This window comes from Hibiscus syriacus, unplaced genomic scaffold, assembly GCF_006381635.1.
Source record: "Hibiscus syriacus cultivar Baekdansim isolate YM2019G1 unplaced genomic scaffold, ASM638163v2 tig00008386_pilon, whole genome shotgun sequence".
In the NCBI taxonomy this organism is placed as follows: Eukaryota; Viridiplantae; Streptophyta; class Magnoliopsida; order Malvales; family Malvaceae; genus Hibiscus; species Hibiscus syriacus.
In genome coordinates this window covers 105,393-177,481 of record NW_024062163.1, presented here as the reverse complement: position 1 = coordinate 177,481, position 72,089 = coordinate 105,393, and the positions used below count along the sequence as shown (strand labels likewise).

At 34.0% G+C, this 72,089-nt stretch overlaps 3 protein-coding genes, 1 long non-coding RNA gene and 3 pseudogenes across 5 annotated transcripts; 6 read left to right on the top strand and 1 right to left on the bottom strand.

Moving 5' to 3' along the window:
• Positions 1-23,796: 23,796 nt before the first annotated feature.
• On the top strand, positions 23,797-24,009 carry LOC120202256. The gene is made up of 2 exons (XR_005523720.1): positions 23,797-23,828; positions 23,908-24,009. It is a non-coding gene; the product is annotated as an uncharacterized LOC120202256 (long non-coding RNA).
• Positions 24,010-25,606: 1,597 nt separating this feature from the next.
• On the top strand, positions 25,607-26,173 carry LOC120202255 (annotated as a pseudogene).
• A 3,384-nt stretch (positions 26,174-29,557) lies between these two features.
• LOC120202234 (dirigent protein 4-like) lies at positions 29,558-30,133 on the top strand. Its single transcript, XM_039202682.1, has one exon. The coding sequence runs from the start codon at positions 29,558-29,560 to the stop codon at positions 30,131-30,133; it is 576 nt and encodes a 191-aa protein (XP_039058613.1).
• A 4,560-nt stretch (positions 30,134-34,693) lies between these two features.
• On the top strand, positions 34,694-35,041 carry LOC120202257 (annotated as a pseudogene).
• A 134-nt stretch (positions 35,042-35,175) lies between these two features.
• LOC120202233 lies at positions 35,176-37,182 on the top strand (annotated as a pseudogene).
• Positions 37,183-39,914: 2,732 nt separating this feature from the next.
• On the top strand, positions 39,915-40,870 carry LOC120202252 (glycine-rich protein 2-like). Of its 2 annotated transcripts, XM_039202693.1 has the most exons (2): positions 39,917-40,293; positions 40,369-40,870. In XM_039202693.1, the coding sequence occupies exons 1-2, from the start codon at positions 39,993-39,995 to the stop codon at positions 40,539-40,541; spliced, it is 474 nt and encodes a 157-aa protein (XP_039058624.1). In that variant the 5' UTR covers positions 39,917-39,992; the 3' UTR covers positions 40,542-40,870. The 2 variants fall into 2 exon arrangements, with proteins under 2 accessions (XP_039058623.1, XP_039058624.1); XM_039202692.1 differs by having other exon boundaries at positions 39,915-40,870.
• Positions 40,871-63,863: 22,993 nt separating this feature from the next.
• LOC120202269 (auxin transporter-like protein 2) lies at positions 63,864-67,207 on the bottom strand. The gene is made up of 8 exons (XM_039202705.1): positions 66,955-67,207; positions 66,661-66,846; positions 66,452-66,564; positions 66,095-66,278; positions 65,858-65,955; positions 65,209-65,416; positions 64,854-65,111; positions 63,864-64,366 (listed from the first exon to the last, which is right to left on the bottom strand). The coding sequence occupies exons 1-8, from the start codon at positions 67,111-67,113 to the stop codon at positions 64,085-64,087; spliced, it is 1,488 nt and encodes a 495-aa protein (XP_039058636.1). The 5' UTR covers positions 67,114-67,207; the 3' UTR covers positions 63,864-64,084.
• Positions 67,208-72,089: the final 4,882 nt, after the last annotated feature.

Here is a 72,089-nt window from a genome sequence, read left to right as displayed (position 1 = left end):
TGTTACAACATGTTTCACCATCTCATTAAAGTGTCACCCTCTAGTGGGAAGAGAATTAATGGGGAAAAGCTCACGTGCGACAGCCTTAATATACAGCTAAAAAAATGCGTTACCGGTTTTGTTATTATTATAAATAATAAAAACCGCTAAAAATGATCGAAAACATTATTATTTCTACCGGTTTTGTTATTATTAATAATTACCGATTAAAGTAAACGCGGTAGAAAAACCTATTAAAAAATAATGTTTTCGGTAAAGCGCTACCTAAAACATAATTTTTTACCGCATTTACCTATATCGGTAATAAGAAGAAATAATAATGTTTTTGGTCATTTTTTACCACTTTTGTTATTATCGCCTTTTTTAACAGTATATTAAGACTGTCGCACCGTAGAACTTTCCGAATTAATGACACTCAAGAATGAGGACCATAGGAAAATCATGTGTCCATTACACAATAAAGGAAAATGTCAACCACTGAGTCGAGTTAATTGTTTGATTTGAAGTAGACTACATGTAGTATATATTTTGTATATTAGTATAATCTTAAATTCTTAATATTATATATATCTTAACTTAAATTAATATATTAAATTAAATTCACATCTTAATATTTAAATTATTTTATTTTTATCTCAACTAAAAATATTTTTTAATCTTATATTAAGTTTAAAAATATATTTTATTATTGTCTTAACTTAAAAATATATTTTATTCTTATCCTAACTTTTAAAAAATTATTTTATTTTTATCTTAACTTGTTACATATATTATATTTTTAAATTAAATTATTAAATATAATTTATTCTTATTTTTAACTTAATATATATATTTTATTCTTATCTTAACTTAAAAATATATTTTTATTTTTATTTAAAAATGTATATTTTATTTTGATTTTAATTTAATAAATATATTATATTTTATCTTAATTTTAAAATATTATAAGAATAAAAGTATAAATATTTAAGTTAATGTAAGAATAAAATATATTTCTCTATATTAAGATGTGAATTTAAGTTAATATATATATATATATATAATATTATTAAGATTATACTAAGATATAATATATATAATACAAGTAGTTTACTTTAAACCAAACAATTAACTTGGCCTAGTGGTTGGGATTCTTCGTTCCAACCTAAAAGACTTGGGTTTAACTCTCATGGTCCTCATTCTTAACTTCCTTAATTTTTTGGCGTAACGACATATGATATCATCATATTAGAAGGTTAAATTTATTTTAATTTAATAAAATTAGGATCAAATTGATAGAATATATAAGAGTGGTCGAATGTGTAATTATATCAATTTTATTAATTGACATATCAACACTTCTATCAAATTCTTAAGTTCTCTTAATTTTTTTTGTAATGACACATGACATCATCCGATTAGAAGGTTAAATTTATTTTAATTTAATAAAATTAGGATCAAATTGATAAAATATATAAGTAAGAGTGGCCAAACGTGCAATTATATCAATTTTATTAATTACCACATTAATACTTTTGTCAAATGTTAACGACATGTTGCTTGATTGAATGTATTAAATAATTGAGTTATTTGATTGAAAAAATTTCAAAAATGATGTTCAGAATGGAAAGAGACAATAATTAAGTAATCACTCAGTAGCGGATACATATTTAGGTTAGGGTGGGCATGTGCCCACTCTGAGATTTCCTGGTATTCGAATTTTCTTTTTTAAAAAATCAAAATTTTATTCATTAATATAAGTACGCCCGCTTTAAAATTTAATCGTATAAAAAAATTATTTTTAATATATGTATGTCCATTCTAAAAAATATATATAATCACTTAATAGTTTACCCAATAAAAGAACGCAAAAGTTGACCACGTTTCTCTTCTCTTAACAATTAACTTGAAAAGTCAGAAGCATTCCTATAAAATTCAATCGACAAACTTGACCACGTTTCTCTGACGTGATCATGAACGTATTACCAAGGAAAAGTCGAGTGGAATAAATTATTTACGCATCTTCAGGTTTAATCTCATTATAAAGTTTCTCTTCTCTTAACAGAGACGAAGTAATTCTGCAAGCATTCAACTACGATTTCACCCGAGCAATTGGCGATGAAAGCAACCTCGATATGGACATGGTGGATTCTCATCGTCTGCATCTGCAAGGCATCATCAGTGCAGAGCCAGTACTACTAGGAGAGCAGACCATATGATCCCAAGGCGAAGAAGCTCACCAATCTTCACTTTTTTTTACATGAATTTTGCTTTACTATTGATAACACACCTATAGATACAAATGCTTAAACCCAAAATATATAAGAACAACACCCTCTTAAATCATTGAAATCATTTGGTGAGTTGATGTCTGAGATTGAATTTATATTTTTTCACTACAGCAAAAGCGTTCTGTAGCGGCGTTTGGAGAGTAAACGCCACAATATTTTGAAATATAGCGGCGTTTATAATTCAAACGCCGCCAAATGATACTATAGTGGCGTTTTTCCAAAAAATGCCGCAATAGAGTGGTAATTTAGCGGCGTTTATGGCACAAACGCCAGCATAGAGTTAAGTGGCGTTTTATCAACAAACACCTCAAAAGAGTAGTCATTTAGCGGCGTTTTTATACAAACGCTGCTAAAGAGTAGTAATGGTGCGACGGTTTTTTGATAAAACGCCGCAATATGGTTGTTTTTAGTGGCGTTTTATGTACAAACGCTGCAATATAGTGGACATATAGTGGCGTTTTAATAACAAACGCCGCAATAGAGAAGAAATTTTGCAGCGTTTCAGGCCAAACGCCACAATATAGTGGTAATGTAGCGGTGTTTATACCTCAAACGCCACAATAAATAATACTTTAGCATCGTTTTTAGACAAACGCCACAATAGTGTTAATTAATAGTTGCGTTTTTTTATAAACGCCGCAAAAAATATGTGATATAGTGGCGTTTTTTTAAAACGCCACAAAATGTTAAATATATGGTCCTCTTTTTTCTTCTCCTGAACCCTAAAATCATTTCAACTCTTTTTCCCTCAAACCTTCTTCTCTAGTACAACAACAGGTTGCGCACGATTCCAAGCGACGTCGTCTTTTGATTATCCCGACGACCAAATCGGCCCTATGACCGACGAACTATAACACAATTGCACGGTTTGATTCCTCTTATCATTAATGATATTTTTCATTTTTTGTTTTTGTGGGTATTCTAAAAATGGGGAAAACCTAGAAAGCTAACGTATTGGAGAAAAAAGGAGCAGGTGTTGCCTTGAGTAAGAGAAATTATCGTAGGAATGTCTGCGTGGCGTATTTGCTCTGACGATGGATCAAATTATTGTTGGGAGGCTATCATTCCGGTCTCGTCGTCGAAACTCGATGATGACCCGAAAGGAACTTTTATTGCTCCATACCCTTCCATGGCTGATCTCCTACTTGAAGGTAATAATCTATAAATCTTTAAGCCGATATATACTGTTTTTATACGGTCACTAAAATTTCATAGATCGTACGCATGTAGGATCTTCGAAGCTTATTGAGAACGATGATAGAGGAGTGGATAAATACCCGATGTTTAGAACCGAATTTGGTAACTCTGTGGCGTTGAAAGAATCTTCAATTGCAAAAGCAGTATCTATCCTCAATGAAGACGATGTTGCCTCTACTGTTACTTCAAGTAAACATTTATATCATGTATTTAAATTTATTTTAATGTTTGATTCATTTCCCAAGCCATCTCCAATCAAGTTTCATAGTGTAGGTGGAAGTTCGTTATCTGTTTCAAGTGAAGCACTGAAGCGCGCAAAGAGTCTTCTTGGTGAACCAGAGGTAGGGGATTTATTTGGTGAAATGGATGAAGAGTTTCTTCATATAGAGTTTACAGGGAGGGAAAACTTAACGATGCGTCGGCAAACAAGGAAAACAACTTTCCTACGTCCTTTCCCCACGAAGGAGCAGAATTAAATATATTCTAGTGAACAATATGATGAAGATTGTTTATCCACAACTTTAATGTTTCTAAATTTTAATGTATTTTGTTGTTAAGTATATTTATGCATAACTTATGGCTTAATTGAAATGTATGGATGTTGGTAATTAGATTAAACTACAATATAATAAATTTATGTTATGTAGAGCATAAATTAAATATTTAAAAAATGTTAATCTTATATAAATCAATGTATTTAGCAACGTTTGCATCAAGAAACGCCGCTATAGGTTTATCTATAGTGGCGTTTTTTACAACAAACTCCGCAAAAGAGTTGGACATTATTGGCGTTTTTAATTAAACGCCACTAACTTTAGACATATAGCGGCATTTTTTAATAAGTGCCGCAACATATTAGTACTTTAGCGGCGTTTTTGTAAAAAAGTCGCAAAAGGGTTCACATATAATGGCGTTTTGGTAACAAACGCCGCAAATGATTCGTAAATTAGTGGCGTTTTGACAAAAAATGCCGCAAATGTTTTTAACATTAGTTGCATTTTTAATTAAAAACGCCGCAATTGGTTACCCTTCAGTGGCGTTTGTATTGTTAAACGCCGCAAAGTCCTTTTTAATTCACCATTCGCCCTAGCCATTTTTCCATCACGATTTTCCTTTCCCTCCCGCCGATAACAGCATTCGTCTCCTTCACTGCGCCCAGCATCCTTCGCCTCCAACGTCGTCGCTTCCAACAATCTTCGGTCGATAACTAAAATCCCAAATCCAACCCACATTTTTCTTAACCCTTCTTCCCTTGTTAGGCTTTCTTTCTTGAGACTCGGATAAAAAATTTCGCGACGAAAACGAGAAGCTTTTCGCGATACCCAGGTTATGCTTTCTTTGTCTTCAATCTTGTTTTGGTTGAGTTGTTTATAAGCTTTTCGCGATACCCAACTTCTTTTGAGTAGTATTTATGACTTCCTTAAAACTATATGGGATTTGGTTGAAGATGAGTGTTGGCCTTGGTCAGGATAGAGGCAGTGATGCTGATCTCATTTTGCTTCTATTAAAAAAATTCATTTTTTATGTTTGTTTGTATTGAGGATCATTGCTTATGTTGATGAATGAGCTGGCTGGGCTTTCTGGAGTTGGATACGTTTATCATATATAAGTAAGTTATGGTTCATTGTTGTATCGTGTTCTATTGATTGGAATTTTCAATAATATACATCTTAACCTAAACCTAAAGAGTTTATGATTAATGGAATTTTCAATTTATGTGAGAGACAACCATGTAAATTTGTCTTTATGTTATTATCACATAAAATCGCAAGGTTTAGATATTAGGAAAGAAAGTAGCTCATTGGTTTTTTGCATATGATTGCAAGGCAAGTAAATCCAGAAGATCTTATGCCTATGACCATGTAATGGAAAATGGAACTTCCCAGATCCAGTGATTTTGGATTGTCACATGAAACATTGAAATTGAACTGCTTGAATTGCCAATGTAAGTTCTTTTTGTTTGTGATTTAACAGGAAAATATGTTGTGATGCAGGAGAAGTTGCCAAACTATGTTGCCCCTGCTTTGGAAAATTAATGCTTGAATGGCTAAAGCGCACATGTAGTAAAGCCGGTTTGTTTCCATTAAGAGCTTTTACATATGCCTTTAATTAGTTAATATTGAGTACAGATTCAAGGAACGCCCAATTTTTGGCTTTTCCATTTGCCTTCTCAATGGAATTATGTTGTTGTAGGTTCATTCTATATAAATTGCTCTTCATATAAGCAAATCCATGTATCTTGTAAAATTGTAATATAATGTACGACTTGTATAACATATTAACATATGGTTAGTTTTTTATCAACATAAAATTAGCTAACAAGAAAATGAGTATTAACTAAACTGACAGGGTTATATGCTGACATCCTGTAGCCATTCTCCCCTGCATATCTGATAAAGAACAGAAAATTAGTATGGTTAGCTTATTTCTTCTATAGTCTCCTTAATGCATCTTCAATAACCAGCTGCAATTCCTTTTATAAACTCGGATGGAGTTTTCTGTGTCATTTTGTGTGTTTGTTTTCATATTCTTATATTAGGTTGCTCGTGAAACCAAAAAATCACTTCGTGCAATTGAGGCTAATCCGACAAAAAACTTTGATGTGGGTGGTATTCTCTCAATTGTGAGGAGGTGTAGTCTTTGTTACCTAGGGGAAATGATATGTTTAAAATGTTACTGTCAGTTTGCACTTTGGGAATATTTAGCTCTACTGAATTATGAAGAGCTATAGAAAAGTGTTTTAAATGAGTTTCTAATTCTTTTTAAATTATTTCACTTTGAAATTATTTTTTAGTAATTACCATCTGTTTTGACTGATCAGGCAACTAGATAGTCAGTGGGAGGACACTAGAGTTGAAGCATTGAACTGGATATTAACCCTTTTAAACAGATACTGTGCTGAGGTGAGGAAGCAGTTATTTTCTCTTTTTTTTTAATTATATGCATACTGTTCACGTGTTTTTCTCATATTTTTTTTCTTTTTACTATTAGTTTTGACTGTTCATGTGCATACTGGATATTTTAGCATTTTTGGTGGAAGAACATCTGATGCTTCCTAAAATCTTATCATGTAAAAAAATGTAAAACTTAAATGATTTTTCCATGTTTGCTGCTTGGAACTTAAATGATTTAAATTTTACAGTCCGGTTTTGGGACTGTCTCGGATTCTTTTGGACACTATAATTTATAAATAAGGATTGTGCAAAAGATCCAATATTAGTTATTCTCTTGGCTATCTTGCGGTGATCCTTTTGGATAGAACGACTCTTCAGAACTATTGTACCATGAAATTGCAAAAACCTTTGGAATGAGAATGATTCAACTAATATCATATAGTGGAAATTAGAATTCAAAGTTTTTATGATGATGATTGCAAATTGTTGAAAATGGACTGGATTATGTTTACCTTTTCTGTTGCTTGATAATTGAAGCAGTAGTTTAAGGAAGTTTTTATGTTGTTTGTTTGTCGGGTTTGTATATTGTGGCCGATAAAGCGAGCTGCTGCAACTGTTACAGTAAGAACACTTTGCCTGTGGTTAGTTAATTTTTTTAAAAAATCTTATTTCCTTGTTGAGTAACAACTGAACCATTGCATTTCCATTTGATTGTTGATGCTCATATGATGTATTCGATTATTATATATAGTTTACCTAGAATAATTAACTACACCAATGAATATAGTTTACCTAGAATAATTAGCTACACCAATGTCGATATTTTCTGCAATAAATAAACCATTTTTTGGCTTTTTTTGCATAACATGAATGTCGATATTTTCTTGCATATTTTGTTATACACTTTCATCGGTTTGAATTCTCTCTCTAGGTGTTAATTGAGTTTAGCAGCTCGAATTTAATTCGATTGTGAGGAACACTTTTCTCAGGAAACAAAGGTAATCTTCTCTCTTTAAGAATGAAACATGAGTTTATTTAGATATAAATGCATATTGATTTCGATGAAACATCTGTGAAAGTGATTAGTTCTATACTATGTAGTTCTATATATGCACCCTTATAATTTTTATAAAATAACAGAGATACAATTGCTCCCATAACATTTTATAATTTTAAAAGTCTTATAATTTAGGAGTGATTAGTTCTATACTATGCAAATATTAGTATGCACTAAATCTGATAGTTTAATGCTTATGTTTAGGTTTTAACTTTTTCTATAATATTAGCATTTAACATTTGAAATTGAAACTCCAGAAATACGAAATGGATAAGACTTGGATGGATTTCTCAAGGGTGAGCGTCGAATATCGAAATGGAGTCGAAAACTTTCTAAATTTAGCTTTTATGAATGCAAGCCAAGATAATATGATTCTTTTCCCTTGTAAGAATTGTGTTAACATTAACTGGCACATTCGTGAAGTTGTGTACGAGCATCTAGTTGTTTTTGGATTTATTCGGGGTATAGAAAATGGATATTTCATGGAGAGTTTGTATCAGATAGATCTGTTTCCACAAGTTATTCGACTTATCCTGCTCCTTCTCACCTTCCAACTTTTAGAGAATATGACATGGAAGGGATGTTACGAGATGCATTTAATATGCACAATATTCAGCCGTATGTTACAGAAAATTATTGGCAGAATGATGTTAATGATTCCATTGACATGGGAAGAATTGGATGCGATGAAGAGCCTAATGGAGAAGCGGAAAAGTTTTACAAGTTGCTGAATGAAATGAATGAACAACTTTATGACGGATCAAAGTTTTCAAAGCTTTCTTTCTACATTCGTCTTTTCCACTTAAAATGCATGGGAGGGTGGACTGGGAACTCCTTTACGCAATTGTTGGAGTTACTAGGAGAAGTGTTTCCTTTTGCAAAAATCTCTCAATCATGCAAATATATGAAGAAAATAATAAATGATTTGGGTATTGGATATGACAAAATTCATAGTTGTCCGAATGATTGTATGTTGTATTGGGGTGTGTCGTAACCGTCTTTCGGTTGGGCCCCGGAATTGGGCTTCGACTTGAAAAATGTGATTGGAGTCGCCACCGATTATTTATTAAAAAAATAAATAGGTTAATCGGATACCTTATATCTTACCTGGTCTGCGTCTTACCAAAGATATGTCGGATTCGGGAGTCGATTACGGTCAAGGAAGGATTAGCACCCTTGAACCGCCCTTTCGGTACTACGTAATTTGCCGGTTGTCTTAAATTAAGAAAATTGTAATTTAAAATTAAAAGGTAAAAATACGATCACAATTACTTACCTTAGATAGTTTTAAAGGTGTGGCCTTAAGAAGGTCAAAAAACCATGTTAGATAAAAAGGTAATAGATAAAAAGGTAAGAAATAAATTAATTAATTAAATTAAAATAAAGAGAAAACAAATTAAATAAAAGATAAGATAAAGAAAACAAAGATAAAATAGTAAGTAAAATAAATATAAAAAATAAAGAAAAATAAGAAAAAGAAGAAAAAAATATAGAAATAAAACAAATAAATAAAATAATAATAAAAAAGTAAAAATAATATATATATAAAATAAAAAAATAAAAAAAGTAAATATATATATAAATTAATAAAACTGATAATAAAAATAATATATTTATATATATAATCTAAAAAAAATAAAAATATATACTAAAGTAAAAAAGAAAATACATAAAATATAAAAAAAATATTACATGAAAAAAAAAGAAAAAAAAATAACAAAACAATTAAATAAAATGAGTAACAAGGGAAATGTGCTTATAAATAAAGTTAAATAAATAAAATAATAATAATTAAAACGTAAATGTAAGAGACCAAATCAAAAGTAAAAAAGATACTACATTTTATTTATTTTTCGAATCGTTTACAATAGCTTTGCCTTTGTATCTTCTCGTGCTTTCCTCTATGTTTTGTGTGTAAATCGTGTCTTACAATGGTGAGTTACAATGGCTATTTATAGTGCTTGTGGATCCTATCTTTAGGAGTTTAAATCATAAAATTCTATCCTATTTTTTGAATCCTAGCAAAATTCTATCATATCTTTAGGAGTTTGAATCCTAAAATTCTATCCTATTTTTAGGAGTTTGAATCCTAGTAGGACGAAAAATGTGTGTTGACAGCTGCCCCTCTTTGCCCATAGTCGTGTAACGGGGATAGGGCAAAGATTAAAAGACACACTTTTCGTCCAGTGGAGTTGAAAATTAACTCTGATGTTTCAATAACTCCCTGTCGAATTGAGTTACGGATGACTCCTCCATCGTGAAGTCGAGTTCATCTTGAAATGATATGAAATTAAAGCCGTAGTTCAGAATTTGAATCAGCACGTGGCTTCCCGTTACCCTTCGGTCTTCTTTTCGGTTTAAAGACCTTGGATCGGAATAGAACTGAGAAATCTTCATTGACAGATAGCTTTTTCTTGACTTAAGCTATGCTGTTTGAAAATGTTTGCTTGTCACTAAGGCACGGCTAACCCAGATCCTCTCCTCGACTTGAAAACCTCGACTGCAACCGGAAAGTAGTGCGATTGATGTGTCATCGAGCTGAATGGAGTCGAACTCGACAATTTTGATGGCAAATAATCCTTCTTTGAGTTGGATATCCTTCGTCGTGAAGTTGAAATCCAAGTAAGTAGCATTGTTCCAAGTCCAATATCCTCCGTCGTGAAGTTGAAATTAGCTCTGGAACCGAAAAATTGTTTGTTGACAACCAGCCGTCCCTTCGTTGTGAAGTTGAACTTGTGTTGTCTCGAGTCTAATATCCTTCGTTGTGAAGTTGAGATTGGCTCCGAAATTGTTTGTTGACAGTCAGCCGCCCCTTCGCTGTGAAGTTGAGCTTGTGCTGTCTTGGGTCCAATATCCTCCGCTGTGAAGTTGAAATTGGCCCTGAAACTGGGAAATTGTTGTTGACAACCAGCCGTCCCTTCGTTGTGAAGTTGAACTTGTGTTGTCATAGGTAGCATGATATCCTCCGTCGTGGAAAATCAGCTTTGAAATTGGAAAGTTGTTCGTTGACAACCAGTCGTCCCTTCGTTGTGAAGTTGAACTTGTGTTGTCTTGAGTGGCACGATATCCTCCATCGTGGAGTTGAAATCGTGGATGTTTGGCTTCGAGCTAGATATCCTTCGTCGTGAAGTTGAAATCCACTCTCGAGCAAATTGTGTCGCTTTGAGTTCAATATCATTCGCCGCGAAGTTGAAATTGACTCTAGCTAAAACCTGAAAAAGTTATGCATATATGTGATGCTATGGATGCAATGCTCTTAGGTGTGCCTAAAATGCATATGCAACATATGTTATCTTGGGGCTCTGGAGAGAAATCTCGATCTCTAGTTGCCTGTCTGGAATCTTGATTCTTGAATCTTCAAATTTTGATCCCTGATCTTGAATTCTTCAAATGTTCAAATTTGATGTGCACATTCTATTTTTGATTTGAGAAATGCTTCTCGACCATCTCAAGTATGTGCCTGAGCTGAGTGTAACGGTTCAGATGATGCTTCAAAAGAAGTTGTCTTGAAAGAGATATAATTCGTTTCAAGGGAAACGATCTCAAAGATATCTGTTGTTTCATGAGAAACGGTCTCAAGGGAAACAAAATTATGTCTTAAGGGAAATAAATTTGAAGATTTTGTGTTTCAAGAGTAACTGTCTCAAGGGAGACAAAATTTGTTTTAGGGGAAATAAATTCAAAGATTTTGTTTCAAGGGAAACTGTCTCAAGATAGACGAAATTTGTTTCAAGAGAAACTGTCTCAAGAGAGACAAAACTTAGTTCCAAAAGAAACTGTCTCAAGGGGGACGAAATTTGTTTCAGAGAAAACATATTCAAATATTTTGTTTCAAGGGAAACTGTCTCAAGAGAGACAAAATTTATTTCAAGGGAAACTGTCTCAAGAGAGACAAAATTTATTTCAAGGGAAACTGTCTCAAGAGAGACAAAATTTTGTTTCAAGGGAAACTATCTCAAGAGAGACGAAAATTTATTTCAAGGGAAATGTTTTCAATGTTTATGTTTCAAGAGAAACTGTCTCAAGGGAGACAATTTGTTTCAAGGGAAACTGTCTCAAGAAAGACAAAACTCTTCTAGTGAAAATAGTCTCAAGCGAGACAAATCTTGTTTTAAGAAAAACAATCATGAGTGAAATAAATCTTCTTTCGAGTAAAACAGTCCCAAGTGAGACAAAGTCTGTTTTAAAAAAGCAATCTCAAGTGAGATAATCATCTGCATTAAATGAGACTGTCTCAAGCGAGACAGAATTTATATTGGAAATGTCGAATCTGAAAATGAATGTTGATCTTTCTATCTGTCGAGTTGGTTGAAGTGTAGCTTATTGCTGTTGAGCTAAGCAACCGACATCAATTTGTAAAGGTGCTTTTGAATCGAGTATCCTTCGTCTTGAAGTCGAAACTTGACTCTAAAAGCTGCAAAAATTGTGTATGTGGGAAAAAATGACAAATATGATGTTCTAAAATGTATGCATAAGATGCATGTAACATGAATTGGTTATGTTTTATCTCCTGAAAAAGGTCTGATAATTTGCATTAGGATGTTGAATCCCCAAAGATGCCCCAATATCCAAAAATGCCCCAATATTTCATGTTGAATCTTCAAAGATGCCCCAAATGTTCCTCATTTCTTGCTTCAGCATTGATTCTGAGCATGAGTTTTGTGTCTAAGAGTCACATGTCATTTACCAAGATCCACTCTAGAGAGATTGTCTTGTTTGAAAAAAATGTTTTTCTTTCTCTTTTAATATCAATTAAAAGAGTTTCAAAAAATGTTTAATCCCAAGTTTTAAAAATATTGCCCCTTTCACAGTTTTACAATTGAGACAAATCATAAAACTAGAGTTCATTGGATATCAAAGAATTAATTACAATGTTAATACTTCAATAAATTATAGCTATTTGACAAGTGTCAAGATCAAAGCTATCTTTGAGAGATGGTCAAGTAAGGAAAGGATAAAAAGTCTCAGGTCATTGTGTTTGGTCAAAGGTTTGGCATTTGATGCTCAAAGGATTGATGGGGTAGCTTGCATGCTTCTCTACTAGAAGTGTTCTCTGACTCCCAACCTTCGTTGTCACACTCGGATTGTGCGATGCCTTATCAAAGAATTTGTGTGATCGCTTCAGTTGCACAATTTTTATATTCGAGCCGCCTTTTCAGGTTTTCAACTCGAATCCTCATTTGGTTTCAAGACGTTATTCAGGATTTACGTCTTGAACCCCCCCTTTGTTATTTTTCTCTACCATACATTAATTACATTATTTTTTTGCAAACAAAGATTAATCCTGATGGGCGGGATGAAATCTGAAGATAGTCTCTTCTATTTAGAAATCCATGTATGATTAGAAGGGACTTTTAAGGCACGTAATGTAGGCCAGGGTTCGTGGTTATGAAAGAAAAGGATAAATAGGCCCAAACAAGTGTTTCAGGGTATTGAACCAAGGATCAATTCATTCTGATGCCATCGATCTTGTCTTGCTCAAAATGTCTCTTTCTCTTGATGCTCTATGATCTTCGAGTGAAGGGATTCAGTGATTCGGTAATGATTGTGCTTGATCAATCTCATTGAAGCTTGATGCACCATTTTTCTTTAGGGATTTTTTGCATGTACTTTTTGTTCCCTTTTTTATTTTTGTTCTTTCTTTTTTGTTCTTGTTTTTTCCTTTTTTGCTTCTTTTCTTTTTTCTTTTTGCCCTTTTTGTTCTGATTGAATCATCGCACTTGGCATTTGGTTCACCTTTCGGTATCTCATCTGAATCAATGTCTTCACTCATGTGAGCAGATTTTCTCCACCTTGCCCCCCAGTGTGGAGGGTGATCCTTGGTTAGGGTTGAATCAGAAGAAAAAAAATACTATAGGCTCAAAAGGGGACGCAAGGGATATATATTTTCTCCTGTTGTGAAGGGATAAAGAAAGAAAGCCGTTCATCATTTCATACATGTAAGTCTTCACAGAAGAGGTATCCCCAGGGGGATAGATTTTCAGGATTAATTCTATTCACATGAAAACAGTGCAATTAATGCATGATAGAATTATTTCGAATGAATTATTTTTTCTGCTCCTTGCTCCCAACATGTCTCAATGTTCAGGCTCCTGGTGAGATGCCCCAAACTGTATCTTGGAAGAATGCTCATGTTCAAATGAACAACTCAATGCCTTGGGTTTTATTGGTAAAAAAGGTTAATTTTGAGTCTAAAAAGACAGTTGTGTGATCTTATTGACTCAAAGAAAGGTGTGGGTGTATCAAAAAGATAAAGGTAATGTTCAAGAATTTCAAATGGAGGTAATGTCAAAATTTGGTTTTTTGATAATGACAATGAGTTATTTTGGGTAAAGAATCAAGGTGTTTTATTCTAGGGTTTGAGACAGGGTAAGAAAGGTCTAATCTTGTCATATGTCAAAAATCTATAATTCTTGAAGAATTAAAAGAATCCTCAATTCATTTAATATTCAAAGAACTAAAGATTAAAATTTGTTCAATTGCTCCACCTTAGAAAGTAACATGAATTCAATCGTTTAAAAGATGTGTTCAAACAAAATAATCCTCTAAGTGCAAATGGTATATGCCATGCCCCCTTCTTCGGCAAGCGCCTTACAGTTTTCAGAAGAATGTTTGGGAATCCTTATGTGGCAACAACTTCAACATCGTAGCCCTTAGGAGATGGGTACTCTTTTCTCAGATCATCCTGGCAGGCTTAGTCCTACAATCAGCTGATCCAGCTCCCCCTGTACTGATTTCAGTTTTTCTTTAATTGTTAAAATCTGGCTTCCATGTGGTGTAATGTGGTTAAGACCACTTCATCGAATCCTCCGTGATTTAATTTCATGTTTATGAAAATGCTTAAAAATGTAGATGAAGATGCAAAAATGCAAGAATGCAAGAATGCATGAAATGTTCGAGGCATTGATCCAAGAAATGTGACTGTTATTATGAATAATCCTTATTGGGGACAAAAATGTTTTATCTTTTAAGAGAAAAAAATATCCTGACAGCTTCTGACATGTTGACTAGTCTTCTGCTTTCGTCTTTCACCGGTTGAATAACCTGTCGAACCGCTCCGGCCTCTCTGGATGAACCGTGAAAATGTTGAGTTGTTTTTTGTACTGGTCCAAGAAGTCTCGAATGATCGCATCTCGAGCATTTACTTTTGTTGAGCCTGTTCCCAACGAATTCGTCATTGGAGCCCTTAATTGATAGGAACTATGTGAAGTTCATTAATCTGTTTCTTGAATTCGCCGGCAATGGTCTCCAATTTCAGCTATCATTTTACCATAGTTGTGTTCAAAGGGACTTCCGAGATACATAACCTTCATCTTGCCCCTGCAACCTTTGCCAGTCAGTTCTTCAAAGATAAGCTTTCATTGTGCTTGATGTAGACCCGGTTCATTTTGGGTCTTTTATAATGTAGCAGAGTGATATACTCTTCAATTGTGGGCACCACGTCTTCTGGATTGAATGTGACATATAGTCGCCTTGTAGACTATCCTCTGTATTTTCATCTCTTGTATTACAACACCTTTGTCCATGGATTCAGATTATTCGAGTTTTAACAAACATTTTTTAGTGGATCAATAACCTCTTTTTAATGATGCAAGTGATGAAAATAAAATAAAATAAAGATGAAAAGAGTTAGTGAGGTGAAAAATAATCAAAAACGATCATAAAAATGAAAGTCCTACCCCATATGATATCTACCCCACATGCTTATTATTCCTACCCGGACATGATCTCTATCCCGCATGCTAATTTCAAACAAATCCTAACCGCATATTTGTCTAGTTCGCATGCTTTGAACAGAGAGTAAAGCATGAAATAAAACAGCCTAGGGTTTGAAGTGAGGTTTTGGGGTGGGCTCTAATTCTCCATAGTCTCCCGGTTTAGGTTCTAAAAAAACGGTACCCGAGTTCTCCTTGCTGGTGCCCCTTTGGGCTTGCCAGACCTTTAGTCCTAAACCCATCACAGGTTTATGTGGACTAAGTTAAACTCGAGAGGACATATTCCCTTATGTCTATGCGGAGAATAAATTCACACGAAGACATAAGGTATATGAATCCCGAAGGCTACTTGCTAGGCATATGCGGTGAATAAATTCACACGAATGCGTCGCTTTCACCCCCACTTAAAACGGGTTCATAGCTCGGGTTTAGAGCCTTAGATGAAAAAAGACTTTAAGGGCTGAAATCATTGAGAAAACGGTTAGTACAACTAATTACTCGAAAATATAATCAAAAGTAAGTAATAAGGATCGAAATGTTACCTTAAAATTTAAACTTACCATTTCCATTAAAAAGACAACTGGAAATTACCTTAGCTTGACTCACTTACCTGTGTCCCCAGTGGAGTCGCCAAGCTGTCGTAACCGTCTTTCGGTTGGGCCCCGGAATTGGGCTTCGACTTGAAAAATGTGATTGGAGTCGCCACCGATTATTTATTAAAAAAATAAATAGGTTAATCGGATACCTTATATCTTACCTGATCTGCGTCTTACCAAAGATATGTCGGATTCGGGAGTCGATTACGGTCAAGGAAGGATTAGCACCCTTGAACCGCCCTTTCGGTACTACGTAATTTGCCGGTTGTCTTAAATTAAGAAAATTGTAATTTAAAATTAAAAGGTAAAAATACGATCAAAATTACTTACCTTAGATAGTTTTAAAGGTGTGGCCTTAAGAAGGTCAAAAAACCATGTTAGATAAAAAGGTAATAGATAAAAAGGTAAGAAATAAATAAATTAATTAAATTAAAATAAAGAGAAAACAAATTAAATAAAAGATAAGATAAAGAAAACAAAGATAAAATAGTAAGTAAAATAAATATAAAAAATAAAGAAAAAGAAGAAAAAAATATAGAAATAAAACAAATAAATAAAATAATAATAAAAAAGTAAAAATAATATATATATAAAATAAAAAAAAAAAAGTAAATATATATATATATATATAAATTAATAAAACTGATAATAAAAAATAATATATTTATATATATAATCTAAAAAAAATAAAAATATATACTAAATTAAAAAAGAAAATACATAAAATGTAAAAAAAAATATTACATGAAAAAAAAGAAAAAAAATAACAAAACAATTAAATAAAATGAGTAACAAGGGAAATGTGCTTATAAATAAAGTTAAATAAATAAAATAATAATACTTAAAACGTAAATGTAAGAGACCAAATCAAAAGTAAAAAATATACTACCTTTTATTTATTTTTCGAATCGTTTACAATAGTTTTGCCTTTGTATCTTCTCGTGCTTTCCTCTATGTTTTGTGTGTAAATCGTGTCTTACAATGGTGAGTTACAATGGCTATTTATAGTGCTTGTGGATCCTATCTTTAGGAGTTTAAATCATAAAATTATATCCTATTTTTTGAATCCTAGCAAAATTCTATCATATCTTTAGGAGTTTGAATCCTAAAATTCTATCCTATTTTTAGGAGTTTGAATCCTAGTAGGACGAAAAATGTGTGTTGACAGGGTGATCGAAAAAATCAGGAGTCTTGTCATGTATGCGAAAAATCTCGATGGATGAGTAGGGAGTCAGAAAATGTTATTGAGGATGAAGCTCAAGCACCATCAAGAAAGAAACCGGTCAAGATTCTCTGATATTTTCCTCTCATACTTAGGCTACAAAGATTGTTTATGTCCTCCAAGACTGTTGAGTCTATGAGGTGACATCATGATGACAGAACCGATGATGGATTATTACGGCATCATATAGATTCTTTAGCTTGGAAGTCATTTGACAATAAGTATCCAAGTTTTGTGAGAGATCCTCGAAATATCAGGCTCAGTTTTGCAACTAATGGGTTTAATCCATTCAAAATCATGAGTACTTCGTATAGTACTTGGTCTGTTGTACTTGTTTCATACAATTTGCCTCCCTGGATTTGCATGAAACAATCATCTTTCATGTTATCCATGATAATCCCCGGCAAGAAAGGCCCCGAAAATGATATTGATATTTACATGCAACCGCTAATTGCAGAGTTGAAACAGTTATGGGAAGGGGTCGAAACGTACGATGTGTTGACGAAGGAGAACTTTAATTTACGTGTGACTTTATTATGGACAATTAATGATTTTCCTGCATATGAAAATTTATCTGGTTGGAGTACCAAAGGTCGTTATGATTGTCCTTGTTGTGCTGCACAAACATGTTCGAAGTGGTTGGTTAATGGAAAGAAGTTCTCTTATATGAGACATCGTATGTGGTTACCTGATAATCATAGATTTGGATGTCAAAAAAATATGTTTGATGGTGATGAAGAGTTTCGAAATGCTTCTGACCAAATAACCGGCTCTGAAATATTCAGAATGTTGAAAAATATCAATTTTACTTATGGAAAGATGAATCAACCAAGTAGTACACGATCAAAGAAAAAGTAAAAGTATGTCAATGAAGATGTTGAAGTTGACGAACAAACTGATGATGAGTCTGATGAAGAGGATGATCCAAATGAGGTAGACTTGTGGAAAAAGAGGAGTATATTCTTCGAGTTGCCTTATTGGAAAAAGCATATTTTGAGACATAATCTTGATGTAATGCATATTGAGAAGAATGTTTGTGAGAATATTATCGGGACTATTCTGAATTATGGCAGAAAATCTAAAGATAATCTTAAGAGTCGACTTGACTTAGTGGAGATGGGAATTCGGCATGATCTTCATCCGTAATTACATCCGAATGGAAGATATTTCTTGTCACCTTCTATTTTTTTCTCTTTCGAATGAAGAAAAAGAAGTGTTTTGCATAGTGTTGAAGGATATAAAGGTCCCATATGGGTATGCATCAAACATTTCTCGATGTGTCAGTGTTAAAGATCGAAGACTTTATGGTTTAAAGTCACATGATTATCACATATTAATGCAAGATTTACTCCTAGTAGTTGTTCGCGGTTGCATGTCAAGTAAGGTGACGCCTTGTATCATTGAACTTTCTAATATAATGAAAGCCATATGTGGGAAAGTTATAATGGTTGAAGAACTTGATAAACTACAAGATCGAGACGCCTTGACTTCATGCAACTTGGAGAAGATATTTCTGCCTTCATTCTTCACAATTATGGTGCATCTGCTAATTCATCTTCCTCATAAAGCAAAAGTTGGTGGACCAGTTTTCTATTGATGGATGTACCCTATAGAGAGGTGTTAATTGAATTACACGTTTCAAATTACTACTGATTATACCTTTTAATAAAATGTATTTACGTAGTATGTTGTTTTGTGTATAGGTTCTTGGGCAAGTTGAAGTCTTATTGTCGTAATAAGCGATATCTGGAGGACCAATTGCTGAAGGGTATTTGGAAGAGGAATGTATGACATTTTGCTCTAGATATTTGGAAGATGTTGAAACAAGATGGAATAGACCAAATCAAAATGATGTGTTAAGTACTGATAACTTTCCTCAACATTATTTGTTTGGAAGTTATGGTCAACCATTAGGGAAAGTTGAAATTGCACACTTAGATGACACGTCTTGGGTACAAGCACACCGATATGTTATTTTCCATCATGATTCAATAGATCCCTTTCGCACGTAAGTCTTTCGGACCCAAGCTATATGAAATCTCCTAATCTTTTATATATATCAATTTTTAACGACATAATATAATTTATAGTGAGTTTAAAGAAGTCTTGAGATCTCATGCACTCTCCCGAAGATTAAATCAGCGAGAGCTACATAAGTTATTCACAGAAACTTTTCATGAATGGTTAGGCCAGACGGTAAGAAACTAAATCTTACGCAACACTTATAAAAAATATATGTCTTGCTTTTTATATCAACATCAATGCAAATTAATTCACCATTCATGTGTAATAGGTTTGGAGTGGGAGAGAAGTTAGTGAAGATGTTAAATGGATTTCTCAAGGTCCGAATATAATAGTTAAAAGATAAAATACCTTCCTCATTAATGGGTTCAGGTTCCACACGAAATCTTGTGAAAGAATAAGGAGGACACAAAATTGTGGAGTCGTAGTTACTTCGTCAACTACAAGTTATGCTACTATCAGGGATAATAATCTGCAGGAGGGAGAGGTCGATTATTATGGAAATCTTACGGGCATTATTGAGTTAGATTATTATGGAAAACGAAAGGTTGTGCTGTTTCGGTGTGATTGAGTTAATGTAAATAGATGCATAAAAAGAGATAAATTCGGGTTTACAATGGTGAATTTCTCTCGATTAATTCATACGGGTCAACATTTGATGGATAAACCATATGTATTTTCTTCTCAAGTGAAACAAGTATTTTATTGTCATTATCCAATGGATACGGTTGGTATGTTGTGCTCCGAAATACTCCCAGATACTTGATAGACATCGAGGATGGAAGTAGAGATGAAATTGAAACAAGATCAGAATGTTTACCTCTACTACCACAAAACTTAGATGAAACTATCATAAAAACAACACAATTTCAATGGGTTCGGGAGGACGTTGATGAAGATATTTATGACACCTGACATTATATAAGAATGCTTACGATTTTATATCTTCATATATTTATTTATAATGTTATAACCTTTAACATGTTGTCTTTCAATATATTCATTAATTAATTCGTTTTTTTATTACACATGTTTGTTTATTACAGATATCATGCCGAGCAGAAAATAACTGATTTGCGGGTTGTTTGAGCTTCTGAAGACCATGAAGAAAGAAATAACGAGGAATCGAATGCACCTGAGTCTTCCGAAGTTCCTGAAACTGTTGAAGAAGAAGTATATATTCAAGGTAATAATCGAAACTTTATTTAATACTTTGTTCATTTTCAAAACTGACATTTAATAATTTCTTATATAGTTGAAAATGCTGGAACACGCAAGACTCGAGGACGTACAACTTTGAAGGAATTATATCAACTTCCTCCTGGGCATCGTGTCATAGTTTCAAGAAACGATGTCGGCCAACCTATTGGCCCAGAATCACGTCTTCTAGCAGGCTACTTAGGCATAGTTGGACGTAATGCGAATCTGTTACCGATCAATTATGAGTCGTGGCGCGAAATGCCTAATAGTAACAAAAATCAGGCTTTGGATTTTGTGAAGGTAATAATGTATTTATGATAGTTTCATCTATAGAAATTCAATACTAATGTATACTTATGGTGCACACTTATTTGCTGTATAGGAGAAATTTTCTTTAGAGGTCTCTGACGATTATGTGAAGCAAGCTGTCGAAACGGTCTTTTTCATGAGGGCGAGATTTCGAAAACCATGTCATTTTTAATTATTCTCTTTACGATTGATTTTTCAATTAAAAAAAATGTGATTTTATAAAACCTCTCGTTTCGAAAATTTGGAAATTCCTTTACAATAAAAAACATGTGGTTAGAGGAGTCACCTCTAATATTTGATTAGGGTGTGATTGGGCACCCAAAAACATTGTCATTTTATAAAAAAATAATTTTAATGAAAACGACAAATTTGCGGTCTACATTACCAAAATCCGGGTTCGGGAGTCGATTACGTGTGGGGAAGGATTAGCATCCCCACATCGCCCTAAATCGGTACCTAGTCGATTAATTAATGTCTTTGCAACGAATTTCACAAGTTCGAATTTAATTTGATTTATGATCCCTTAAAACAACAAAAATGCAAATTTTATAACATTCAATAGCAACAAAATAGATTTAATTCAAGTTACCAAACCATGAGAAAGATAAAGAATATTCAATTATTTACAAATATTGAGACTAGACCTTTAGGTGAGTTCTAATGATCTTTTTTTCAATGAATTTAAATAACCGAATATTTCTTTTTCTTTCATTCACAAATTTTAAGGTGATGAATAAATTCTTTTGGCGCCACTGATGGGATACACTTTAAAATCAACGAAAATAGCTTTCTAGTGAGTTAAGAAAAAGCATTCCGACAATTTTAAATTAAAAGGGTATTACCCTTAATCAAATTATGTAACCAGGTCCGGTGAAGCACATGTGGCTATCATGCAAAACTTAATTAAAAAGTAAACATTTACATATTAATCAATATTAAAAAATAAATTAATATTTACAAATAAAAAGAAATAAATAAATATATTTTAACTAAGATTAATAAACTCTATATAAGTGTATATAAAAAAATCATACATAAATATGACTAAAATATTACATAATGAAACCGAAATGAAACTATGATTAATATAATGGACTAAAAATATAAGAAACCCAAACATACCCACAACCAAAATGCAACATGTAAAAATTTAAAGGTCTAATGTCTAAATGATAAAAACAAAATAACCAACATTTATGACTAAAATTAAATAAGCATGAAATACAAAGATCAAATTAAAACACAACAAATTAGATTTAAAGACTAAAACGCCAATTAACCAAAATTACATGCTAAATGCGGAAACAAACAAAAAAAGAAAAATAACATAAACTGATGACCTAAAAAATAAACACTTACAAATATGAAGATCAAATTAAAAACTTGGAAATTTTGATTTAATGACTAAAACTAAATGCGCGCAACAATTGAGAACTAAATTAAAAACAAAAAAGATTTTACCCGAGGACTAAAATATAACATGCAAAAACTAGAAGACCGAATGTGCAAACGAAAGAAAATAAATCCCCTGGCATTCAGGACTAAAGCCAAATGTGCATAAAAGATAAAGACCATATTACGAAGCAAACAAGAGTCGACTTCAGGACCAAAATGTAAATCAACGACATATGTACAGTGACCTAAATAGAAAAACTAGAAACTAATGACCAACATAAGCAAAAGCAATAATTAAAACCCCAAGCATAAACATCATTTTTTACAAAAGCATTCAATAGGGACAGAAACGAAATTAATCAAAATAAGGAGCCAAAGAGAGTTTCATTCAAAATTATGATGATTACAGGCACAATACTACCAACATATTAACATACATGTGCACCCACAGAACACCATGATTCACGGAAAATATGGATAGAAAAAAAACAATTATTTGCTTCAACCAATTAAATAAAAGGTGCCTATCGTTTTTAAATACTTTCAATGATATTTAATAAGAGCTCACTAATCTCGTGTTTTGCTTACAATCGACAACCTGTACCCATGCTCGAACCTCAAAAACCACTTTTTTGAGGAGCACATAAACCGATGAATGCTATTGAATATACCAGAAACAACATTTGGTTTTCATTGAAAACCATAATTGAATAGAATTATCAAATACCTCATACGTCAGACCAAACATTCAATATGAATCTGAACTTATGATGCAGCAGCAGCTATTGATGTCCTCTCCATTTTCCCCTTTTCGATCTCTGCTCTCCTCTGTTCAGAATGCAACCGTCTTGTCTTCCTTCCTCTTCTGTGAATTCCCTGCTAATGGTTGATGGCTATCCCCCTGTTCCGTTGAAAACCGAGCCCCCTTCCTGTTGTGAATTCTCGTTCTGTTCTTGATGGCTCCCCTATTTGATATTTTGCTCGTGTCCCCTACTGTTTTCTGTTTTTGATAACCGCTCGTGGTTCTCCCTCTCGTGTTCGTCAGTTTTCTACGTTGATTTCTGGTCGACTTTTTTCCCCTCCTTTACTGCTGTTTTTTGGTCGTTTTATTTCTTTTTTCCACCGAAAGCCTCTTGTCCTCTTCTTGCATATTTTCTTTGTTGGTTGTTGAGATTAAGATGGGATTACGTGAAATCATCCCCTAATTTTCGGGGTTATGTGTTTGGTTTTGACTTAAGGTTGCTTGCTTGCAGATTTCATGTGGGAGGCTGCACGTGGGAGCTGGAAATGATGCAAAATGGGTTAGGTCTTGAAACTGGGTCAAACTTGGGCCTACTCTGCTTTGTGGGCTCGGGTCTTGTAATTGTTGTTGTAATTATTTGTACTCTAGTTGGGCTTGTAAGATGTAAATAGACTTTAGACACTTAATTTGCATCGAATTTCAATTTGTGTCTCGATTTCCATATACGATTACAATTTCAATTGAGCACCTAAAGCTTCCAAAAGCAAACTTCCACGCTTCATCATTTGAAATAATTCTTCATCGAGCACCAACACCTTCAAATTATTTCCCGATCATCTTTAAATGAAATTAAAATGTCCGGTCAAAATTAGGGTATTACACAAGCGTTAGGGAAGAGATGGAGGGACCACAAGAGCTCCTTAAAGAAGAAATACTTCAAGAATGATCTCAACCTTGAAGAGAAGCTGCAAACAGTTCTACATGGAATGCTCAGGTAACAATGGGAAGATGCAGTCAGATTTTGGAGTTCACAAAAATGACAGGTATGATGTATTTTTCAGAAATAATTGTAACGAATTATAAATTATCATTAAAAGCGGTTGTTTGATATTGTAGGACCGAGAGCATGTTGGTGCTGCTAGCAGGCAACATCAAAAGTTTACGCACACGGATGGATCGAAGAGTTTTGCTTGTATAGCTAATGAGGAGGTATTATAGATTATTGACATTGTTTTTTGTATTCCATGTACATACTAACTCATAGTAACTATATTATGGTACATTGTAGGAAAATACATCCGGTTCTAAAGTTGGTCGAATCCAACTATTCGACATGACACGTACGAAGAAGGATGGCCTCCTATGACTACTGAAGCTGCAGAAATTATGGTACGTTTATTGGGTAGATGTTTTAAATTTACCTGACTTTATTTATATTTCTACCATGACATTTTTTATTTTAATTAATTATTCACCTTATTTTTAGGAAAAATTGAGGGAGAAAAGGACGGAGTATCATGCTACTGGTTAGAGTCAAGGTCTTGTTAATGATGATGACATTGAAAACCGAGCTATTAATGACGTTTTGGATCCTGAAAGATATGGCCGGGTGCATTGTCAAGGATAATTTGTTACACCCGCCAAATATTTTGGATCTAGTTCATCACAGTACATGTCATCACAGTCTCAATCTTCCCAATTAGAAGTTAGTCGTTTAAAACAAAAGTTGGCTAAGATGGATCAACAAATGGCTAACTTGAAAGCGGAAAATGAAGCAAGAGAAGCAGCTGCAGCACAGAGAGAAGCAACATATCAACAGAGATGTGAAAAATTTGAAAAACGACTCAATGATATTATGCATATGATACATAAAACTCAACCTCAAAATCCACCATCATAGTCTCATTTATGTTATCAGCATTCTGTTAATGTTATTGAACGTTGTTTAACTGAACTTATATTACGTTAATGAAAACTTTTATTTATTATATTGGATTTGATGTTGCTTGTTATGGATATAGAGTTTGATGTTATTGTTGTCATGTTTGTTGGATAATGGAACAGGTTAAAAAATAGATTTGGGGTAATCGACAATAATTTTTTAATTTGTTAAATTCTGAGTTATTTAGCGGCGTTTGTAACAAAAAACGTTGCAATATATCATACATTTAACAACGTTTGTATAAAAAAAATGCCATAAAATATTAACAACTATTGCGGCGTTTTTTGTAACAAACGTCGCTATATATCAACATTTAGCCGCGTTTGTATACTAAAAATGCCGCTATATACCAGATCTTTAGCGGCGTTTCATCCTAAAAACGCCACTATATACCAGACCTTTAGCAACATTTGTATCCAAAAAACGCCGCTAAATCTCAAAACATATCGCGGCGTTTGTAAGACAAACGACGCTAAATATCAGCACCTATTGCAGCGTTTGTTCAACAAACACCGCTATATATCGTTGCCTATTGCGGCGTTTTTCATTAACAAACGCCGCGAACTTTAGCGGCACTTTTTGCGGCGTTATGTTTTTTGCAACGCTTAAAAACGCCGCTATAGGTAAAAAAAAGCCGCAAAAAATCAATTTTACTGTAGTGTTTGGAGTTTAAATTTATTTGGATACAAACAATAGAGTATTATATTGGAATATACTTGGTACAAACAATAATTACAAAACCTACAACAATTAGGTTTTTTATCCAAATAATATCCTCAAAATAATTAAATATTAAATTAATATTTTTAATCATTTATCAAAATGATATTTTTTATATCATGTAAAATAAAAATATACTAATTAATTGTATCCAATAAAATGTCAATCAATTAAAATTGTCTGAAATTTCCAAATTAGTTTTTTTGGCGGAAATGGTAAGTTGGTAACGGTATCCTGGAGTTTTAATATTTAAAATCCAGCACCAATTCTATTTAATCCACATAGATTTCACAATCGAAAGCGCAAAAACCAATTATTATTCAACATTGGGCAGAAAAATGGAAGAAAGGATGATATTTGCATTGACAATGAAAATTTCAATCGCCATAGCACCAGTCTATGGCGAATACTATTCCAAGACAGTCACACCAACTTCAAAGGTGGAGAAGGTAACTCATCTCCACTTCTTCCTCCACGATATCCTCAGCGGACAAAACCCCAGTGCGGTCATAGTAGCCCGTGCTAACCTCACCAAGAAAGACGACTCCGTGCTCCCATTCCGCAGCCTGATCCGCTCAGAGTCGGCCCCGATCCTACATCGAATATAATCGGCAACGTTCAAGGACTCTACTTATCATCCAGTCAAGTCGCTTCCAAGTTTACCATAGTTTTGTACGCCAATTTCGCTTTTACGAGCGGCAAGTTCAATGGGAGCTCCTTCGGTATATTCTCGAGGAATCCGGTGACCTAAGGCGACCGCTAAGTGGCGGAAGTCGGAGGGAGAGGTAAGTTTAGGATGGCTAGAGGGTATGCCAAAATCAAGACCAGTCATTTTAATGCTACTACTGGGGATGCTATTCTCGACTACAAAGTTACTTTGTATAATTACTAAAACAATAGGATTTAGCCATACAGGCATCCAGATCCAAGTATGATACATTTTCATAAGACTGAAAATGTAAAATTACATTCTATATATTTGTTACGATGATTCCTTGAAGAATGAGTAGATAATAGTATTTTTTTATTAAGTTAAGATGATTATAAAATAATATTCATTCTAAGTACTCGTAACAATTTGATAATAAATACAGACAAAAAGTGGTCATATATGAACATGTTTTTTTTAAACGGAAAATCTGGGCAAGAAGGTAATAATATTTGTGAATCAATGAAGATAATGTATTTGATTGGATTAATATATAATACCTATTCGGATTTCTTAAGTGAATGATATTCTCTTTTATTACTTAGACTACTTGATGATTTTAATTAAAAAGTAATTTTAGAAAATACATTTGTTTAGAAAAAATAAAATTAAATAGGATGTTTTAAAAAATTTATATCAATGTAAAAAAATTAAAAAGAGAATAGAACTATTTTTTCCAATTTTTATTTTTAATTTTAAAAACATGGAGTGTTCTTTATTGTTTAGTTTTTGTTAGAGTTGTGTGATTGTCAAGCTGCTCAAGACATTTGGAGAAGCCTTGCCCTGTCGTCCCTCCAGCAGGTTTTTTTACCAGTCCCCTCAACGGCTTCAATCCAATCTCTCCACACTTCAGCAGGCCCCTGACCACTCCCTGAAATCTCCTCTTCCCCACAATTTTATGGCACACTTGGAAGCGTCGAAATTCATTCTTATTTGAAGATTTTTGCTTCAGTGGTGGAAGTTTTAAATTTAAGCCTTGCTTGGTCCTCCTCTCTCAGTACCGCCCGCTGTGCTACTGATATTCCCCCGCCTCGCCAAACGAGTATGATCATGTGGACTCCACCTCCAGCAGCCTGGTAAAGCCTCAATGTAGATGCTTCATTAGACGCCTCTTCAAACTTCAGCTCTGTTTGGGGTGCTAAGGTCTAGTGATGGCAATTGGATTCTTAGGTTCCATAAATCGATTGGAATTGCTTCTACACTCCAGGCTGAACTTTGGGCAATTTAAATCGGCTTGCAAGTAGCTTGGGGTCTTGAATGTATCTCTGTTCAGATTCAATCGGACAACCTGCAGGACATCAATTTCCTCCATAACCTGGCCAATGACGATTCTCAGCTCTCTCTCGTTCGTGCTATTTCCCAATATCGGAGTCAGGATTGGAACACCGATTTACTTTGGGTTCCCTGTGAAGCCAATATGGTTCGCTGACGGTATGGTCAAACTCTCTCGGTCACTGAATTACTCGCTGCAGCTTCTCAGAAATTCCTGATCGCATCCTTCCCTTGCTGAAAAGGGCTGCATCGGGTTCCCCTTACACTAGATCTCATGTAACTAGTTAAGGCTTTGCCTCCCACCTATCATTTAAAAGAAGAGTTGTGTGACTCAAATTTTTTAAACGGGCCAGAGATAATGAAGAATAAACTCACTTAAATTAAAGATTAAAATAGGAATTTGCTTTGGCACTTGGAGATTAAACTGTATAAAACTTTACTTTTCCCTTTGCGGTATAAAAATTAAAAAATTCGATTTGTGTAGATTTGTAATATCTCAAATTTTGGATAGTAATCAAAATGTAAAAATTAAAAGTTTAGTGGCCAAAGAGTAAACATGGGAAAAGTTTAGGGATCAAAATGATAATATTTCCAAAAAGAAATTTTATCGAGTAAATAAATAGTTTACCCCTAAGAATAACATTTTTGTGTCAATCGGATTTTTCGTTTATATTAAAAGTTATAAAACGAAAATTTAAGAAAAAATTGAAAAATCTGATCAAATGGAATATTATATTTTGAAGAATGATAAAGTAAGGTTAGTAATGTCATTTCCATGTCTTAAATTTGTAAGATTTGACATGAACCATTAGATTTAAATTGATTTTCCATGTTAAACCGGGACCATTGGATGAAAATGATGAAATTGAAATTTTGAGAAAAATATAAGGGCAAAATTAAAAGTTAATAAGGTCAAATGGAATTTCAAGACTTCATTATTTAGTATTATTCATTCATGTTTTCCATATTTAAAGCCTTAAGTTCATGAATTGAATAGATAAAGAGATGTTAGGTTTTGATGTTGATGAATTAAAAACTGCATAAATTATATATAATTAAAAAATTGCTACATAAAAATTAAAACCCAACATTTTTCTAATATTATATTTATAATTTTTAATTAAAAATATCAACATTAACTGAAACTTAATTTTTTTTAAAATATATAAAAATATTAAATATATAATAAAACCAAAAAATAAGAAAAATAATTTAAAAGGTTGAATTTTTTTTATTGAGATCAACAACCACATGCGGTATGACTCATGTCGATTGATATTGACTATTAATTTTTTATGTTTAAATATTTAAAAAAATTATGAATTGAACAACAAGTTAATATAAATAACTTAATATCGTTTAAATAAATTTTGAATTTTCACCGAAAAAGTTTATTTATTAAAATTATATGGGCAACAATAATCGAACCGGACTAATCACTACGGAATTCTAAAACTAAATAGATAAATAATTGTGATTTTTTTTTTGAAAAGTACGAAAATGTATAACAAAACTAAAAAGATAAGGAAAACAATTTTGAACATAAAAGAGTCGATTTTAATATATTTGACTATTGTTGATTAGAGTATAAAGACATTTGATTGATTCTGACTGATACTGACCCTCAATTTCTTTAATGTTTGTTCTTTTATTTTTCAAGCGCTCTCTGATCGTACGTTGCAGTTTTTTTTTTTAATTTTTAATTTTTTTCAATTTTCTAAAACTTAGCTATATATATTATAGATTTTCTTATGTTTTTATAATTCCAATTTTATATATTCTATTAATTTTATAGAATTTTAATATATTTTTATTTTGATAAATATTTGAATTTTATAGCAATTAAGCAATGTATAATGATATATAATATACCAAGTTGAAAAGTAAAAAGAAAAAAAAAAAGAAAAAAAATATATATAAAAACAAAACAAAGTAAAAGTGTTAAGGTTGTAGATAATGAAGTTTCCAATGTGCCGGCAACATTAGAAAAATATATGAAAGCAACAAGTGAATGTGTTGAAATGTCAAATTATACTTGTTAGAGAATTCCACTGTGTTAGTTATCTACATTAGAAATATAAGACATGGTATTACCAGAGTATTGAAATATAAGACATGGTATTACTGGAATATTGTATGTAAGAGAATGACTTGAAATATTTTGTTTGCAAATTATATGAAATGAACCACAAAATAATTTTATGTGAAATGAAGTTAACGTCCAGCACAAATTCTATATAAAGCCATGCAGTCTGCAAGAATCAACCACAAAACCAAGCACTGTTGAGAAGAAAAATGGAGAAACTGATTATAATAGTTGCATCGGCAATGACATTTCTCCTTGCCATAGGACCAGCCTATGGCCAATACTACTCCGAAACTGTTACGCCGCCTCCTCGGAGGGAGAAGATGACCCGACTCCACTTCTTTTTCCACGATATCCTCAGTGGCAAAAACCCGGGTGCGGTCCCGATTGCCCTTCCTAACATCACCAACGCCGGTCTATTCCTCACCTTGATCGCAATGGACGATCCCCTGACCATAGGGCCCGAATTAACATCGACGAACATCGGAAACGCCCAAGGGATCTACGTGTGGACTGCTAGAGACCCTACCATGTTTTCTGCAGTCTTCTACGCTGATTTCGCGTTTACGAGTGGTAGGTTCAATGGCAGCTCCTTTGGTTTGTTCTCGCGATATCCGGAAACGGAAATCGCTCGTGCGAGTGAACAAGTTATTGAACTGGCAGTAGTGGGAGGGAGAGGTGCGTTTAGGATGGCCACGGGGTATGCTCTTACTCGGGTAACTTATGCAAGCGCCGAGAATGGAGATGCTAGTCTCGAGTTCAATGTTACTTTGTACCATTACTAAACCAGATAGCAGAATACTGAAAAAAAACATCAATAATCTTTGTAATTCTCTGAATTTGATTTGAGGAATAAAAACATGATCCGATCTTCATTACAGCAATGTATCTTGCTATGACGAATTATTGTGATATATTAATACGAATCAATCTTAAATGTTCATAATGGAAATATTGTGTAGAATGATGTGAAAGAAGAATCCGATTACAAGTCAGGGAATCCGATTACGCTAAGCAGTAAATTTTAAAGTAAACTACATTAATGGTCATTAAATTTTAGGGTTCTTGTATTTTGGTCAATAAAATCGAAAAAAAATCATTAGAATCACTAAATTTATTGAATGTTATCATTTCGGTCGCTTCCGTTAGTTGTCGTCAACAACAACAGTTTAGTGACGACATTCTTTAAGTTGAGTGACTCTAAAAAAAAATTCGATCATTTTCGTTTACAATAAATTACACTAATAGACATTGAACTTTTATGGTAGTCACCAAACTTACGAAATGTTTTAGTTTCGATCATTTTCATTAACGATAAGTCGAAAACTTCCTTTCTAGTGGACAAAACACGAGCACCTTAAAAATTATCAATAGTTTAATTTACTCTAAACTTTAAACTTTAACATTTCGGTCATTATCATTAACAACAGCTTAACAGCAAAAGTTACTTGTGCTCAGTGATCAAAATGCAAACATCTTAAAAGTTCAGTGACCATTAATATAGTTTACCATAAAATCTATACATATTGAACACATTGCTTTCGTGCATTGCGTGTACTAGGCGTTGAGAAATAAGTCCTAAAAAGAGGAGCTTTAAATAATATGATGGGGTTAATTATACAAATAGATAGCAAAGACAAGACAAAGTAAAAAAGAAAATCGAATTTTCTGACTTATTTTAGCCAAGCGAAGAATAGCGTTGTACTATATAGTATACTTTGCAAATAGAAACAACAAATTTCCAACCAAGACCAAGACTTTTTTCCATCATATTAATTAATTAATATCCAGCTTCCAAGTAGATTATTTTATTTTTATCTATAATTATTTACGCAAATAAACCTAGTTAAATTTAGTTCAATTATTATTATTATTAGTGTGACATATAAAAGTGTTCGATTAAATATATTTTGGTAATTAAAAAATTACTTAATATTAACACTAATTTTATTGTTCTTTTTTAAAAAATCAGCCGGCCGCAGCCTCTTGCGTGATCAAGCTTCATCTTCCTTTTAATATTAATAAGAAGAAAATAACTCAAATGTAAAAGAATATTTGAACAACAAATCATTTTTTTTTCATCTGCACTCGTTCCCTGTAAGAAATCAAACGTGAGTTTTTAGGTTGGAAACAACATTTTAGAAAAGAGTGTTGTAGAAAAATAAGCAATAGCATTGTGCCAGCAGCATATGAAGTTTTTAATTGGTAAGAATTAAGAATGGATAAAGACTTTGAAAAATCAAATTTGAAAGGAAAATCCACCACGGCAAGGAATTATAACGCGGTGGATTTTGCAGCAATTCATGGAAAATATAAGAGAGAGAGTTAGTAAACACGAGAGACTTAAGAGAGCTTAACAAAACCTTATTAGTGTTTGTAAACTGGCAAAAGCCAGTGTCGTATTTGTATAGTGTTTGTACTCGTGTTTTGTTTCGTATTAGTAATATCGTACGATTTATAAAATTCAGAGGTGGGACTAGGACGGCGTAACGTGCACGACTGAACAAGGCCCTGGAATAACAAGGTCCCAAAAAATTAGATTTATTATTATTGTTACAACAAAAAAGCAAACAAAGAATTATTTTTAATTTATTCTTAAAAAATGTAATACGAGCATCACGTTTTTATCAAACATGGCGTAATAAAAACACAATTCTTATTTACGTATGGCATGACTTCTCATCACGTTTTGGCTTTATTTTCATTTTGTTTTATTGATCTTGAGTTAACAGTATTATGCAAGGATATAAAATTATATAATGAGGAACGAGTTTTTAAAATTTTAAAATGGATAAGTTTATTAAATTTTAAGAGAAAAATAAATTTTTAATAAAAAATATATAAAAAATTTAAAATATATAATGCAATTTAAGGGACTTAAAGTGTAATTTTCTTATTGACGAAAAGCATGGATTTCACCATATTGATTTAATCTTATCATCTTTTCTTCCTCTTCATCTCTTTTTTTTTCCATTTTTCCTTTTCCAAAGTATTGAAAACTCTAAATTAAATATGCCATCTCTCTTGTTTTAATCCTCTATGCGGGGCTCCAAGAAGAGCTCAAAAAATAGTGAATGAAAGAACCCATGGGTTTGAGGAGATTTCAAAAAAAAAAAAAAAAAGATAAATTCATATTACGCCATGTTTTGATTCTTTTTTTTTTCTTTCTATTTCTAGATTATTGTTATATCATAGAGTGTTTAGAATCTCTTTTCTATGTTGGTAAAAGAAAATAGAATTTTCTTAACCTCTGCAACTTTAGGATTTGCTTAGCCTCAATTTCAATCGATCATCAAAATAGAAATTTTTCTTAATGATGTACACCGGTTACAGTCGACGAGGCTCAACCCCTGCAGCTAACTTTTCTCTCTGGTTAACTGAAATTTTCAAGCTTATCATCAAAATCCGACTCTTTTTGGTCTAACCATGTCTATCGTCGCTAGATCAAAAATAACTTTAAGATATGAAAAAACCCGACTCGGGTTATAGAGTCTCACTGAGAATCAAACTTGACCTTGATTCCCCTCAGCGAACCATCACTAAGTTTTTCACAGGAAGTCGAATTATGATCAACCGATCTGACTTTCAAACTTCAAGAAAAAACAATCTTCAAATCAACGTGCACTTTTTGAGTTGAAGATGTAATAACTTTTAAGGGAATGGAAACTTCAGTTTCTAGAGAATCGAAGATTACAATCTGAAGGTATAAATAACAAGACTCAATTCTCACTATTAGAATTGAGCTTTGTAAAACCTTTGGCTAAGTAAAAGTTTAGCTAAGTATAGATTTGGATCATGTTTAACATTGTGGAAAGAAAATAACAAAAGAAAAGTGAAGATGAAAGAAAATCAGAACTTCAATAATTAACCAAGGAAAAATAAATTTCAATATGTTTTTCAATTGTTAAACTTAAGGTTATTTATAACCTAAGAGTTCTAAGTAAAAAAAATAACTAATTCATAAATAAAATATAATAGTAAAGATAAAATAATCAAACTAAAAATCCTTTCGAGAGTTCTAAGTAAATAAAATAACTAATTCTTAAATAAAATATAATAATCAAATTAAAAATCTAAAATTAAAAATGTTTATCACAAAAGATAAAAGTAAATATTTAAGTCTTGTAGTTCTAGTTAGATAAATTCCAAATTAAATATTCAAGATAATTTCACTCGTCTTCTAGAAGATGTTGACTGGAGTAAATAATAGTAAAAATATGCAATATTCAACGCTTATCAAATTCTTCAATGCTTGTCCTCAAGCATACTTCAATTCAACATATTAAGTTTTCATTTACCTTCTATCATCTCACTTCACATCTCAAAATACCAACAACATCAAGTCCTCATCAAATATCCAAACCAAAATAACAATCAAGTAGAAGAGTATGAATAGGATAAATTTATGGATAAATCAGAACATCCTTTTAATTCATTAATTTCAAATGCAACAAGACTTAACACCCGAGCAAGGATTCACTCAATACTCTCGAATTGTTTAGGGTGTAATCAAATCTCAAAGTCAGAACATAACACAATATTAATAAAGTGTTGTTTTTTTAATAATTTTATTTAATCACTCTTGTAGTGATAAGTGTTTGTTGTTTGGTAAAAAATTTATCATCACTTGATTGATCTAATAAAATTATTAAAAAGATTTATCATACTGCCCAATAAATTTATTAAAAAATAACACATGTTGTGTTAATGAAAATATAGAAAAATAAAATTATCATATCGACCAAGGTAGAAGTATAATAAAATTAAAGAATATTAAAACTGAATAAGTATATACTTAAAAAAAATAGCATGAACCAACTTATCTCAGTAGTTAAATGAATCATTTATGTTTCTAGAAGTCACGAGTTCAAGCAGCAGCGACTGCAGCAAGGTGATTGAGCCTTTATTATCAAAGGGTTAAAAATATTAAGAACAAATACTAATTTAGTAATTTATAATCACCTTACTATAAATGCAATAATAGTGACTAATACATAGGCTAAACACCACAAGACAAGAAAAACATAAAGACACAAAAGCAATGAGCTAGGTTATTAAAGATATTGGAGACCCTAATCAGCATTGATTATGATTTGTAGACTTTATATAACCACGGTGAAGTGAGCAAAAAGGGTCAAAGCCCAAGTCTGTCCACATGAACCGTCGTCTGACTCAGCTCCATGGATAAGGATTCATCAAAGCATTATCATTATCGAGTCGACCTAATTGGTTTTGATCGATCCCGCACACCACTTATCATTTTTTCTTTACCTCTATTATATTAACCCCACACATCCCTTGTTGTTACCTCAAAATCCTTAGTTTTCTTTAACTTCTGGCCTTTTAGTATCCAACAGAGATGGCTTCATCTTTGTACTCAGTACTCGGGATCCCGACGACTGCTGACGGGAACGAAATCGGAGCAGCCTATAGGAGACTCGCAAGAATGTGTCACCCTGATGTTGTCTCCATCAAGAAGAAAGAGATGTCAGCAAATCTATTCATGAAAATCCATGCAGCACATTCCACGTTATCTGATCCTGTTAAACGTGCAGATTATGACAGGGGTCTTTACGGTCGGAAGTCGGAACAACATCCCCTTGGATTCGTCTGCAGCAATGGCTGCCGCAGCAGCATCAGGGTTTTCTAGCTATAGTGGTCGTGGGAATTGGGAAACTGATCAATGTTGGTAGCTAATTAACTGATGTAGTGATTAATATTCCAGTGGGAAAGAATAGTTTTAACTGGTTTATGTTTATAAACTAGAAGGCAGCCTTTTTTGTTCACTTCCGGCCGGAAAGAACAGAAGCATCTTAATGCTGTTTGTATGCCTGTAAATAACATGGAAAACTTTTGTTTTATAACTTTCTTTTTTCTTATGCCTCTGTTTCGTTCTTCCATGTATTGCTTCTTCATTGGAACTGAATTCATTCCTTCAATTAATCCACACTTACTACAAATGTTATATCTGAACTTGTGTTGTGTGTGCCAGATATATCAACCTTCCAACAAGCCATAATAGGATCTTTCGTCAATTATGGGATTTTATGGAGCATTGCATAATCCATGATTGAATTCGACCCGCGTCTCAACTAGTTTATAACCCATCTTCCATGTTTCTTTCAGCAAGTCGGATACGTATTGTTGTTGGGATATAAAAATGCCTTGCTTTGAGTGCTCTACTAACGACCTGTACGTACGAGTTACGACCGGCACACAGAATCATAGATGACTCCAAACAGGTCCTCGATAAGGCCCTAGATACTGACAACAAGTGCCGTGCGACTGGTCTCGTAAAGCATGTTTTTATTGTTATCTCCGCCACAACTTTTAGGAAACTATCAATGCGACTAGAGAACTCCACAGAAGATGTTCCATATCGCTTATTGTTACCGGCACGAACCGATCAACCTTAGTGATAAAGAAATTGTTGTAACTTCTTGAGGTTCTAGGTTCGAGCACCAACAATGTTAGGTATGAGCGTTCAATGTCAAATGGTTAAGAGTTATCTTTGAACATATATTGTCTTGTACTTATCCAAATTAATAAAAAAAAAATACTGTTATGGTTACCGGTGTCGGCCTCGGATGGTGATCATGATAACGTCCCATTGCAGCAAGTGAGCTGACACCGTGCCTTGTACGGGAACCAATTTCTCTTCTTCATACCGGTTCATTAGTTGAACGATCTTATGCGGCTGGCTGCTGCTTTGTTGGTTTCTTTGGTTCGGGACAATGATCAATACGGTAAGCTGATGACAGAGGAAGGAGGGATCTCTCTTTTATTGAAGTTGGAAAAGGGAAACAGGAAGCTCAGGAGAATGCAGCAAGGGCAATCGGGCTGCTGGGACGTGACCGGGAAGTGTCGATCAGATTGTGAATGCAGGTGCTTGTTCGGTGTTTGTGAAAACCCTTACAGAAGGTCACATGAAGGTTCAACTATTGTTGCTTGGTCTGTATCAGAATTCTCTGCAAAATACCCTAAATTCCAATACCATTTTGCAGAAAACAACATAATTCGGTTTATCGTCAGTTATCTCGCCCAGCGAAGAACAGAGCAAACATACCATTGTGAGTAAGCAAACAATGCCCACTCATCAGCACCATCCACGCATGCACAAACATATTTCCATTATTCGAAACTAGCCATAAGTAAGACCCAACCACCAAAGCACAAATGAAGCCAATGGCAGCAACAACTCTTTGGAAGCTTTGCAAGGGAAATCTTGGTGTATGCCGCGACATAAGTGCATAACGGAATCGAGAGCTCTATCGTGCCTTGCACAGATAATGTATAGTCCTATTCCGCCATGGCATTAATGGAAATAACTTAAGTTGCAGAGCACAATGCTGAGTTGAGACTCTCTTCTTTTAAGCCTACTTCTCATACTTATAGAGCTGTAGTGGAGCAGTTGCTCAGAGTCATAGAAAAAGAAGACTCTGAGACCTCCTTGCATCAAAGCAATTGGAAACTTGGCCTGAACTTTCCAAGCAACCGAAACAAGGGTCATCGGACCATTAGTGAAACTGCTCGACGAAAGGGAAGCTGATATTTCCATGGAGACTGTCATTGCACTCAACAAATTCCCCACCCATTTGATTAAAACGTTATACTTTTTTGGAGAAAAAAAATTGTTCAGGTTCCTTCTTTGACACTTGTGTGTTACAATGCGTTCAATGTTCCCGGCGGTGAGAACCCTTGGGTGCTTATAGTACTTAAGTGGGCATCAAAGCAAGCTCATCTATGTCCACATCCTGGTATTACTGTTTTATTACCAGCAGTCAAAAGTAAGTTGGAACTCTATCAATCGGGGAATTCAAGACCATACCATTAATCAACTTTGTTCAGTTTTGTAAGCTTTCTCCCTGATGAAGCTGTATATAAATTAGCTTTGTTGGTTCAGTTCTACACGTTAGAAGAAGGGTCTGTTAGGTCTGTTTCAATTGATTTTCCGAAAAATATTTTTTTAAGGTTTAATAGGAAAAAAATTGATTTATATAATTCATTTTATTGATAATTTTGTTTTACATCTTCTAAAAATACTTACATTCTGATTAATCGAACCCTTTCTAAAATTTTAAAACATGAAAATTTCAAAAAAATAATAATTAAAATACCAATTCAATAATTTAGAATACAAAATTATTCATCGAGGGTAAAGTACAAATTTGGTAACTGAAGTTTACTATCTCTCCTACTCCACTTATTGTACTTTAAATTTTTTCAATTTTATCTCTAAACTTAATTCATTGGATTTTTTTGTCACTTAGTCATTTTCTCTCTAACGGCGTTATGAAGTGGCTTTTTTGTTAATAGATGAGTGACTAAAACAATCTAATGCATAAAGTTCTGTGAGAAAATTGAAAAATTTAAAAGTGTAGTGAGTGAAATAGAAGAAAGAGTAAAATTTAGTGATTAAATTTATAATTTACCCATTAAAAAAGTCACGCCGCCTTAGTGATGAAATAGCTGAGTGACAAAAAAATCCAATGTGACAATTAGGGATGGGTGTGAGACCCGAACCCGATGGGTTCTGACCCGACTCGATCGTGTTGGGGTTTTTTTAAAAATTCGGGTTCGGGTCATTTTTTTAAGGTAATGTTTGGGTCGGGTTTGGGTTTAGGATGAAAAATATCCGACCTGACCCGACCCCAAATTTTTTTTACCATATATATATATATATTTAAGGATAATTATAATAATACTCCTCTATTTATTATTATATTTCAATTAAATTCATATTTTTATTGAATAAAAATAATATTTTATTATTATTTAGGGTCAGTTCTAGTTGAATTCAAATTCTATCTCAGAAAGTCAGGTCAGATTAAAGTCAGGTGGATGGTGTAAAATTTTCGGGTCGGGTTGGCCGAAACCCGATCCCTGCCCATCCCTAGTGACAATGTATTAAGTTTAATGAGAAAATTAAAAAGAATTAAAGTATATTGAGTGGAATAGAAGACTGAGTAAAGTTCAATTACCAAATTTGTATTTTACCCAATAAACAAGTAATTAATTACAATTAATCATGACAATTTTAAATAGATAAATACGATAGTATAAGATTAAAGAACAAGTAATTACTTAAAATTAATCATGACAATTTTCTAGCTCCGTGCACTCTGCGAATAGATAAATACGGGATAAGATTAAAGATGGCGGCGGATTAGGATCGAAGTTTTGATCTATTGATTCGGCTCGAAAATATGCATCATTTATCTGAATTTGATATGATTCGAAAATTTGATATCATTCATTTGATTTAACCCGACTCAAAGAATATATACTATTCATCTGACTCAACCTAAATTTTAAGAGTATAAATTTGACCATTCCTAATATAAAATAAAAAATTAATTAAAAAATTTAAAATTTAAAAAAAAATTATATTATTATCCTCTGATCAAGTCGGGTCAGAGTTTTTTACTCTCTACCCGACCCCTCAAAACTTTGACCCGACCCAATCAAAACTCAATCTTTTTTAAAAAAAAAATTGACCTATCAATCTAGTTAGATCGAGACCTGTCAGATTCAGATTAAATTGCCATCGTCCTTTTGATCATATATTTTTCCAAAAAAAATGCTTTTACCGTAGGTTCCAACTTCCATCAAGTTACCATCTTTTCTTTCTTAAGACCCTGAACTCTTTCGTAATTTCACATTTCGACGACGCCCTTTCTCATCATACAATCAAACGCTTCATATTCATCCACCCAATCCCACAGCCCCAGCCGCCCGATCCTTTCCTCTGAAACCCGGCAACGTTTTGATTCGTCCCTTCAATTAAGAGAATATATATTTAGGGTAAACTACATCCAAAGTCACTTAATTATGAATTTAACAAATATGTCATTTTTAAATATATATATACGATAAAATAAAAATAAATCACTTAAACAAGTTATTTAATTAAAATGCGATTACAAACGGATCATTTAACCATTAATATTAAAATAAATATCTAATTTGAATTTCTATAATAACATTTTTAATATTCTATCAATTTTATTTTAATTCAAAATATTTCAATAATTTGACCTTTCATATTTAAAATCTCTATTAATCTAACATTTTATGATATTATCAAATCAATCGAGACAATCATATTAAAATAATAATTGAATAATTTCATTCCTCCGTACAGTGACAATTAGAATTTTATTACTAGAAAAATAATATAATATTTTAGGAGAAGAACAATCAATTTAGAAGAAGAAGAAAGACTAAATTTATGAATTTATTAAATATGAAGTGTGGAATTTTTTAAATTATTTTAGATTAAAATCAAATTGGTAAAGTACATAAGTTTTAAAACTTATAATTATTAGTCACTATTTTATTTAATATTTAATAATAAAGTGTTTTTTTTTATATTTAAGAGACCTATTTATAACATTGAGAGAGAGAGAGAGAGAGAGAGGGAAATGACATTTTGTTAATATGCATAGCTAAGTGACTTTGGATGTAGCTTACCCTTATATTTATAATTAATTATGATTATATATTTTCCCTAATCTGACGTGGCACTCACACCTGTTGATATATTGTCACCCCCGGCTCCGGCTCCGCTTCCTATTTGCGGCCTCTATTTGTTTCTCTGATATTCTCTCTTTTTGTTTGGGGGAGGAATTTTCTTTGAAGGGAATGGGTGATAATAGGTTGAGCGGGAAAGTGAAGTGGTTCGATGACCAGAAGGGTTATGGCTTCATAACCCCTGACAACGGCGGCGACGATTTGTTCGTTCATCAGTCTTCCATCTGCTCCGATGGTTTCCGTAGCCTCGCCGACGGTGAAGAGGTCGAGTTTGTTATTGAATCCTCCGGTGGCAAAACCAAAGCCGTCGAGGTTTCTGGGCCCAACGGCAACCCAGTCCAAGGAAGTACGAGATCCGGACGCGGTGGCAGCGGAGGCGGTTATGGCGGCGGTTACGGTGGCGGCGGAGGCGGCGGCGGCGGTTACGGTGGAGGTGGATCTGGTGGCTATGGTGGCGGAGGAAGGAGAGGTGGATATGAAGGTGGAGGCGGAGGTGCTTGTTATAAGTGCGGTGAGATGGGTCATATGGCACGCGAATGTGGACAAGGCGGTGGCGGTGGTGGAGGTGGAGGCAGATTTGGTGGAGGCGGAGGAGGCGGTTGCTACAACTGTGGAGGTTCCGGTCATTTTGCTAGGGAGTGCCCAAACGGCGGTCGCTAGTTTTCAAATCTCCATTTGAGCTCTTTTTTTTCTCTTTCGCTACATCTTTTGTTTCGATGGTTATTATTATTATCCTATGATTTGGCTTTTTATGATGTTTTTTCTTGGTTTATGAAGAACTTTTGCAACTAGTCCTATTCATGTTACTTATTTCTCGTTTCTGGTGTTTTTGATGTAATGGGCACTTTCCTTGGTCTTGCGGTGGAGTTGAATTTAGTATTGATGTGAAAGGTGATGAAAGGAAAGGATGTTAAAATCCTTCACTATCTGTTATCTCAAAGTGTTTATATAGATATAATATACAAATGCAAACTGGTGGATTGGCTCAATCTTCTCCCTCGCATGAGTATCATTTTCTAGTTTGGTTAATATAAGATCTGATCAAATATATCTCTCAAGGCAATTGCTTGATATCTGTGAAAATATTATATAGCCTGCTGGAAACAGGTGTTTGATGTGATTCAAGTGTGCTTGTAAAATTGTAATTTGCAGCAAGTTGCCTTTTTCAACGGGTTTCTTTTGTAGATATGTAGGGACAATGGATCTTTTTCGTTTCCTTATAATATATGATTGAAATGGATTGGGGCTTAAAAATGTATGAATAATACACCATAAAGTCTCCCGATTATAGGGTTAATTGCCCTTTATATATTTGCTTGTGGTCCTTTGCCTTTAAACCCTTTTCTCTGCTGGGGTTCAATAAATGTTTAGTCCTGCCTACTATGTTTTTTAGTGTGCTTTAGTGGAACAGAATCATTAGGGTGTGTCGGTGGATTTAATGCATACTTTGATTGAACTTGGGGAATTGTTGTTTTCTTATTTGTTCCATTTAGGTTAAGAAATTGAACGATTGCATATTATTAGGAAAATTTTGAAAAGAACTCGGCTTTATAGTTTTTGCTCGAGTTGAAGTGACTAATTCTAATTTTCTTGCTGAGTTCTCTTAAGAGGTATATAATTGATCATGAAATATATTCCATTACTATTGGTGAGTTTAGGTGTATGATTGATCATGAAATATATTCCATTACTATTGGTGAGTTTAGGTGTATGATTGATCATGAAATATATTCCATTACTATTGGTGAGTTTAGGTATTTGATTGATAATAAAATATGTTTCATTCCTATTGGCGGGGTGTAACGCTTGACTTCATGCTTGGGTAGTTGGTGGTGATTGATGTGTATAAAAATAGGGTATTATTCGCCCTAATGAAATCTCATTTACAAATTGTTGGCACCTTTGATTGAGGCTAATCTTTGGGTACTGCCCTACAAAGCTCCAACTTTTAAGTAATGGGTGTTTCCATTAGGAGACAACATTGTCAGCTTATGTGAATGAGAATTGAGGTTCACTTGTTAGATTGGGCTCAATCTTCAAATATATCAACAATAAGTAAATTGCTTCCTCTGCTTTTGGTTAGAGCTCTGCATGTAGAAAGAAGAGCATTGTCATCCAACCAATATCATTTGTCTTGTCGACAGAGTAAAGAAGAAATACTTTTATCTGAAAAGCCTTCAAACCCTTTATTTTTACCTCAGGTAGCATGCTCTTGGAGATGGAATCTCTCTTTTTTTCCCCCTCATATTAAAGGATGCTCTGCAACCACTGCAACATTTAGCTTTTTCATGGCTGCAAGATCATTAAGATTCCCACGCTGCTACTATATTTAGTAAAGTTTAACCTAATTAGTTCACATAGTGACCTATTTATATTCTTTTCACATCTCTACAATTTCTTTTAGGGTAAAGTGTATAAATAGTCTCCTAACTTTTAAGGCATTTACATTTTGATCACCCAACTTTTGAAACTTGCAATACAACCATCGAATTTTTAGTTCATCTTCGTTTTAGTATATGTAGTTACCATTCGTTAGTTTTTTATGACGGGGCACTTAACCTCGTTACCTCCCCTTCTCTTACTTCTTGCACAGAAGCTCCTCTTATAGCCGTCGCAACTTCTTTGCTACACTTCACTCCCAACCCAACATGTCCATTTCCATCGCCAACCACGACGAAGGCCTTGAACCGGGTATTAGAGAATTAATTATAACAAATTTTATTTAAATTTTAAATTATTGTAATCAATTATAATATTCTTGTGATTAGTTGTAATTCCCTAACTCTAGGCTAGCCTCCTATTTATGTGCCTTGTAATTAGTTGTAATCCCCTAACTCTAGGCTAGTTTCCTATTTCTATGTGCCCCATCTTGTGTATATATATACACTCTTAATCAATGGAAAACTCAAGCCATTGTTTCTCAATACTCTTCTCTCTATTTTAACATGGTATCACGAGCCTAATCTTCCAAAACATATTTTCCTCTCTTTTTTTCCCTTCAAAAACACCACGATCCTTCATATACATATATATAAAACTACGCCACTAGTCCCTTCAATGGCTTCCCATACGACTTCCTCTTCTACCAACGACACTATTACTATCTAAAACTCTCAAGATCCTCAACATCCTCTCCTTACAATAAATCTCTCCAATATCACCAAATTGTCATCCACCAATTATCTCACATGGAGCCTTCAAATCCAATTTCTTCTTGAATGTTATGATCTTCATCATTTTATTGATGGCACTCAAACTCCACCACAACCCACAGTCACTGTCAATGATGTTACATCTCCAAATCCGGCGTACATAACCTGGAAGCGTCAGGATCGTCTCCTTTTTAGCGCTCTCCTTGGTGCCATATCCGTTTCACTACAACCGCTTATTGCCCGCACCACCACTTCCCTTGATGCATGGCAAACCTTAGCTAATACCTACGCCAAACCATCTCGTGGTCATATTAAACAATTGAAGGAACAATTAAAGTGGTGTACCAAGGGCTCAAAATCAATTAGTGAATACATGCAGGCGAAAAAGACTTGTACCGATAAACTTGCTCTTCTAGGGAAGCCAATTGATGATGAGGATCTTATTGATCGGGTTCTAGAATGACTAAGTGATGAATATAAATCTGTCATTGATACCATTAATGCTCGTGACACGCCAATTTCTTTTGCTGAACTTCATGAGAAACTTCTCAATAAAGAAGCATCTCTTCAGACCGCTCAACCACCTTCCCTATCACTACCAGCCACAAAAAATCCCACGACCTTTTGGAATCGTCCAAATTGGCGTCCATCAGCCACTAATTCACAACAATCAGGCCCTACCACTATATTTTCTTCTCATGATCAACGCCAACCCAAACCTTATTTGGGTCGTTGTCAAGCATGTGACACTCAAGGATACACTGCCAAACGATGCCCGATGTTTCAGCTTGTCACTAATCAACAATCACCAACATCTCATCCTCAAGGCTCTCAGGGATATCGCTCCTCCACACCCTGGAAACCATGAGCCAATCATGCTATTCTGGGCAACAACACTACACCTACTTGGCTGCTGGATAGGGGAGCATCTCACCACGTTACATCTGACTTGAGCAATCTCTCTCTTCATAGCTCGTACCAAGGATCTGATGATGTCATGATTGGTGATGGATCGGCCTTTCACATAACCCATACTGGTTCTACCACCATACCTACTTCCTCTCGCACCTTTACTTTACAAAATGTTCTTTGTGTCCCTTCCATGAAAAAGAACTTAATTTCGATTTATCAATTTTGCACTCATAACCATGTTTCTATTGAATTCTCACCCTATTCTTTTCAGGTGAAGGATCTAAACACGTGGACAATCATTTTGATGGATGAACCTACGGATGGCGTATATGAGTGGCCGACTACATCCCCTTCAGTTTCCTCTCCACCATTGCTTGCATTTTCCAGTGTCAATACCACTTCGTCCGAGTGGCACTCTAGACTAGGTCATCCATCATTTACTATTATGAAAAATATTGTTTCCAAATTTCCTTTACCATTGTCTAGTCTGTTATCCTCCTTCACACATTGCAATGCATGTTCATGCAATAAAAGTCATAAAATTCCATTTTCTTCTTTTACCTTAACCTCATCTCACCCGCTTGAACTTATCTTTTCTGAAGTATGGACATCTCCTGTTTATTCTGTTGATGGTTTTCAATACTATGTTATTTTTATTGATCATTATACACGATATATTTGGTATTATCCCGTTAAACGAAAATCTCATGTATATGATGTCTTTGTACATTTCAAGGCATTAGTCGAAAACCAATTTAAACATTGAATTGTTACCTTCTATTCAGATAATGGTGGTGAATATCAATCCCTTGATCTTTCCCTCTCCACCAATGGTATATCACATCTTACTACACCACCCCATACACCAGAACATAATGGTTTTTCTGAATGACGTCATCGACATATTGTTGAAACTGGTTTATCTCTCCTCACTCATGCATCAATGCCTTTAACTTATTGGACTTACGCCTTTGCCACTGTTGTATATCTCATCAACCGTATGCCCATACCCACATTACATATTTCATCTCCTTTTGAGAAACTCTTTGAGTCTCAACCCAACTACACTAAACTTTGGGTGTTTGGTTGGTTATGTTATCTGTGGCTTCATCCTTATTCTCAGCATAAACTTGACTCTTGCTCAACTCCTTGTGTCTTTCTTGGTTACTCTTCAACACAAAGTGCATATATCTGTCTCGCTCTATCCACTTCTAAAATATACATTTCTCGTCATGTCAAATTTCTTGAAAACTCAATTCCCTTTAGCACTCACCAAATCCATCTATCACATCCCACCCCAGAGATCATTTCCAAATGGCTTCCCCCGGTCCAAATTTTACCAATTTCAAGTGGCTTACTCAATACGCCTCCATAAAGGGATTCCTAATGTCAATATCCATCACAAAATACCCAAACAGACCACTGCCCTTCCTCATCAGTCGACCGTCGATCCCTGTCTATAGACCTCTCTTTACCCGAACACAGCTCGGTTAATCGCCAAGAAACCATCGTCGACTATTTACCACTAGAACCACACAATTCTGAGACATCTTTTGCTTCAATCATAGCACAACCCACCCATCAAAATACCCATCTGTTGAAAACATTTTGATATTTCGATATAACAAATTAAGTTAAATGAATTTTAAGATTTTCCAAATGATTTTCTAAGTATATTCGATAGAATTATTCGAATATCAAAACATTACTCCAAATCTTTCAAAGATCATTTTTAATCATTACTCAAAAGTGTAAAATTAAGTTTTAATCTTAAAACAATTTCAAAATAATTTTACAAAGTATTTCGAACCATTTCAAAGCCAAAAATTCCAGATTGCTCAGAGGGAACCGATTCCCCCCTAAGGGGGTACCGATTCCCCCTTAAATGGTTTGGCTCCGAGAATTCCAGTATGCTCGGAGGGAACCGATTCCCCCCCAGGGGGTACCGATTCCCCCTTGTATAACGGTCGAAATATTTGAATTTTACACTTAGGGAACCGATTCCCCATAGGGGGTACCGATTCCCCCACGCTCCAAACTGTTTTATTAATTGTTTTCACACTAAAACGGCTATATTATTTTCTATAATTATCCTCAACGTTCAGAAGTGATTCAAGGTGTATTTAAGCAAGCTTAGAAGCCATTGATCAATAACAAGAAACATCAAGCAATTAGAATCAAGAGAGAATCAAAGAGAAAGCATCAAACCTCAAGTTTGAGCATTTCAATCCTATTTTTCATTCAATATTCATTTTGCTTTCAAGAACACTTATTGTGCTCAATTGTATTTATTCTTGAGTGTTCTTTCTTTGTTCTAGAATTGTGCAAACATATTTTCCTTGTGAGGTTTTTCTTGTAAATTTGCAAATTTGTATTTCTCTTTGAGAAAAGAGTGTTCTCAAGAATTGGGGTATATTCTTGAGGGAGTTGTAAGGTTATCTCTTTGGCCTCAAAAGAAAGAACAAATTAGTGAATTTGTTGGAAAATCCTTAGTGTGGATAGCTAAGGTAGTGGACGTAGACTTTGGTTGATAAAGTCGAACCACTCTAAATCGCTGTGCAATTTCTTTCAATTTTCTGCAAAAGCTTCCACCAAAATTTTTATTGCCAATTCACCCCCCTCTTGGCTGATTCAGTCAATCGATTAACTCAATAATTGGCATCAGAGCCTAACTCATTTGAAGGTTTAATCGCCTCTTGAGTCGATTTAGGAAGAGTTATATCGATAATCAAAGTCATCAATGGCCTCCGCTTCAAACTTCGACTCCGGTCTCGACTCGATGCCCGTCAACAAGCCTCATTTCTTCAATGGAGCTAACTATGCCTATTGGAAGAATAGAATGATGTACTTCATTCAAGCAAGTGACATGGGAGCATGTAATGTTGTAGAAGAAGGATACATCAAACCTCTCACTCATCCAAGGTTGTGGAGTGAAGGAGAGACAAGAATGTTCCAACTCAACTCTAAAGCCATCCATATCATTTTTTGTGCTCTTGGACCAGATGAATACGGAAGAGTTTCATCATGTACAACCGCCAAAGAAATATGGGACAAACTTCAAGTTACTCATGAAGGTACCGATGAGGTAAAGAAATCTAAAATTAGTATTCTAACGCATAGCTATAAAAATTTTAGGATGAAACCAAATGAAGATATCAAAGCTATGACGGATAGATTTTCAACGATTGTCAATGGTCTCAAATCATATGGAGAGATCATTTCAAATGAAAAGCTTGTGAGGAAGTTAGTCTACTCCCTCACAAAATCGTGGCAATCAAAGAAGACGGCAATCATCGAGTCTAAGGACTTAACGTCCTTAACTCTTGAAGAGCTAATTGGGTCACTCCTCACTCATGAAATGATGCTCGAAGATGAGGTGGACCTCGACAAGATTGACGAGACACCAAAGGAGAAGGAGAAGAAGAAAAACATTGGAGTTGCTCTTAAATCCACAAAAGATGAGAGTGATTCGAATAACGATGACGATGATGAGAAAATGGCATTGTTTGCCAAACGGTTCAGAAAAATGATGAGACCTTATCGAGGAAGAAAATTCAAACGAAATGAAGGCCTCAAAAATGAACCGAAAGAGAATGACCCAATCATTTGCTACGAATGCAAAAAGCCAGGGCATGTCAAATATGATTACCCACAATTGAAGAAAAAGGGTCAATCAAAGAATAATCACAAGGCTCATGTGGCTACATGGAGCGATGAAGAAAGTTCCGATGAAGAGGAACAAGAAGTAGCTAACTTGTGCTTAATGGCATTTAGGGAAGATTCTAAGGTAACCTCTAACTCATCCGATTTTGATGATTTATCCTATGATGAGTTATTAGAGGAATATAATGGGTTGGATTCGGATTATGAGAAATTATTTTTAAAATATAAAAATGATGTTTCAAAATTGAAAAATGAAAACAAACTCATATAAAAACCATCAACGATCTTGAAAGTAAAATCAAAGATTTGCAAATCAAACTAGAAGAGTTTGAAAAGAAAAATTTAGATTTGCAAAATTTACTTTCAAAGATCAATGATGATCATCAAAAGAAAATTGATGATCTTAAAACTTCTTTTGATAAAGTTGGAACAAAACATTTTGAAAAAGGTGGAAATTCAAAATTTAACTTTGTTAGAAAAAGTTTTAGAAACTACAATCATAGAGGTCCCCAAAGAACCTCTAATGGAAAAATCATTAGAAGTATGCGGGTTCCTAAAGAACTCATTACTACTAAAGATAAAAATATCCTACACAAATGGATACCTAAGGGGACTAGGATTTTGAAAACTAATGAATATGGACCCAAAAGAATTTGGGTACCAAAAATCAAAAATTAATCTATGTTTGTAGGGAAAGGAGCATTGCTACAAGGCACGGGAAACAAATTCAAATTCATGGTACCTTGATAGTGGATGCTCAAGACACATGACCGGAGACAAAAGCCGGGTCATTGAGCTTAACGCCAAAAATGGAGGAGAAGTGACTTTTGGAGACAATTCAAAAGGTCACATTGAAGGTATTAGTACAATAGGTAATACCTCTTCCATACAAATTAAAAATATTTTATATGTGAATGAATTAAAGCATAATCTATTGAGTATTAGTCAATTATGCGATAAAGGATTCAATGTCTTATTTGAAATTAATGGTTGTAAAGTCATTGACATTGCATCTAATCGGATTATGCTTGTTGGTCATAGAATATGAAACATATACATGGTGCATTTAGATTATTTTGATATGACTAATTTATGCCTAGTTGCTAAGGATGAACATGATAGTTGGTTATGGCATAGGAGACTAGGACATGCTAGTATGAGTGTTTTGCAACGGTTAATTCAAGGAGACCTAGTAATGGGTTGCCTAAGCTTAAATTTGATAATGATAAAATCTGTGATGCTTGTGCTAAAGGAAAACAAAAGCGAGTTTCTTTTAAATCCATTAATGATGTATCAACTAGTAGAGTTTTACAATTGATCCATTTAGATCTTTTTGGGCCAACTAGAACTACTAGCTTGGGTGGAAAACAATATGCATTTGTCTTGGTAGATGTCTATTCTAGATATACTTGGGTTCTATTTTTAAATACTAAAGATGAAGCATTAGAACAATTCATCATGTTTTCAAAAGTAATCCAAAATGAAAAAGGTTACTCTATAACTAGTGTTAGGAGTGATCATGGAATTGAATTTGAAAATCTTGGATTTACTGAATTTTGTAACTCTAACGGTATTAGCCATAATTTTTCAGCACCTAGAACCCCTCAACAAAATGGAGTTGTTGAAAGAAAAAATCGAACTTTAGAAGAAATGGCTAGAACCATGCTTTGTGAAAATAATTTGCCAAAATATTTTTGGGCGGAAGCCACAAATACCGCTTGTTATGTTGTAAATCGAGTAATGATTAGGCCAATTTTAAAGAAAACTCCATATGAAATTTTCAAAAATAAAAAGCCTAACATTAGTTATTTTCATCCTTTTGGATGTAAATGTTTTGTTTTAAACAACAGTAAAGAAAACCTTGGCAAATTTGATGCTAAAAGTGATGAAGGAATTTTTCTGGGTTATTCCTTAAATTCTAAAGCCTATCGTGTATTTAATAAAAAAACTTTAGTTGTAGAAGAGTCTATACATGTTGTTTTCGATGATAATCCCCTTCCGAGGAAGAATTCTTGTGTGAATGATGATATAGGTGTTATAAATACAAATGACGTTAGACATGACGTTAGAGAACCATCATCAAAGGAAGAAACAAAAAATGAGGAAACTCATGATCCTCTTGAGAATCCAACCATTGAAGAAAGGGAAGTATCTTATCCAATAGAGTACAACTATGTTAAGGATGGTGAAATTATAGGTGATCCATCAAAAGGGGTAACAACTTGATCTTCTCTTAGAAATATTTGTAATTATGTTGCATTTATCTCATGTATAGAGCCTAAGAATATTAAAGAAGCATTAAATGATGAACATTGGATTATGGCTATGCAAGAAGAGTTAAATCAATTTGAGAGAAGTAAAGTATGGACATTAGTTGAAAGGCCTAGTAATAAATCTACTGTAGGTACTAGATGGGTATTTAGGAATAAGCTTGATGAGAGTGGTAATATAGTGAGAAACAAGGCTAGACTTGTTGCTCAAGGGTATACTCAAGAAGAGGGCATAGACTATGATGAAACATACGCTCCCGTAGCTAGGATGGAAGCAATTAGAATGTTATTAGCATTTGCATGTTTTAATGAATTTAAATTATATCAAATGGATGTTAAAAGTGCATTTTTAAATGGTTTTATAAAAGAAGAAGTGTTTGTGGAACAACCTCCAGGATTTGAAGATTCAAATTTTCCGGATCATGTTTTAAAATTGACAAAAGCTCTTTATGGTTTAAAGCAAGCTCCTAGAGCTTGGTATGAAAGATTGTCAAATTTTTTAATTGAAAAAGGTTTTTCAAAAGGGAAGGTTGACACTACATTGTTTTTGAAGCATAAAGGTAAAGATTTATTAGTAGTTCAAATTTATGTTGATGATATAATATTTGGTTCTACTAATGATGTTCTTTGCCAAGAATTTTCTAAGCTAATGCAAAGTGAGTTTGAGATGAGCATGATGAGGGAGCTCTCATTTTTCTTGGGACTCCAAATCAAGCAAAGAAAAGATGGCATCTTCATCAATCAAGCTAAGTACGTCAAAGATATGCTCAAGAAGTTTGGACTGGAAAATGGGAAACCTCATGACACTCCAATGAGCTCTTCAACAAAGCTTGACTTAGATGAAGGAGGTAAATGTGTAGATGTTAAATTATATAGGTCAATGATTGGATCTCTACTTTATCTAACTGCAAGTAGACCGGATATTATGTTTAGTGTTTGCTTATGTGCTAGATTTCAATCATGTCCTAAGGAATCACATTTACTAGCTGTTAAGATAATCTTTAGATACCTTAAAGACACTCCTAGTTTAGGACTTTGGTATCCTAGAGACTCTAGCTTTAGCTTGCATGCTTTTTCTGATGCGGATTATGGAGGATGCAAATTAGATAGGAAAAGCACCTCCAGTACTTGCCAATTCCTTGGAAATATGCTAATTTCTTGGTTTTCAAAGAAACAAAATTGTGTTGCATTATCTACCACTGAAGCGAATACATTTCAGCTGGTAGTTGTTGTGCACAAATTTTATGGATGAAACAACAACTTTTTGATTATGGAATTGAAGTAGGTACCATTCCTATCAAGTGTGACAATACTAGTGTTATTTGTCTCACTAAAAATCCCATCCAACACTCTAGAACTAAGCACATTGAAATAAGACATCACTTCATTAGAGACCATGTCACTAAGGAAGATGTAGTTCTAGAATTTGTTGATACTTTGCACCAATTAGCAGATATCTTTACAAAACCTTTAGACAAGGAACGATTTTGGACACTTAGGAGAGAATTAGGTTTGAACAATCTATCTTCACTGAGTGTTTAAAATAATTTTAGCACTTTTAATAATAAATGAAAAATGCTTCTAATAATAATTTTTGATTGCATTCATTGCTATTAGTTAGGGGGAGTTTATGATTCTTAATGAAAATTAATTTTATGTTCAAATATCGTTTAAAGATTAATTGAATTGTTTGAACATGATTAATTTTCAATAAATGAGTTGCCAATACCACTAGAAGAAATTAATTTAGCATTTTGGATGTTTAAAATTGGATTTTAGCATTTTGGTGCAGAGGGAATCGATCCCCCCTTGAAGGAACCGATTCCCCCTTTGAAGGGGAACCGATTCCCCCACAGGGGAATCGATACCCCCCCTAGGGTTCTGGTTTTAACACGGGCAGAACCCAATATTTGCTCAAACCCTCTCTTATTCCTTCACACCATTTTTTCCCTCTACCATCTCAAATCTCCATTCTTGCCTCAAATCAACGTTTTTAATCGGAATTCACTTCAAATATCATCCTCTAAACCTGTTGGAATCATCAAAAACGTGCAAACTTCATCTAATCTCACTCAAATCCGAAATCATTCAAGGTATTTTTCCAAAACTTCTTTTTATCAATTTATGAACATAGAACTAGTTTTAATTAGTTCTAGGTTGAATTTTTGATCGGGCATTGATTATTTAGTGATTAGAAACTAGATATTACAACTAATTTCATAAAAAACACAAGTTTTTTTCAAAATTTTCTAAATTTTCGAAATAAAAAAATTAATTTTCAAATTATTATGTTTTGATTAAATTATGTTGTTATTATGAAAACTATACATATATTGTTTCTCAAAACCATATTTTTCAAAAGTTTTTCAAAAACTTTGCCCATTAGGATTGATTTAGAGAACCTTGAAATATTGAGGACTCAATTGAGTTTTGGGATTGATTGAATTGCATAAATGTGTTTTCTAAATTGCAGGTTATCAATTCTATTCCAATTTCCTAAACCATGTCCAATCCTAAACGTGCTAGGTCTTCATCTAGTCGTTCACACCGTCAACCAAATCCACCTCCAAATCCTCCTCCTATTCCAATTTCTAATCCTAATCCCATTGATCCTAATTTGACTATCCAAAATTCGTGTTTCAATCATCCTGGTCCTAGAAATCATCGTTTTTGGTATTATCAATATTTCGACTCTTACAAAATCCGGGAAGAACGTATTCCTTCTCGTCAAGCTATGTTAGCTATCAATTTTAAATATATTCCTCTTTTACAAGAGTGGAAATTTGATAAACTCTTTGACCTTGAACCCATCGTTTACCATCAACTTGTTCGTATTTTCTATTCTAATGTCGTTTGTGTTAAAAACCAAACTGAAACTGAAACCATAGGAATTTGTTCCTACCTTCTAGGATAATTCTTATATATTGACTCGGCTTATATAGCCAATACATTCGGATTAGATAATGATGGTATTTTAAATGAAAAACAGGTTTTAGGATCTCGTTATAAAAGAAGGGATAGTGCAAGTGTCCTAGACCTTCATGAACGTTTTCTTTATTTAATGATTTCTTGGTGGTTTCGACCATCCGGAGGTCGTTATTCTACTCTTAGAGCCTTAGATCTTTGGTGGTTACATTGTTTCGAAAATAATATTAAAATCAACCTACCTCAGATTATTTTTGCTGAAATTGTTGAAACCGTAAATCTTGTTCCTAACAAAAAACCTCTGTTCATCTCTTGTTTACGGTTGCATTTTGAGTAATCTGTTTTCCAAAGCTGGGCTTAGAGTTGGTATGGATGCCGTAAATCTTGTTCCTAACAAATTAACCTTCTTTCTTTAACGAGAGCGGGGTGGATTAAGGATAAGGAAACCAGTGAATGGGTTCGATCTTCTGAAAATACTCCAGGAGCTAGTTCTTAACAAGCTCCACCCGAAGCTGACGAAGATCTCGAGCTTGAGCACAACAATGAATTCGAAGATGAACCTGAGCAGCCCGAAGAGCAAGCACAACAAACGCATCCAATGCCTCCATATTTCCAATCCTTTATGGAGACATTCGATTTTCGATACACTACTATGTATTCGCGCTTTACTTCTATAGAGTCCCATTTATCCACAATGGGAGCTCAACAATTAGAAATTCTTCAGAAAATGCATGCAAATAATGAAGCAACCAACGCACGTATTAATGACCTCACTAACGAAATGGCCGCTATGCGAGCTCGTTTTCCTCCTCCTAATCCGGATATGTGATTCAATGTTTTTGCTTTGAACTCCAAACTTATTGTTTTAATATTTTGAATATTTTGGAATGTTTGAATTTGTGGATTGATTGACTTTGAATTTGTTTGGATTTATGAATGGTTAGAAATTATCTATTTGGTGTGATTAAATTTATTCATTATTGCATCATTTACTTCATGCTTAGATATATGACCAATTTTTCCATTTCACATTAATTATGAATATTAATTATGAAACTAATGGCTAATGTTTCTCTTGCTTGTGATCTTAGCAGCTTATATTATATATAATCAATTGGCTAAATGATTTCAAAACCTTGTTTAAATTCTTTAAAATGTCTTTTTGATTTAACAAAAAGGGGGAGAAATGTTAAAGTGTTTTTAAATGATAAATGGGAGAAGTGTTAAAGTAAGGGGGAGTAATTTCAAAACTTGATTTCAAAATCTTAAAATTACTAAAATGTTTTGTTATATCAAAAAGGGGGAGATTGTTGAAAACATTTTGATATTTCGATATAACAAATTAAGTTAAATGAATTTTAAGATTTTCCAAATGATTTTCTAAGTATATTCGATAGAATTATTCGAATATCAAAACATTACTCCAAATCTTTCAAAGATCATTTTTAATCCTTACTCAAAGTGTAAAATTAAGTTTTAATTTTAAAACAATTTCAAAATAATTTTACAAAGTATTTCGAACCATTTCAAAGCCAAAAATTCCAGATTGCTCAGAGGGAACCGATTCTCCCTAAGGGGGTACTGATTCCCCCCTGAATGGTTTGGCTCCGAGAATTCCAGTATGCTCGGAGGGAACCGATTCCCCCCCAGGGGGTACCGATTCCCCCTTGTATAACGGTCGAAATATTTGAATTTTACACTTAGGGAACCGATTCCCCATAGGGGGTACCGATTCCCCCACGCTCCAAACTGTTTTATTAATTGTTTTCACACTAAAACGGCTATATTATTTTCTATAATTATCCTCAACGTTCAGAAGTGATTCAAGGTGTATTTAAGCAAGCTTAAAAGCCATTGATCAATAACAAGAAACATCAAGCAATTAGAATCAAGAGAAAATCAAAGAAAAAGCATCAAACCTCAAGTTTGAGCATTTCAATCCTATTTTTCATTCAATATTCATTTTGCTTTCAAGAACAATTATTGTGCTAAATTGTATTTATTCTTGAGTGTTCTTTCTTTGTTCTAGAATTGTGCAAACATATTTGCCTTGTGAGGTTTTTCTTGTAAATTTGCAAATTTGTATTTCTCTTTGAGAAAAGAGTGTTCTCAAGAATTGGGGTATATTCTTGAGGGAGTTGTAAGGTTATCTCTTTGGCCTCAAAAGAAAGAACAAATTAGTGAATTTGTTGGAAAATCCTTAGTGTGGATAGCTAAGGTAGTGGACGTAGACTTTGGTTGATAAAGTCGAACCACTCTAAATCGCTGTGCAATTTCTTTCAATTTTCTGCAAAAGCTTCCACCAAAATTTTTATTGCCAATTCACCCCCCTCTTGGCCGATTCAGTCAATCGATTAACTCAACACCATCCCATGACCACTAGATCGAAAAAAAAACATCCATAAACCCCTAACCAAAATGAACCTCACTGTTATCATTTCTCAACCATCAGACATTGAGCCTCATATTGTTTCTCAAGCCCTAAAAGATCCTAAATAGAGACAAACTATGAATGATGAGTTTGATGCTCTTATTCGGAATGGAACTTGGGAGCTTGTTCCATCTACTTCTCTGCAGAATCTTGTTGGATGTAAGTGGGTTTTTCATATTAAACGACTTCCTAATGGTTCTATTGACAGGTACAAAGCTAGATTAGTTACCAAAGGCTTTTATCAGCGACCTGGAGTGGATTATCATGACACTTTTAGTCTGGTTGTCAAACCGATAACAATACGACTTGTTCTAAGCCTGCACTCAGTAGAAGTTGGCAATTGCGACAATTGGATGTTAATAATGCATTTCTTTAGGGCCATCTTTTCGAAGATGTCTACATGGCCCAGCCTCCAGGATTTGTTGATAAAGACAATCCAACACATGTATGCAAACTAAAGAAGGTTATATATGGACTCAAGCAGGCCCCACGGGCTTGGTACCTTGAACTTCGCCAATTCCTCATTGAGTCTGGGTTCACAAACTCTCATGCAGACACTTCCCTATTCATTCTTCACTCAGGTGACACTACTATATATCTACTTGTTTATATGGATGACATTATTATCACAGGTACCAATACCAATATTATTCAGCGCTACATTGACCTCATGGCACAAAGATTTTCAATCAAGGATCTTGGCACCTTGTCTTATTTTCTCGGCATTGAGGTTCTAACTACTCCATCTGGTCTGCTACTTACTCAAAGGCGCTACATCACTTATCTTCTTTCCCGGACAAAAGTGATTAGTGCAAAACCTGTTGCTACACCACTTGTTACAGATAGAAATCTCACACTTCATTCAGGTACAGCTCTAACTGACTGCACAGAATATAGAACAATTGTTGATAGTCTACAGTATCTTTGCCTCACTCGCCTAGATATAGCATATGCTGTTAACAATCTTTCTCAATTCATACATCACCCGACGTCTGAACATTAGAATGTTGCAAAACGACTGCTTCGATATCTATGTGGCACATTAACTCATGGATTATTCTTTCACAAGGAAAATCCACTTTCCCTTTATGCCTTCTCAGATGCTGATTGGGGTGGAAACAAAGATGATTATACCTCAACGAGTACCTATATTGTCTATCTTGGTCGTCATCCTATTTCTTGGTCATCCAAGAAACAAAGTACAGTTACTCGATCCTCCACGAAAGCTGAGTATCGATCAGTTGCCGCTACTACTTCTAAACTCAATTGGATTTGTTCCCTTCTCACAGAACTTGGCATCACTCTTCCTACACCGCCTGTTATCTATTACGACAATGTTGGTGCCACCTATCTATATTCTAATCAAGTCTTTCATTCTCGCATGAAACATGTGGCACTTGACTACCACTTTATTCGGGGTCAAGTTCAATCAGGTGCTCTTCGTGTTACTCATGTTTCCTCAGCAGATCAACTTGTCGACGCTCTTACCAAACCGCTTCCACGAAGCTAATTCTAAGACTTAAGGGTCAAGATTGGTCTCTCCTCCGGAGCTCCATCTTGAGGGGGAATATTTGAGAATTAATTATAACAAATTTTATTTAAATTTTAAATTATTTTAATCAATTATAATATTCTTGTGATTAGTTGTAATTCCCTAACTCTAGGCTAGTCTCCTATTTATGTGCCTTGTAATTAGTTGTCATCCCCTAACTCTAGGCTAGTTTCCTATTTCTATGTGCCCCATCTTGTGTATATATATCCACTCTTAATCAATGGAAAACTCAAGCCATTGTTTCTCAATACTCTTCTCTCTATTTCAATATCGGGTACGTTGTCAGAAATGGGTTTGTTTTTGGATTGAAGTGATCTTCATGCCCATTTCTATTTGCTCAAGGGACGTGATTTTCCCCGCTTTTACCAAACGTCCGAGCTTTGTAACGGGAACCCATTTCTCTTATTCATCTCTGCGGTCACAGCGCCTTCCTCTTGGGCCATAGTCGGATCTACCATCGAAGCTACTCCTGAAAGCGCCACGCTCACCTCTTCCTCTTTCTGCCATTTTGTTTTTTTTTACTGTATGTGTTTACAAGAACGAGGGTTTTGTATAGATAAATTTGATTGCAGCGCGAAATAAGAGCAGCAACACTTAAGATTTATAAACATGATAGCTTCGCTAAAGATAGCAGATTCTCGGGGTATGAAATTCATTTTGAGTTTAACCTTTAATCCATTTTTACTAGGCATTTATCAACAGCTCCGAACAAACTCTTTAGCTCTACCTTCGGTAGCCTCATCCTTCCAGCCATTTCATACTCTTTCCCTAACCCTCGAGCCTATCTCATAGCCTCCAGTTATTTACTCGTACATTAACGGAACACGATCAGAAAGTTGACCCACCCCTAGCGTTGGCATTGATTTAGCTGTTCGCCAGGCTAAGGAGGAGAGTTATTTCTTTGAAACAGATGCATCGAAGATGTTATTCCAACATCAAGAGACGGAATTTAGAGTTTTTACATTCATTTGTCTAGCCTAGTGTAAAGTGGAGTTCTTTCTTTTATTTTTTGCCAATGTTTATGTTGGGTTGGCGATGGAAGAATGGAGAGTTAACGGTAGGGATGAGCAAAACTTGACTTGTCAATTCGAAATTTTTTGACTCGACTCGAGCAACTGCTCAATAAAAATTAACGGGAGGTAACGGTAAGGAACAAAATTAAAATAAACTAAAAGTTTGATGATTGTATTGTAAGTTTTAAAAGTTGGGTGACTAAAATGCAAGCACCCTAAAAGTTCGGATACTATTTATGTACTTTACCCTTTCTTTTAATGTCATTTCTACCATCTTCTTTAATCAGTTGGGGATGTCTTGTAACACCCTTAACCCGTACCCGACCCGAGTACGAGTCCGAGATGTGACATTACCTTTTTAAAATAATTTTCCTTATAAAATAACAAAATATTTGAACTTATTTTAGGAAAATAAGATAATATATTATTAAATTATATTCAGTATAAAATTTTGAGGTAAAAAAAATGTATTTGCGAACAATAAAATATGTATAAACAATAATCTGCTACAGTACCGTGAACAGTAACCTGCTACAGTACCCGAAATGTTAAATTTTCCAGTTTACAAATAGGGAATCGATTCCCCTGCTACAGGGAACCGATTCCCCTGCTACAGTACTGCTACAGTACTTCCGTAAAAAATGTACATAAAATTCGTAAAAATTCAACCGTTCATTACTATACACTTACATAATTACATTCAAAACATTATAAAAGTCGATCAGAGTGTTCGTAACTAACAACTTATTACATGCCAACATACTTTATACAACTAAAATACATACTTTGTTGTTTACTTCTGATTTGATCCCCTAATGATGGTATGCTGCGTTGCTGCTCTTAAGATCGATCTTCTTACTTTTCTGTACCTACGTGTAAATCACTTACACGCTAAGTCATAGACTTAGTGAGGCATATAAATATAATGATGATGTATTCCTTATAAATATGAACATGTGATCTATCCATTCAATGATCTAACATATAACAATAATAATGCAATTACCTTTGATAACATTCTATAAGCCCATGTACATTACTGAGAACTCAAGGTATTCGAGTACATTGAGGTTGTGCACTATTGCTGTCACCACAGCTCGTATAAGTCCCACTGAGTGGCATATGAAATTTGTCTCGAAGGACCTGTGAATATGTCCCGAAGGACCTATGAGTTGTCCCGAATGACCTATGAAACCCTCGACTCTTGGCATGCCAACTATACCTATAGCTCTCATATCGTATACTATGGGCATCATTCTTATATTTCATATGTTCATGTGCTCATGTCACTTATCATATCACATATACATTTGAATTTATTCACATATATCATGTAACACCCCCACCCGTACCCGACCTGGATTCGAGTCCGAGGTGTCACATTGACTTTTTCAAAACATTTACATGTATAAAATAGTGAGTAATTTAAAACTTTTATATATATAGCTTATTCAAAAGATTTCCAGAACTATTCAGAGCTTAAATGTTTTTGCAAAACCGTTAAGTGCATATACAATTCAGACATTTATTTACATGCCAACCATTTTCAATGTACAGAATACATCTAATTCAAAACAGCTTTTCTGATCTGATCTTCGGTAAGAAGTAACTGACCTGTCTTGCTCCATATTGCTCTTTACTCTTCTCGAAACCTACGTGTGAAACAATCACACGCTAAGTCGTTGACTTAGTGAGGCATATAAACATATAATAAAAACCATCGAACATTTCATATAACAAAACACATACCTGTACAAATACTATCATTATCATTAACATATCTATCATATAATATCATACATTTTTCCAATCAATACCTATTTCATCCGATGAATATGTATTCTAAACATTTGATCATGACATTTCAATATGCATGTATCTATTACACGATAACATATATAATCATATCATGCACATACGAAACTTAACTTCTTGTACCACTTTCACTTTAAAGTTTGTATTTCAATTGCCCATGTATATTATTGAGAATAGAGGTATGTGAGTACATTGAGGTTGTGCACTAATGCTGTCACCACAGCTCGTATCAATTCCCTCATGGGGCACCGAACCTTAGTTCAGTATTCGTCCCGTAGGACCACTATGTCCCGAAGGACCACTGTATATGTCCCGTAGGGCCACTATGTCCCGAAGGACTACTCCTTAAGAACCACATACATAATATAATGGCTCCAATAAGTGTACCGAAGTACTACATATAGGTTCCACATAATTACATACATGTCCCGAAGGACCACGTAGAACCCTCGACTCTTGGCATGCCAACTATACCTATAGCTCTCATATCATATACTATGGGCATTATTCTTATGTTTCATATCACTTGTTCCTTTTCTTCTGTCACATACCATATGTATGTGTGAACATACATCTCATATCATATAACCTTTATCTCAAGTGCATGTAATCAAGTATTACATGTAATCACGTAGATCATTTCATATGGATTATATCATTTCTCATTTTTCATGTAAACACACATGTCATATCTTATTCACATATGTTCATATATACATCATATATCACATAGAATAACATATAAACTTATACATATATTCATGTACATACTTTCATATAGTTCGTATATCAATGCCCTATAACTTATCTCACATTATTTATATCCTAGTTTCATATATTTACTTAATTCAATTTCACATAACTTGTTACCTATATATATTCTTATAACTTATCATCACATAACTCCCATAACATCTTCCAATAGCTTCATAGATCTTTACTATATGACTCATATATTATATGTTCATTTAAGCCCATAACTCTTCCCATATAGCTTATCTTACATGTTCATATAATCACTTCTGTCAATGTCTCCTAATTTATATATTATTTTCATATTGTCCTATAGGTCAATGTTATTTAACTTGTCTCACTTTTCATTTCATCTCATAAGTTGGTTATACTAATTCTCATATATTTAACTCGTGTAATTTATATCTTGTTATTATATCCTCAACTAGACCTATATCCACATGTTCATAATCACATAACTTATATTCTTTTTCATATAATCACATATGTCTATGTCGTTTAACTTATCATTTATATCTATATCATCTATTTTATATCATTTTCTCTTGCTATCACATAAGTCCTTGCTATTTTTACATAGTTCGCGATCCTATAGTCAATTATAATAGCATATGTTTATCTTATCTAATATCATATAGTTCTTTACTTATGTCTTATATCACATATTTATATTATAAACTTATATAATCACATATACTATTTAAACCAGTTCACATAGCTTATCACACTAACATATATTCATTCAATTCATGTAACATATGCAATACATATAACATATGTACCCATTTTCATGCACTCATGCAAACATAAGAATCACAATTCAAATAACATTTTTAGGAGTCCCTTCTTACCATAGTGACTCCATCACTGGCTCATCGCAAGCCAATGTTTATTTGGTACATAAGTACAATTTAAATTGCACTCACCTGGGCCTCGTTGTTTTGAATCAATCCTAATCCTTAGTTTGTTCCGGAACAAGCTTTCATTCTATATCTACATAATAATACATTAATACTTATCAGTATACTGATTGATATATTCGAAACTATCACTCCTTAGGCTCAGAGAAAAGCCAATTTCATCTTTTAATGAAGGTATGCATCGATGCACTACTGATGCATCGGTGCATAAAATGCATTCGATGTTGTATTATTATAGGGATGCATCGATGCATGACTTATGCATCGATGCACTAATTGCATTCGATGTTTCTATTTTAAAAGAGTGCATTGATGCATTACCAATGCATCGATACACCTTCAAACAATTTCTGGGTTTTAACCTTGATGCATCGATGCACTATGAATGTGCATCGATGCACTCTGCCCAGAATCCTCTTTTATGCCCGAAAATCCACTCTTTTCAGCTTAATACTTCATATATCATCTCCTTTCTTATTTTTAACTTACATACTCATATTCAAACTCATTCATATTCATTAATCACCTCTTTAACATCAAAATCCTATTCTCCATATGTAATTCAAGAATTACACTAAATTTTCAACATGTTCCAAATTTAATTCTATTGCTTCTAGCTTCTTAATTATACCCTTGACAAGTCAAATCCATCTTTAGAACTTCAAAAACCTTTCTATAACAAAATTTCATTTCTACACCCTTCATATCATTTCCTTTCTAATTCTCTATTCTTGATGTTTAAAGCTTATATAAGCTTTCCTTAAGCTTATATAATACTCCAAGAATCAAAATCAACTTATAAATCCAAGAATTAAACAGCTGAAATTAAACTCACCTTTAAATGAGGCTTACGGGGAGAAGAAGAAGCTGGAGAAGAAGACTCTGGATAATTCTCTCCTTTCCCACGTGGTTTCCTTAAAAAGGGAAAATAAAAATCTTCTCTTAGAAAAGACCATAACACCCTTGTTATTTTCCAGCTTTACTACTAAATCCATGAACTTTTAATTTATTTCGAAATCAAGCATATAGTTTTCAAAATTTGCAATTTAGTCACTGACCCTGAATTTCGGGATGTTACATATCATTTATCAAATCATATGAGCATATATACCTTATGCATGTATCATAATAATTATCATGTATGCATGTTCATAACTATTGTTCTATAAAAATCAACATAGGATTAGACTTATCACAAGTCTTATTCCATTATACTACCCTTAAAATAGGCACTCACCTTGGCCTCGCTTTCGTTGTTTCAATCCTAACTCTTCGATTGTTCCGGAATAGAATTACGTTTTATAACTACATAAACACAATTTTCAATATATTTATCAGAAGCCTAACCCTTGTAATTTGATACTAACAACTTAAACTGATTTAATAAACCGAACTTCAACATTTTCTTTTAGGGGGAATCGATTCCCCCAGGGGGTATCGGTTCCCTCTGCATAATCTGAAATTTCACTGTTCAAACCCGAAGATCATCAACTCTTCACTAAATTTCTCAGACAAGGTTCCTTTCATACCACCAAACTTAACTACAACCATTTTAATTAACTTCTATCAATTCCAATACTTTAAAATCTCCCATGCTTCATTCAAATTCTCAAAGCTAAAAATCATACCCAATTTTCAACATGTTTTAAATCGAATTCTAACACTCCATATTCCTTAATTAACTTCTTGACAAGTCAAAAATCTTATTCTAACTTCAAAAACTCATCCATATCAAAATTTCATCCAAAACCCCATTTTCCAAATCTATCTCTAAAACACTTATCTTGTTGTCTTAATGTCATATAAGCTTTCTTTTAGCTTATATAACATCCAAACTTCAATTTCCAAGCTAAAAAACAAAGAAACGACCAAGGTTCTGATTCTTACCTTAAGCTGGGGTCTTCACGTTTGGAATAAGAGAAGAGTGAAGAAGATAAGAAAGAAGGAAGAAGAGATGAGAGAAATCTGGAAACATTTGTTTCCTACTCAAGCCCCACGTGGGTTATAATATAATCCCATCAAAATTCTTAATTATAAATTTTCCTTGCAAATGACCAGTTTGTCCTTTAATTCATTTCATATTTACTAACAATTATTTTTAAACTATTTAATTATTCTACTTTAATCACCAAATTCTGATTTTTTACAATTTAATCACTAACCCGTTATTGGGGATGTTAGTAAACCTTTTGATGATTTGATGATGATTTGTGATCATCTATCATCATCATGGATAACGTAGAAAGAGGAAGGACAGATAAAAAGGAAGAGATGCCTTCCAGTTTCAACTATTATTCTCCCTATGCTCTGCATGCAAGCTGTTTATTTATTTGAGTTGTCGTTTTCAAGGTCCAAGCACCAACGCCCTAGATATTGGGGGGGGTGAAAATGGGTTCCAAAATCAAGTTTTTCATCATAAATTTGAGGAGACAATTCACTGCCAATTTTCTTTGCCGCAGAATGGTAGGATTTGGATTTCTCATTCTGTCAAATTATAGTTAAAGTGGATTCCATTTTTATTTCCATCATGGGACACATTATTGTAAAGGGAAGGTGGAAGAGAACACTGGAAATACAAAGCAGAGAGCATCCTCCATTTTTATACGAACTTTGTTTCTTTTTTAGGAATTGCATTACAAACTCCCTAAGTTAAATAGGAAAAAAAAGACAGAGAAAGACTCAAAGTGGATGTCCATTGCGTGTATAATCTGGTTTGTGAACTTCCATTTAAGCTCTCTGTCGACAATCTTAAAGTAACAAGGATGACCAGTGTGCTCAAATGACACGATGACAATGTTCAGGGCCTATGAGTGTGGTTGAAAGGGTGTTGTAGAGGAGCAGCCGCGGTGGCGTTAAGGCCGTGGTTGGGCGGTGGCGGTGAGGCGGCCAATGCCGTTGGTGGACATTGGTAACACTTTGTGAACAGCCCAAATGTGTCAATCTGGTGTATGAAATTCGTCATGCTCGCCCATCCACCGAATCCAAACCCGACGATCAAAACCCAAACCACAACGAACACGTTTATCGTGTATGTTCCTACCCATCTTCCAAAGTACTTGGGCGGTTGTTCCACTGCATTCTGCATAAACGTTCATCAAACACCACATGTCAATGATCATAAACATGAAAATTTTCTCTCTCTCTCTGAGTTCTTAGAAAAAAAAAGACGTTTTATGTAGTACCCCAGATATGGGGAATCAGGTACGAACATGAACATATTCTGTTTAACAGTTGCAGCACGAATCTCGTGCCTTCTGCAAAAACTATTACATGTTGCCCGAAAATTTCCAGTGCTACATCTAAAAACATTATCTGTTTAGGAGAAAGACCCGGTACTGGTCTGCTAGACTGTGACCACACGCTACCACACTCTGTTTCTTATTCGTTGCACTTTGGATTTATTTAATGTTAAATCAAATCAACACAACTAATATCTTTTTCAATTCTCAATGTAAAATGTGTGACCGTCATTATAGTAAAAATATATACCAGATATCTACATTTTCCTAATCATATTCTGATTAATGAAGATTTGAGGTTTAGAATTTAAGGTTTATGGATAATACCTCTCGAGCGATGGCTGATCTGAAGGTAAAGATGTGAGCAAGTGCCGGAATTATATAGACAGTGAAGCTGACAAGGAGAGATCCCACGGTGGAATTTATCGGTCCGAAGAAAGGGAAGATGATAGCCAAGAACCAAATGGGGACAACTACTGGCAATCTTGCTGCCGCTCTTTTGCATAGGCTCTTGCACTCATGCATCCCAATTGCTTTCTCCCATACAAAATATAGTGGCGTGCATGCAAATCCAAATGTTATGAACTGCACAATAAGCACCACGATAAAGAAACATTGTTATGTACTATTTTGTTATGCATGCATGGAAGGATCTGACAATGAAATTTTTTCATAGGCATGCCTGGTGGATGAGCATTAAAATGACAGCCATGTCTCTGAAGGGAGTTCTTGGGAGAAGAGAAAAGGCATTTGAGTGATTGAGAAGCATGTCCCCAAATGCCCAATAAACAGCAGCAGCTGAAGGAAGTGTCAGTGTCAGCACATACAATGTTGCTATCAGGTATATAGCCTTGAACTTTTGAGGTTTCCACATAGCATGCATGATCTCCCTGTACATTAATTAGCAACATTTCATTAGTTAGCAAAATTAATCCATGTTAGTTCCATGAACTTCAATGCCACATTTGGTACACAAAGCTGGACCCCCCCCCCCAAATCTCTTGGCATCTTCTCAATGATAAAAGTGAAAGTAAAAGAAAAAAGATCAATGGCTTTCTACATGGAAAATGAATACTAGGGTTCCCGAGAACAAAACAACTTTTTGCCTCCCACGCTTACAAAGGGTAATTTTACTCCAAGGATTGGTCATTAGTTCTCCAATGGTGATCAGATCATTTCTAGAAAAGTTAAAGGTCTGGTCGTTTTCAGAGCTGTTTTTACATGCATTTATAATTGTCAAATAGTAAAGCATTTAATTATGCAATAAACATGGTCAGATTTGTACTTAAACGTAAGAGACGCGAATTCTAGACATAAATTTTTCTTCTTACACAGTGACAGCATGTCCCCCAAATGTATAGAGAATGTTGGTGGCACCTGTGAAATACAAAACCAGCTTGGTAGGACCAGAATGTTTAACTCCCTCGACCTACATTTAATGTCAAACAAAAATTCTTAATACACTAATACAATTATAATAATATGGATTGTGACAGGACAAGCATGATTCCTTTTTTACTGAAATTTCAACCCAGTATGTTCAACAAGTTTTGAGTGTTTTCTTTTACCTGGCCATGGAGGAGGGAGGCAATGGTGAGATACCAAGCAGAGTAGGTGGTCATTATAAGGCCTAGAAAAGACCAGATTCTGTAATTGTGAAATGAAGGGATGAAGACAGTGGTTGCACAACAAGCACCAAAGATGTAAGTCCATGTCCTCTTGTCCAGATTGTCATTTATGTAATATATGTTGCTGTAATAGCAAAAACAAAAGATACCCAGCATCAGGGAATTTATTGTCAGGGTGCATGCATGATGATGATTCCTCTCTCTCTCTCTCTCTCTATATATATATATATATAGACAATTTTATATTTGGATAGAGATAAAAGCAAAAGAATCAAAAATCACTAGCCAAGTAGGTACCTTGCACAAGCTATGAGCTGAATGACAGATCCAAACAGGAGAAAAGTGCAGTTAAATGCCAAACCCACGTTCCTCCAGTGTTTCCCAAGGAGCCCATCAAGAACCTCAAACCACTGCACAATTTAAAAAAGAAAAAACTACTGATTCTCAATGTCATTTCATCATACTCTTGAAAGTCGTTACTTAAAGAAGTTAAAAAAAAGGTAAACCTGAATGACATGGTTTCTGAAATCAACTTTCTCTCTTTCTCTTCTGGTTCTATATTCTACATAGAGTATGCTAATAAGATAAGCTGTCCAGCTACCCAACAATCCATAGAACAACTGAAAGAGAATCCCAGAAAGCATCCCCAGTTGAGAAAATGAGTATGGCAATGTAAGCAACACTTGAGCTACCTGAAAAACACACAAAAAAGATAATCCCAACAAAACCACAAGTTTTAATGTTTACAGTAACACTGTTTTATACATGTGGGGGGAGAAAATGGTAATGGCAGGAATGACCTGATTAGAAGCACAGCTAAACCAAGCATCATACACAGAACCGCCATGCCAGAAGAGATTAGAAACCTTGCTTTTGATGCCCTTTGGCTCCCCTTCGGTTTCCATCTCCACGTAATTCCCAACAATCACTGTCTCCACCTTATCACTGCCACTTGCCATTATCTCTTCTATTGTGTTTTTATTTCGCTAAAGACTATAGTTTTTTTCTTTTTCCTTCGTTGATAAACTGGCTAGTGCATTTTCAATGCAGGGAAAAGGGTGAGGGTGAAGGTGATGGAGAAAAATGTAGAGATATAGAGGGTATATATAAACATACATACAGTTCAAGGCATGAAGTGGGGAGGGCTTCTCGAAGGATGTGAATAAGAAAAGCTGTAGAGAGCGAGATTGCACTTTTTACACCTTAAAAATTAAAGCTTCTATTTTTCACTAGTTATATTAATAAATAGGGTAAAGTACACAAATGGTCCCTGACTATCGGATATTATTTCATTAAGTCTATCGATTATTAAAAGTTATAAAATGATTATCTGACTATAGGAGTTACTTTTGTTGAGTACCTTGACTATTAAAAAATTATAAAATGATCACTCATCTATTGATTATGTTTTAAACTCGTCCTTTTCAACGGTAGTTCAAGTTGTACGATAAACTGTTGATATGATAAAATCTGATCTCATAAACTCAAACGACTATCATATGATCGTATCTCACTTAACATGTTAACTTCCGGCTGAGATGGTTGTTAACTTTTTTACTAAAAAGGATGAGTTTGAAATATAATAAATAATCGAGTGATAATTTTATAACTTTTAACAGTAGAGATATTCAACAAAGCAACTCGTTATAATTAGAGGACCATAATAATCAACCGACTCGATAAAACAAAATCATGTAATGGGGATCATTTGGTACTTTACCCTAATAAATTATTGTGTATAAAATATTTTATACAATGTTTTTTAGACCTTAAATTATTGAATGTAATGTAAAAATATTTTCATCTAAATCATTAAACAAATAACTATTGAATTTAACATAAAACCAGTATTGTGTAGAATGAAATTTTAATTGTTACTATTTGAGTAATATGAGGTGATTATAAGATATGTTTATATTCTTTCTTAGTTGTTAACAATACACGTATTCTTCAAATGAAACTGTTCGAATTCAACACCTCTAGAAATAACAATACTCGCTTTAACCACATATATTGTTAGATAGATTCAAGTTATTGAATTATTAATATTTTTTAAAACATTGGTTAAAGGCATGCATTGATTTTTTTTAAAATTTTTTGATAAAACTATAAAATTTCACCGTTAATGTATTGATGATTCTTGCAAATTACTTGATTGTACTTGCTAGCAGACCCTATTAATTACATCAATTATGATGACTAAAACCACACTCCACAGTAATAACATTTTTAATATTGAATCAGAGATTAAATTAAAGAGGGCTGAAATTGTAGAATAACAAGGCACATAGGGGGGGGGGGCACAGGAGATTATTAGAAGGTAGACCGAATGATTGCACCCAAACGGGCGTGGTCGCTTTACAGTTTACATCAACATTGAAAGTTGCTTTTATCACATGCCCATTCACTCCCCATATTTCTGTGCACTTCGATTACTGCTGCTTATTTTTATGCTTAATTTCTTACTAAGATTATATAAATATGTTTATATGAGGTTTTAGGGATCCTATTTAGAGTTTAAGATCAAAATGGACCATAGCATGTGTATCAAATAACAATCTAATTGTATTAGTTTATACAAGCTTGTCTAGAAAAACCATTGAAAAACACCACCCCAAATCTAATAATAACAAATTACTATATATTAGCTGCAATGTGCACTAAGGACATGTAAATGGCAGCAAAACAGAGTTTTAGTGGCGCTTTTTTAGTTCTATAGCGGCATTTTTAAGCGCCGTTAAAAGCACTTGCAGCGAAAGGAAAAACGTCGCAGGAAGCGCCGCTAAAACCAGCGTCGCTAAAGTTAATTGCGTTTCTGAACCAAAAATGCCGCCATAAGTCAAGATCTATAGCGGCGTTTTTGGAACAAACGCCGCAAAAAATCGATATCTATAGCGGCTTTTTTGGAACAAATGCCACTAAAAATCATATCTATAGCAGCGTTTTTTGATACAAACGCCGCTAATTATCTTTCTTTAGCTAAGATGATTATGCTCTATATCACCTAAATTTATTATCATATAGCTTTATCTAATTAACAACCATACATTTTAATAAAGACAAGTTATGTAAAAAAATACTAACAACAAAATAATTTAAAATTTATAAACATTAAAATTAAATATAATGTAGTTTGACATTGTTCTTCATTGCAATAATCCAATAAGAAATTTTTAACAAAGGCCAAGGAAATTAAAAAATGACACTCCACTTCCAACCATACCCAGAATTACATGTAGATTGAGACCTTCTTTACCAAAGAAAATGAAACCTAAAATCAGGACGAGAATAGTCTTCATATGGCCAAGCACTTGGAACGATACGGCCGTAAACCTGCCGATGCAGATAAACTGGCTGAGGTTGGTCGTCCCCACGGTAATGGTGCAAGACAGGATTATGAAAAACTGCAAGAAGAGAGTATCACATATTATTTACAGCAGTCATAATTACCTGCATGCAAAATATATTAATAATCCATATGTCAACTTGCACTAGCACATGAACTTAAGAATGTAGAGTTCATGTTCATGGTTCTCCAGTTACAAAAACAATACAGGACAATATTAAAAGTAAGTATGATGGTTAAATCTTCCATGTTTTCTTAATCATTAATCCTAGTTTTATGACCAAATGCAAGGATGGAAGTGAGTTCTCAGTACGCTCGATACAGACGAAGTATTTCTGATAAAATACCAATACAACTTAAGTTAAAATGATGTATCATAACCAACTATATTCTAGTAAACTCTGATAAGAACCGTACCATAGATATGGCAGTGTAGTTATAGGCATAAACCTTTTTCTCTGTTAACCAGTAGTCCACAAAAGGACCAAAAAGCAACATGATTGCAGCTTGTACCGGAGCAGTATGTCCCAATAAATCAAAAGATCCTGAAGAATGCTTGCATTGAAGATAATGTACATACCGCAAAATGATAAATAAAATTAAAAAACAAAAAAGGAGCCAAAATATCAATCCAAGTACAAGATCAAGGAATGGTCGGTGCTTCATTTATGGAATGGATTAGTCCATGACAAATACTTAGAGAACCTTGTTCAATCATAACATTAGTTGAAATTACTATATGAAATCTTACAACTTAATTGTAGCTGCGGCACAGTAACAAATGGGACACAAAATCAAAGTATTTCTTAGGTGAATATTGTTAACTTTTGACTTGCACCATCAGAACTAACATAGTCATAACAAATCATATTATACTCCTCTACATAAATTCTATCTCTAACATTATTTTATTGTTTATAAGAGTTACTAGGCATTTGAAAAAGTTAGGTTTGCTTCAATTGGAAAGAATTTTTAATTTTTCATCTCAACTTTAAATAAGATCTATGAGAAAAAATGAAAACAAGTAAAACTCTAGAACCCTTAGTTTTTTGGGTTTTGGGGGAAATTAAGAAAAGACAATCTTAAATAGCTATCCTACCTAGTTATCTCCTTAAAGATATAAAGTAAAAAAAAAAGGAAAATGAGCATTGTTTAACAAAACTAACAGGCGTAAATCTGTTTGCATCCAAGAAAAAAACCAAGGTGTAGGAGGAAGCTTTGTTCTAGTTTATGGGAGCGATCTTAGGAGAAGGATTGTTCCTAAAGTTTGAGATAGTCAGCAATTAGTCTTGCTACCCTGTTTTTCTCCTTTAGGTTGATCATATGGAGTTGGACCATAGAACAAGAAGGCTACATAGAAACATAATGAGCATAGAAGTAATTGATCCATTAGATACCAAATCTATATGCAAGCGCAATGAACAAGACTATGTGCAAAAGCAAAGTTAATCAATGTTTGCATGTAAATGCTCACTCAAAACATACCAAAACTGAAGCCATAGGTAGCCATCAAGGCTTTATTGACCATTATTATACCCACAGATGTGACAACGTTGAAAAACCAGGAGGCCATATCTAGAGCTGCTTTCCTATCAACCTTGCTTACTGACGACATTTTTACCAATTTAACTAGCAGAGTCTTTGTTTCTCAATTTTCATGCAGGCAAAAGTTAGGTTCAGATCTCGAAAATCCAGCAGGTGGTACCTGTATCAACAAATTGTTTGGAAAGCAAATATCACTTTAACATGCATAGTTTATAATTTGTACAAAGAAATGTTAAAGAGAGAACACAAACAATCATCCAATTCTAACAAAAACAATGAAGAGTGTTTCTTGCTCAGAAATAAAACGAGCAAACTAAAAAATAGACTGCAATTACAATGCATGTGTTTCCAAAACAATTACAGGGAAGTAAAAGTTTTAGAGGAAGGAATCTCTTCCAACTCTTGAGAGCCGCTTGGAAACCATCATTGGAACAATTATGAACTTCAAAATTCAAATTTATACTTAAAGAATGATGCTTACGTGGAGATTCGGTTTCATACAACTAGACATTTCATCAAACACAAGAATTCTCTTTATCTCAAGCGCCTCGGGTAAAATATGCTTCAATTGAGCCAAGTGACTTTATAAAAACCTCTTATAAAACCACATCAAACCCAAAAAAATAAAATACTCAATATAAAACAAACCAAACAGAACTTAATAAATCTATTAACCAGCATTAACTGAGATGATTAAGGTGAAATTACCTATAAGTTAAACACTATTTTGGGGCTGATATTTGTAAAAGTAGGCATTAACCCCTTCGATCTTAGCATCCAGATTGCAGAATCTAAGCTATTGTAAAACTCACACAATATCTCGTACATTTTCCAAAAACCTTTAATCAATAACATTATTAAATAAAGAAACCAGGGTGAGGGTCTTAAGCGGGCCTACTTTTCAGGGAGTTTATCGGGACGGCCATCGGAGGCCTTGGGTGGAGGATATTCGGTGGGCCAGGATAAGATCTGCTTTCGGGCCGACTTGATCTGGACTGTAGAAGCTTTGGATCGAGTCTGAGCCACTTTCCGGACCTCTTTAAT

Coding starts and splice junctions, on each gene's coding strand:
- LOC120202234 (XM_039202682.1), top strand. CDS start 29,558: ATGGAGAAACTGATTATAATAGTTGCATCGGCAATGACATTTCTCCTT.
- LOC120202269 (XM_039202705.1), bottom strand. CDS start 67,113: ATGGCAAGTGGCAGTGATAAGGTGGAGACAGTGATTGTTGGGAATTAC. Junction 66,279..66,451: donor CAGCTCATAGCTTGTGCAAG/GTACCTACTTGG, acceptor TTGCTATTACAG/CAACATATATTACATAAATG. Junction 65,956..66,094: donor CCTCCCTCCTCCATGGCCAG/GTAAAAGAAAAC, acceptor CATTAAATGTAG/GTCGAGGGAGTTAAACATTC.
- LOC120202252 (XM_039202692.1), top strand. CDS start 39,993: ATGGGTGATAATAGGTTGAGCGGGAAAGTGAAGTGGTTCGATGACCAG.